The following is a 72,089-nucleotide window of genomic DNA, read 5'->3' on the forward strand; positions in this document are numbered from 1 at the left end:
TTGACTTCCAGTTCCTGCGTGCTAATACGATCTCGCTCACATCCCCGACCGGGTCCACGAGGCGCCATCTGGTTCCTATACACACCAAACAATCGATATCAAGTTGATCAGTCTCAATATCGGAAGTATAGTGCTTCAAAGTACCAAAGGTACCCTCATGGACTTCATGCTAGATGTATCGGTTAGATACCCTAACTAGCACAGGCACAGACTCAGAGTATGCATTGAAGCATAAGCAGTTCCATCCCTCAGGCTCACGAGGACGAACTGCTCTGATACCATAATGTAACACCCTAATATTCAAATCCTTATGCTCGAGTCATAAGTCAATGATATTACGGTGGTACGACTCTCAGGTGTATTTTTTTTAATATATAAATATAGGTAATTTCGAAAGGAGTATTAATCGAGAAGCCTGAAAAGAGTAGAAATAAAATCGCGAAGACGTATCACTCACGTTTCGACAACGAAAAGTTAAACTGTGAAGCCGAAAGCGATATACAGACAAGGCATAAAGGAGATTAAGAGATAGATAACGGATAGATATATATAACATAAGTAATAGCCACTAGTCGCGACCCGCGAAGTTTAGGCCGGCAAGGGTACAGTATGAAAGTAGTTGACAACAGTATATCCTAATCTCTCCCAAAGGAAACATAAAAGCCTCTATAGGCAAGTTCCAAAAGAGTTCAATACATAATATAATCTTTTCAAAACAAAAGTGGAGAGATTCTAAGCAAAACACAAAGTAGAGAAAATAAATATCTTCGCCGTCTCTCAGACGAACCGCAGCTCACTTCTGAGCACCTGAACCTGTATCTGAAAAACAAGAGATATATACGGAATGAGAACCCCGAGCCCATGGGTTCCCAGTACGGTAAAAGTGCCAAATAAATACAATGCACTGCAATAAAAACTCACTAAGCATCCTAAACTCCTTTTCACCAAGTATCCAGCCTAGATTCTCACTAATCCATGAATAGGCAACTGTCGTAAGGGATTACTAAATCTAGTTCATGTTACACATGTTTCCCAACTCGCTGATTCTTCCACGAATCAGACTCAGAATCATAAGCAAAACTATCACCAGTTGTTCTGCCTCAGCAACTCTATATCAATACATCATACCCTCGCCTGGAGCTAGTGAAATCACAACACTGCGTCTACCCAGGGGGCTCAAATTATCTCATTCAAAAATCATCATCATCATGCAATCGCATCATCAATTCATCTCATCAAGAACAGCCCCCAACATCCACCGACACCAACATGAGGGATCTCTCAGTTGTACAAGCACAAGCAATACAGACAAGTAATACACAAATAAGGTACAAGTAGAACAAGTAGCACATAATCAGGTAACATAGCATATATGATGTAGAAATCCAAAACAAATAAGCAAACCCAAACAATTCAAACATATGCAAATGATGTATGCCTGCCCTATAGCTGATGATATCATCTGTCGGTTATGTAGCCAACCCGACATGTCCTGGTAGCTAACCATGGACAGAAACACCTATCGCGGAGCAAGTGAGTTTGAGCTACAACCCCATTGCTACTACCCGCTCAACCCAGAGCCAGTGGAATAACCACTACTGCGGCTACTACCCAGGCGGGTGTTTAACAGCTCAACCTGGAGCGAGTGGATTCACCACTACTGCCGCTACTACCCAGGCGTCACGATCTCTGGCTTGGAGCAAGCGGGACGAACCACAACCCTTGCTACTGCCCAGGTATCTTAAGCATTAACCCGGAGCAAGCGGGACAAATCACAACCCTTGCTACTGCCCAGGTATCTTAAGCATTAACCCGGAGCAAGCGGGACAAACCACAACCCTTGCTACTACCCAGGTATCTCAAGCATATATTCATTCAACCTCAATTCATATTATCAATCCTCATTGTTATCAATTCTCAAACATTAACCTGGAGCAAGTGGGACGAACCCTAACCCTTACTACTACCCAGGTATCAGAGTTACATTCATTCAAAACTCCATAATTAACTCATTTATCATAAACATCCTTTTCCGTCTCATACCCGGAGCAAGTGGACAACGCCTGCCTACTACCCGGGGTTACACATCACATTTCAACATTTTCCATTATTATCCATTTACCACATTCATTCATTAATCATATATGCATTTATACTCAGCCATAATTAGTAATGGCTTTGCCGTAACCCGACAATAACTCAGCCATCCGGCTCATGGTTCAATCAAGAACCAGCCGTTTATCAATAAATATAGCCCTTCGGCTCATGGCATACACGGTACTTCCACCGTCATCCTCCATATCTCATATAATCATCGTTGATCATCATTGATCATAACTCTTCCCCTTACTTCACTCGTAAGTTACCACATCCCCTAGCTCCTTTCTCATTGCTAGGCATATCATAATGATTTAATACATAAGGGGTGAGATCAGAGGCTTAAAAGTATGAGATTTGGCTTTTAAAACTCAAAAATCAACATTGGCATGAAAGCAGGGCCACGCGCACGCGTACTCCACGCGCACGCGTGGATGGCCACAAAATTCATCGATGTGTATACGTCATACACGCAGACGCGCGGATTGAAACACAGCCAGATGACGCGTACGCGTCAGCCACGCGCACGCGTGGGTGCATTTGCGCCCCAGGCACAAAACTAGCACAACTCTGGCACAACTCTCGGAAAAATGGCTGGGCATTGGGTGCAGCGCATCGACGCGCACGCGCACACCACGCGCACGCGTGGATGGTGCCCTTTTTGAAGAACGACGCGTACGCGCCAAGTGCGCCTACGCGTGGAGGGTCATTCTGCTAAAAATTTTCTAAGTTAAAAGCTGCAGAATTCACAGATTCAACCCCCAATCTTCCGACGGACATAACTTTCTCATTTTAAATCGTTTTTCACCCGTTCTTCGAACGACATGGACGTCCCGGATCCAATTTCATTTCTAAACACATTTAGCTCAAAACAGAGATCCGTAGTCCAAGTTATGTCCCGTCAAAGTATGCCCAAAAACCATGTTTTCATACAAAACCACAAAGTGCCATTTTCAAAACAAGCCATTTTCAACTCTTTTCAAAATCAATCAAAACATGCCAATTTCATCCCTTTTCTTTGAAATCAATCAAAATATATCAAATTCAATATCAAGCCTCCTCAACTCATACATTAACACTTTACCACGATTCACAAAACCGCCATATAACCATTTTTACCCATTTCAAACAAATGGCTAAATTACAAACACATCAACATATCATACATCCTTTCTCATCCCAACTTCCAACAATACTATTTCCAATCAACCATCATTATACATAATCAATGTCATACTCACTATCATGTGGTTTCACCCACAAATCAACCTTAATCATTCTTCAAGCATATATCACAACATACATATCTCTCATGCATTATCATACCATCAAGATATCAATAATCATGATCACATATATGACCACATAACATACCTCAACCATAACCAAACATACCTCATCTATACAATTCTACCCAAAATTTCCAATTTCCACACTTCAACTCCTCAAACCTCATTATTCAATAACCAACCCAATCATTCATATATTCATTATCTGAAATTCATCCAATCACTTGTGTCATCATACAATGCACACATCAACTTACCTTCCTTACCTCTTTCCGGCCTCCGGCCCAAAATATACGGCCTCCGGCCCAATTTCACAATTTAAATGCATAAACCACAAATCAATACTCATTACCCAATATATCAATTCTCAATACACCAAGCATACAAGGCCACACAATTCTCAACCCAATCATTAATTCACATTACATACCAACTATGCATATTAGCACCAACCATTTACACAATCCAAACTTAATCCTAGGGGCATCTAGCCTAGGAATTCTCATCACACCACACGGTACTTAAATGAAACTTAAACCGTACCTCTTGTAGCCAAATCAATTGAGCCTCTTCTTTGGAAGTCTCCACCAACCTTAGCCCCAAGCCTCACTAAAGCTCCTCAAGCAACACCAATCTCCCAATTGTGCATCAAAATCACCAAATACACTAACATAACCAATATCACATTCATACATCAACCTAGGACTCATAAAGATGATAAATCACAAGGGTTTGAGCACTTCTTACCTCAGCCCATATGAAGTAGGGATAAAACCCACTTAGAATCCATGTTGGAGTATCCCTAAACACCCAAAATCACAAGATTTCAACACTAACTTCCCAAAAACGTGTAACAGTGGAGAAATTCAAAAACTGGGCAGAGATGAATGAAATACTCACCACAAAACTTAGATAGAATTGTAGAGGATGAGAAGAGCGACGCGTGGCCGCAAACGGCTCATCAATCGGAGCTCCGTAGCTCAAGTTTTGGTGGTTTGAAGATCAAAGAGAGTTAGGTTTTCTCTCTTCTCTTCTCTCTTCTTAATTCAGCGCCCCAACCCTTCTTCTTAGGGTAAAATGAGCTGAAATGCTCATAACTAATGTTTATATATGTTGGGTCTTGGGCCCACTTAGACCCGGTTCACTTATTTTTGTCCGTTGGCCTAATTTTGGGCCAAAACCTTTAAGATTAGCGCTCCAAATCGCACTTTAAATATTTCTACCTCCCCTAATCATAATTCCTCATTTCTTAATCTTATTTACTCATAATCAATTTTCTCAGCTGCAGTACCAAACAGGTCTCAGCCGGTACTGCCGGTCAAAATTTCACTGCGCGCTTTTACGCAGAAAACTATGTCTTCCGACTCGGAAAAATTCACTGAATCCAAATATCATATTTAAATCATCAAATTCTAATTGCCAAATCTTCCAACCATATTCGATCCTCCTTAACTTATTATTCTAACAAGTGTTCTAATATTTGCCATAGAATTATTTAATTATTATTTTGATTTGATAAAATAAATAAGTATATTAATTCAAAATGGAATATTATTATATTCTTTGCTAGCACCAAGAATATAATAATAGTATGACAATTGTGAATATTAAATGAGATTTCAAAATAATTAGTTATTCTATTATGACAATTGTGAATATAAATTGAGTTATGATATTATTCAAGTTTAAAATGACAAGATATGATTTGAATTTGAATTGAGATTCAAATTTAAAATCAGTAACAAATCTCACATTATATATATATATGTGTGTGTGTGTGTGTGTGTGTGTGTGTGTGTGTGTGTGTGTGTGTGTGTGTGTGTGTGTGTGTGTGTGTGTGTGTGTGTGTCAAGAGTATAGGAAAAATATGAATAAAAAGAGAATAAAAACATAACAGTTTTATTTGTTTACCTCTACACACATAAACGTATTTGAGCCTAATTCTTGGAGAAGAATTTTATGGTATGCAAAGATTTGCAAAGAGGTTTCTCAATTTAGATCAGATGTCCATTGGTCAAGGAGTTGACAGCAAAGATTGGTTTCGGTGTGGATACACATAGAGTCTTCGTATAATCGAAGAATAATGTTTTTACTAAAGCGTCCAAAGATATTTAGATCTTATCTATATTATATTATTGGAATAAAGTTTAAGCACAAAATAGATCTTTAAGATTACTTTATTTTCTTCCGCTGCTTGTTATGAACTCATGGTAATCCTTCAAATACTATCTGAGCTTTGGCTTTTTGTGTTTAAATATTTATTCCTATATTTCTAAAAAATTTGTGAATTAAAAAGATTAATTCAAAAAATTTTAAGCATATGGTGCAGTTATTTCCATTGAGATGATTTTCCAATAAATTAATAGTTAATTTATTTCAATGTTAATTATTTAATTGTGACTAAATTATTATTTTTATAGTTATGATTTTAATAAAATTTTATTTGAGTTTTTTATCATGACTTTAAAACGTCATTTTAAAGGAACAAAAATATTTGTTTTTATATATAAGTGTATATATGTTGAGAATGTCAAATTTGATTTGATAGTTCTATAAGGCTGAATGTTAGTTTAATAAAAATCAAATTTTGATTTGATTGATGTGTTTTGGACACTATAATTTTAGAAATTAGTTTTTTTAATGCTCTTGATTATAAAGAGCGGCCTGACAACCACGAGTTTTTTTTTTCAAGATAATAATCAGTATATACATTTAATGTATTAGGGATTTAATTCTATATTTTTACATAGAAAATCTGGGAGTATAAAATTTAATCCATGAGTATTGATAAAAATTCTCTAACAATGGAGATGAATCCTAAAAGTTAGGAGATTGCCAAAACAGAAAAATAAATTTATCTCTTGTTTTCAAGGAGCAACCTGACAACTAGGAGACTTGTACTCAAAGATAGAATTTATTTATGCATATGATGATGTATAAGGAGAATTAATTTTATACTTGAACCTAGACAACCTAGGGGTATAAAATATAATTCAGTTAAATAATTGTCTGACAAATAGATAATTATTTTGGATTATAATTATATGAGATATAATTTAATAATATTTATTTGGAATATGTATGAGTAACAACTTGACAACCAAAGTACTCATTCATGATTCTAAATAATTTTAACAGAAATATAAATATCTTAATTTACTTTCATATTTGAAATTTTTAAATATGTCCATCTTTTGTGTGGCATACTTGAAAGTAATATATTGAATACAATTTGAGAATCATATTTCCAAAGATTTATCATTGAGATGATAATTCTACTGAAATAATATCCTTCAATAAAATTGGTTATAGAACTGTTAGAACTTGTGAAGTATTTGGAACATTATTTTACGGCAATATGAGCTGTTTTGACAACTATGAGTTCTAGTTTTCATGGCATCTACCCACTATTTATTACTGAACATCTTAAAAAGACGTATGGTGTCCAAAATAAGATAGTACAGCTATCAAAATTTTGTTTAAACTAGTGGAAGTATTGGATGATATATTTTGAATAATTATTATTTGTCATAAGATACATCTCTGCATGATGAAAGTGGATAGCAAAAAGTATTTTTCTTGAAGCTTAAACATCTCCAAAGCCTTAATATTTTTATTCATATGATTTTTCTACATCATTCATATCTTCTCTGTTTTAAATTTTCTGTTTTTTGCACTTAAGTCCTCTCAAACATTTTTCTACTTTGTCTAATTAGAATAATCAATTAATCATTGCTTGCTAAATTCGTTAATCCTCGTGGGAATGATATTCACTCACCATGGTATCACTTGATATGTTTCGGTGCACTAATCGAGTTGATTTTGTGACTATCAATGCTCAGGATATAATCAGATATTCATTTCCCAAGAAGATGTGTCAAAAATAGCTTTTCAATATTCATGGGTTATTGGTACTTACGAATGGTTAGTCATGTCATTTGGTTTAAAGAATGTAGGAGCCACTTACCAAAAAGCAATGAACTCTATTTGCCACGATTTTATTAGTAAGTTTATGAAAATTTGTATTGATAATGTTGTTGTGAAATCGGAGTCAAAACAGTTTCATTTATATAATTTAGAGATGGATTTTAAGAGAATGAGGCATGATCGACTTAAGATGAATCCACCGAAATGTGCTTTTGGTGTATCTGCAGAAAATTTCTTGGGATTCATTGTGCAGAAAAAAGGGGTAGTTGTTGACAATAACAAGTGCCAGGATATTTTTGATTAATCACCTTTCAAGAATAAGAAAGAACTTCAATATTTCTTAGGTAAAGTAAACTTTTTCTGATGTTTCATTTCAAATTTGTTTGGAAAAACAAAATCTTTACCCCTTTATTGAAATTAAAACAGGGAGAGGAGTTTAGATGGGAGGAGGAACATCAAAAAGCTTTCGATCAGGTAAAGTGATATTTGACTTCACCACCAATTTTGGCACCTGTCAGGTAAGATCGACCACTAAATTTATATATAGCTACATCAGATACAACTTTAGGGAGCATACTGGCCCAAGAAGACGAAGATAAGCACGAGGGAGTAGTTTACTATCTAAGTAATGTTGACTGATGTGCAGTCGAAAAACTTTGCTTGGCCATTTACTTCTCTTTTACTAAACTGAAAAGTTATCTAATTGGAAAGAATTTGTATATTGTGTCAAAATTTGATATTATTAAATACATGCTTTTTTATCTATATTAAGAGGACAAATTGGCAAGTGGATGTTAGACTTAATTGAATATTCACTATTTTATGTCCCTGCCAAGGCTGTCAAATAGAAAATGATTGCTGACTTTCTAGCAGATCACCTTTGCATTAATATTGATCAACAATCCAAAGTTGGATATATAGAGCTTAAATCTTAGAGGTCATTTTTTGATGGATTGAAACATCAAAATGGGGTAAAAGTTGGAATAGTAATAATCACTCCTAACAACATATTGACAAAATTCATGTTTTGACTGGAGCCAGGTCTATCAAATAATGAAGCAGAGTATGAGGCTTTAAGCATTGGCCTATAACTCTTAATCAAAAAAGGAGATCAAACAGTTGAAATCCAAGGAGATTCACAATTAGTAGTTCAACAACTGGCTAGAAACTATCGAGTTATTAGTCAAAATTTAGCCAAGTTTTTTATGGTAGGCGTTCAATTCTTAGCTGAATTCGACTTAGTTTCAATAAAGCACATATTTAGAGAGTTGAATCAGGAAGCTAATAAATTTGCTCAAATGGCTTCTAGTTATAAAATATCTTTCAAATTGATGAAAGAATTTAGCGAAATCAAGACTAATATGACTCCTTTAGAATTAAGAGGGGTTTGTTGTGTGATTACTCTTGATCTAAGTGATTGGAGATACAAGGTCTTTGATTTCCTCAAAAATTCTAATCAAAGAATAGATCGAAAAATTAAATATCTGACTTTGAGCTTTGTATTAGTTGGTGGATATTTGTTCAAGAAACATTTCGATGGTTCTTTGGTTTAATGTATAAGTGAGCAAGATGCTTACTTGGCAATGGCCGAGGTGCATAAGGGTATTTGTGGAACTCATCAATCGGGTCAAAAAATGCATTGGATCCTACATCGACAAGAATTGTATTAGCTTTCAATGATGAATTATTTTGAGTTTGCTCAACTTTGTGATCAATGCCAAAGGTATGCACCAATTCAAAGAGCCCCTGCCTTAGAGTTACATGCTATAATCAAGCCTTGGCCATTTAGAGGATGGACTCTCGACTTAATAGGAATAATTCATCCTCCTTCAACTAAGGGGCAAAAATTTATTTTGGTAGTAGTGGATTATTTTACTAAATGGGTGAAGTTGTGCCCATGAGAGAAGTTACTCAAGTCAAAATAATTGATTTAATTGAGGAGTCGATCATTTATAAATTTGGCATTCTCCAAACTTTGACCATGGACCAAGGAACTGTGTTTATTGGTCGACAAATAAAAGGGTTTGCCGAGTCGAGTGGAATCAACATTATACACTCCCTAATATGCGCAAGCCAATGGCCACGTTGAGGCCATTAACAAGGTACCTATAACTTGTTTAAAAATCATATAAGGAGACAACCTCAAAACAGGCATAAGTTAAGTGTTATGGACATATAGGTGTTCACCTAAAGAAGCTACAGGTTCGATACCTTATGAGTTAGTATATGGACATAAGGCAATTTTACCACTTGAAACAAATTTACAAACTATTAGAGTGGTGAAAATAAACGACTTGCCTGCCAAAAAATACTGATCGAGTATGATGGATTAATTAGACAAACTAGATCAATCTTGACTAACTACTTTAAATAGAATAATTCGACAAAAAGAATCTATAGCTAAGTCATGCAATAGGAAAGTAAAGAATAAGCGATTAGCAGTCAGCGAATTGGTTTCAAAATTAATCCTTCCTACTGATCAGGTTAAAAAAAAGATCACCATTGTTTAGGATCTTCTTCCTTTTCTACACACTATTTTCGAACCCTACACATTATTTTCTGTACAGTATGAGCAACTAAACCTCCTAGACAGTGACGGACCTAGAAAATTTTAGGAGTGGGGGTAAAAATATATACACCAAAATAAATTTTGTTAAATATTATTAATTATATAGAGATATAAAAATTAAAAAAAGTTAATGAATACTTTTATTCTTAAAATACTATTCATTATATATAATTTATAAAAAAATGTTTTTTATTTCTAAAACTTGAACTTAAAATATTTTAATTAAATTATAGATAAGTTGTTATCCTAACTAATTTTTTTATACACATTTAATAATAAAAGACTGAATTAATTAGTACATTAGTGGCTAATGATACACTAGTATTTATAATTTAAAACAAGAATTATATATAAATACTAGAAAAATTAAATTTATATATAAATAGTATGTTGATATAAAATAATAGGAACTTAATTTACAATTTTTTTTCTTTCTTTCTTTTTAAAATAATTAAATTTGTTATATATTTTTTAATTTAATTTTGATATAATGTTAGATGAAAGATTTTATTCATCTATTTAATTATGTATTGTAATTAAAATATTTTATCATTACAATTTCTAAAAATAAAAAATATATTCTAAATTAGTAAATTAATCAATTCATTTTAAAATTTTATATGCAATATAGGTACATATAATAGAACAAAAGATAAAAAATAAGTAATAAGGATGAATAAATTGAGAATAAAATAAAATATATAAAGTCATGAAGAGAATGCAATATTAGATTAATACCTAAACTATAATTGTTTGACTTAAAATTCGCAACTGAAAATATCAAAAAGAGAAACAATAAAATTGGAAGATACATAGAGTCGTAGAGAGCTATATAAAAAAACATGGAGAATTTGAAATTTAACTTTTGATAAAGAGAAGATGACTATTAGATAAAGAATAGAAAAAGAAGGTTGAAAATATAAAAATAAGAAGAGATTTTAAGGAAATAAAGAAGTGATGGCGCAAAAACTAAATTTGATTAGGTTAAATACTAGTCAAAATAATAGAGAAATGAAAAAGAGAATTTGAAACTTTGGCCAATTGAGTTTAATTTATTTGTAGTGGGGTCATTTAAAATTTGAAGTGGGGACACATTATATATAACTATTTAAAAAAAACAAAATTGAAAACTCAATGGGGGCAAGTGCCCCCTCATTGCTATTACTGGGTCCGTGCCTACTCCTAAGTTAAGGTTAAGAGCTCTGCTGATTCTTATGGATTAATAATATCACTGTTCTATTTCAATCTATGCTTAATTCTATTCTAAGATATATCTTCGTTCTTCATCCTAATGAATTGAGAATGTAACTTGACCGTCATCCCTATTCTACATGGGTTCTTGCGAGTCCTTGACGGGATAGTACTAAACCACAAGGTTGATTATACATCTCTTAGACGGCTAATCCACGACTTCGTTGGGGACGTAGAGACATCAGTTCAGCCGAGGTACAGGGCGATTAGGGCCTTTGTGGTATAAGTTAGAATCATAAAGCGTCATTCTCTGATCCGGAAGATCCGACCTTGTCTATGGCATTTTGAGTAGGATCATCAGAGATTGGACTACTAGAGCTTCACCTTCATTCAGATTTGATGACCATTGACACCGGCATTTAATCTAAAGCAGCAGAGATTAATGACCACTAACCATGGCGTTAATCACCTACAGCTTGCCATGGAATGAATCATCAGAAGTTGAAGTAGATAGTGAGAAAAGTTGATCCAGAAGGAGGAAGCATCTTCGAAGCCCTAACTGGTCCGCTATTACTGTTATCACATTAATCTGGTATTTCGTTCCTTTTATTATTTGTTTATGCTTTCAACCAACAACTATCTTTTCTAATCACCTTACTAAGATCTACAAGATAGCCATTGCTTGCTCAATTCAATAATCTCCGTGGGATTCGACCCTCACTCACCTGAGGTATTACTTGGATGACCTAGTGCATTTGCCGGTCTATCTGTGTGAAACTTGCAGAGTCAATTTCGTGCACCACATGTGAATTATGAGATATAAGATTTAATCAACAAGTAGGGCATATTAATGGCAAGTATCTCAATTTATATCATTGCCAATAAATCAAAAGATAAAATTGATGAGCTCATACAAAACATGGTCGAGGCATCATTAAAATTACAAAAGGATAAATTAAAATAAAGTCCTAAACTTGAGCTTTAAGTCCTCTTGTTTTTTACCTAAGATCGCAGCAGCTTTCGAAACCTCATCTTTGACATTGTTGGTCTGAGCGATAGCATCGACTAATGCAGAATGACTTGAGGACTTGGAATTATACACTTTGATGATCTTCTGAACTCGAAGGCTGATAGTCAAGTTAGCCGCTGCAATCTTCTCCTAACTAGCTTTTAGCTCTGCCAGGTCCTTCTCAAGGGTTTCAATTCTTGATACCACAATCCTCTCTTTGGCTTGAGCCTCTAATAGAACTTCTTTGATTTGAGTCTTGGCCGTCTCGCATTTCTGTAATTGAATGTCATAATGAGCCAGAACCGAAGTCAATTTGCTTAAATTTTCTTCAGTAGCATCAAACTTTGGGATATGATTATAGATATCTTCAATGAAGATACCTTGAACTATGTGGACATCATTTGGGATCTTTTTGTCCAAAAAGCCAAGAGCATCGAAGAGTCGAATCTTCAGTTCAGGGTTTCTGTTGATTTCCTCTAGGGGTTGATTAAGGCAATCGAGAATTGCGTTTACCTTTTCGACAACCAAGGGGTCAGGAGCTTAGTGGTGTTTGAGGTGGAGGAGAGGTAACTTCTTCACGAGTCAAAGGTTCAGGCATGCGATTTTGAGTTAGGGGCAATAGGTTAGGTTTTGAGTTTGAAGAGGATAGCACCCTGGTTTCCTCTAACGAATATACTTTTCGAGCTTCAGATAAAATGTTAGCAAGGTCGAAGTCAAAGTCCTCAAAATCTAAATCTCCAACTTTTGGTGCAGGAACATTGAAAGCAGGCTCCAAATCCCATTTGACATTAGCCTGATTTGTGTCTGGGTGATTGTAGAAGTGGCTGTAGCAGCTTTCGAAACCAGACTTGACTCTCGATGTGTTTTTGCACTACTTGGCAAAGGCATATAGCTCGCCTGTGATAGATACGTAATTGATGAGCGGATAATTTGTACGCTTTTTGGCATTGTTTTTAGTATGTTTTTAGTATATTTGGTTTAGTTTTTAGTATATTTTTATTAGTTTTTAGTTAAAATTCACTTTTCTGGACTTTACTATGAGTTTGTGTGTTTTTCTGTGATTTCAGGTATTTTCTGGCTGAAATTGAGGGACCTGAGCAAAAATCTGATTCAGAGACTGAAAAGGGCTGCAGATGCTGTTGGATTCTGACCTCCCTGCACTCGAAGTGGATTTTCTGGAGCTACAGAAGCCCAATTGGCGCGCTCTCAACGGAGTTGGAAAGTAGACATCCTGGGCTTTCCAGCAATATATGATAGTTTATACTTTGCTCAAGATTTGATGGCCCAAACCGGCGTTCAAAGTCACCTTCAGAAATTCCAGCGTTAAACGCCGGAACTGGCACCAAAGTGGGAGTTAAACGCCCAAACTGGCACAAAAGTTGGCGTTTAACTCCAAGAAGAGTCTCTACACGAAAATGCTTCATTGCTCAGCCCAAGCACACACCAAGTGGGCCCGGAAGTGGATTTTTATGTCATTTACTCATCTTTATAAACCTTAGGCTACTAGTTTTCTATAAGTAGGACCTTTTACTATTGTGTTATCATCTTTTGATCATGTTTTTATGATTGAACCCTCTTTGGGAGGCTGGCCATTCGGCCATGCCTAGACCTTGTTCTTATGTATTTTCAACGGTGGAGTTTCTACACACCATAGATTAAGGTGTGGAGCTCTGCTGTACCTCGAAGTATTAATGCAATTACTATTGTTCTTCTATTCAATTCTGCTTGTTCTTGTTCTAAGATATCACTTGTTTTTCAACTTGATGAATGTGATGATCCGTGACACTCATCATCATTCTCACCTATGAACGTGTGCCTGACAACCACCTCCGTTCTACCTTAGATTGGGTGAATTTCTCTTGGATTCCTGATACACGATGCATGGTTGATCGCCTGACAACCGAGTGCTCGCCTGACAACCGAGCCAGCCATTCCGTGAAATCAGAGTCTTCGTGGTATAGGCTAGAACTGATGGCGGCATTCAAGAGAATCCGGAAGGTCTAACCTTGTCTGTGGTATTCTGAGTAGGATTCAATGATTGAATGATTGTGACGTGCTTCAAACTCCTGAGGGCGGGGCGTTAGTGACAGACGCAAAAGAATCAATGGATTCTATTCTGGCCTGATCGAGAACCGACAGATGGATAGCCGTGCCGTGACAGGGTGCGTTGAACATTTCCACTGAGAGGATGGGAGGTAGCCACTGACAACGGTGAAACCCTTGCATAAGCTTGCCATGGAAAGGAGTAAGAAGGATTGGATGAAGACAGTAGGAAAGCAGAGAGACGGAAGGGACACAGCATCTTCATGCGCTTATCTGAAATTCCCACCAATGAATTACATAAGTATCTCTATCTTTATCTTTATGTTTTATTCATCATCTATACCCATTTGAGTCTGCCTGACTAAGATTTACAAGATGACCATAGCTTGCTTCATACCAACAATCTCCGTGGGATCGACCCTTACTCGCGTAAGGTTTATTACTTGGACGACCCAGTGCACTTGCTGGTTAGTTGTGCGAAGTTGTATTTATGCCATGGTATTGAACACCAAGTCTTTGGGGTTCATTACCGAGGATTATGAGAGTTGTGAAAAGTACTGTTCACAATTTCGCGCACCAAGTTTTTGGCCCCGTTGCCGGGGATTGTTTCGTGTATGGACAACTGACGGTTTATCTTGTTGCTGAGATTAGGTATTTTTCAGAATTCTTAAGAATGAGTTCTAGAGTTTCATGATGATCTGTTGAAATCTGGCTGGCTGTGAAGCCATGTCTAATCTTATTGGACCGAGGTTTCAACTGATCATCACAAGAGCTTGTTGATCTCTATCAATCTTGCTATTGGAGCAATGATCTGCTAAGGCTTGGCTGGCCATTGGCCATGTCTAGTGTTTTGGACCGAAGCTTTCTTTGAAAGCTTGGCTGGCTGTGAAGCCATGTCTAATTCCTGGACCGGAGTCTTAGACTAGCATTGCAATGATTCCTGGAATCCAAATTAAGAATTCTGAAATCTTTATTTTCTGTTTCCATATAATTTTCGAAAAATCCAAAAAAAAAATTTCAAAATCATAAAAACAAAAAAATATTTTATGTTTCTTGTTTGAGTCTAGTGTCTAACTTTAAGTTTGGTGTCTTGCATGCATTCTTTATTTGATCTTGGTTCTATTTTCAAGTCAATAGTACAGGGAACTGAAGATTCAGAACATGCAGCATAGGAATTACACAGAAAAAGCTGGGCGTTCAAAACGCCCAGTGAAGAAGGACAGACTGGCGTTTAAACGCCAGCCAGGGTGCCTGGTTGGGCGTTTAACGCCCAAAAAGGTAGTGCATTGGGCGTTAAACGCCAGAATGTGCACCATTCTGGGCGTTTAACGCCAGGATGGCACAAGGGGGAGGATTTTGTTTTCAAATCAATTTTTTTTCAAGTTTTCAAAATTTTTCAAAATCAAATCTTTTTCAAATCATATCTTTTCAATCAAATGTTTTCAAAATCAATTTCTTTCCTTTTTCAAAGATACTTGCTATCAATTAATGATTTGATTCAACATTTCAAGTATGTTGCCTTTTCTGTTGAGAAAGGTTTAATGTTTGAATCATATCTTTTCTTGATAGCCAAGTTATTAATTTTTAAAATTAAATCTTTTTAAAATTGTTTTCAAATCATATCTTCTCAATCATATCTCTTTAATCACATCTTTTTTTTAAAACGGTTTTCAATCATATCTTTTTGATTTCTAATTTCAAAGTCTTTTTCAAAAATTACTTGATTTCTTTCCCACTCTTGATTTTCGAAAATCAATTAAAGTTTTTCAAATTTTTTTTAACTTAATTTTCGAAAAAGCTCTTCCCCTCTTCTCACATCCTTCTATTTATGGAGTATCACTCCTCCTCAATGCACAATTCGAACTCTATCTCACTAAGTTCGAATTCTTCTACCTCTTTCTTCCATTTTTCTTTTCCTCTGACACCTCAAGGAATCTCTATACTGTGACATAGAGGATTCCATATTTTCTTGTTCTCTTCTCTTTCATATGAGCAGGAACAAAGATAAAGGCATTCTTGTTGAAGCTGACCCTGAACCTGAAAGGACCTTGAAGCGAAAGCTAAGAGAAGCTAAGGCACAACTCTCTGTAGAGGACCTAACAGAAATCTTCAAAGAAGAAGGACCCATGGCAGCCGAAAACAACAACAATGCAAACAATGCAAGGAAGGTGCTGGGTGACTTTACTGCACCTACTCCCGACTTCTATGGGAGAAGCATCTCTATCCCTGCCATTGGAGCAAACAACTTTGAGCTTAAGCCTCAATTAGTTTCTCTAATGCAACAGAATTGCAAGTTCCATGGACTTCCATTGGAAGATCCTCATCAGTTTTTGGCTGAGTTCTTGCAAATCTGTGACACTGTCAAGACTAATGGGGTTGACCCTGAGGTCTACAGACTTATGCTATTCCCTTTTGCTGTAAGAGACAGAGCTAGGATATGGTTGGACTCACAACCTAAAGAAAGCCTGAACTCATGGGAAAAGCTAGTCAATGCCTTTTTGGCAAAGTTCTTTCCACCTCAAAAATTGAGTAAGCTTAGAGTGGAAGTCCAAACCTTCAGACAGAAGGATGGAGAATCCCTCTATGAAGCTTGGGAAAGATACAAACAATTGATCAGAAAATGTCCTTCTGACATGCTTTCTGAATGGAGCATCATAGGCATTTTCTATGATGGTCTCTCTGAACTGTCCAAGATGTCTTTGGATAGCTCTGCTGGACGATCTCTTTATTTGAAGAAGACGCCTACAGAAGCTCAAGAGCTGATTGAAATGGGTGCAAATAACCAATTCATGTACACTTCTGAAAGGAATCCTGTAAACAATGGAACTAATCAGAAGAAAGGAGTTCTTGAGATTGATACTCTGAATACCATTCTGGCTCAGAACAAGATATTGACTCAACAAGTCAATTTGATTTCTCAAAGTCTGTCTGGAATGCAAAATGCACCAAGCAGTACTAGGGATGCTTCATCTGAAGAAGAAGCCTATGATCCTGAGAACCCTTCAATGGAAGAGGTGAATTACCTAGGAGAACCCTATAGAAACACCTATAATTCTTCATGGAGAAATCACCCAAATCTCTCATGGAAGGATCAACAGAGACCTCAACAAGGTTTCAACAACAATAATGGTGGAAGAAACAGGTTTAGCAATGGCTAGCCTTCTCCATCATCTTCTCAGCAACAGACAGAGAATTCTAAGCAGAACAACTCTGACTTAGCAACCATGGTCTCTGATCTAATCAAAATCACTCAAAGTTTCATGACTGAAACAAGGTCCTCCATTAGGAATTTGGAGGCACAAGTGGGACAGCTGAGCAAGAAAATTACTGAACTCCCCCCTAGTACTCTTCCAAGCAATACAGAAGAAAATCCAAAAGGAGAGTGCAAGGCCATCAACATGGCCGAATTTGGAGAGGAAGGAGAGGAGGTGAACGCCACTGAGGAAGACCTCAATGGGCGTGCACTAGCCTCCAATGAGTTCCCTAATGAGGAACCATGGGAATCTGAGGCTCAAAATGAGACCATGGAGATTCCATTGGACTTACTTCTGCCTTTCATGAGCTCTGATGAGTATTCCTCCTCTGAAGAGGATGAGTATGTCACTGAAGAGCAAGTTGCTAAATACCTTGGAGCAATCATGAAGCTAAATGACAAGTTATTTGGAAATGAGACTTGGGAGAATGAACCTCCTTTGCTCACCAAAGAACTGGATGACTTGTCTAGGCAGAAATTACCTCAAAAGAGACAAGACCCTGGGAAGTTTTCACTACCTTGTACCATAGGCACCATGACCTTCAAGAAGGCTCTGTGTGACTTAGGGTCAAGTGTAAACCTCATGCCTCTCTCTGTAATGGAGAAGCTAGGGATCTTTGAGGTACAAGCTGCAAGAATCTCACTAGAGATGGCAGACAATTCAAGAAAACAAGCTTATGGACTTGTAGAGGATGTTCTGGTAAAGATTGAAGACCATTACATCCCTGCTGATTTCATAGTCCTAGAGACTGGGAAGTGCAAGGATGAATCTATCATCCTTGGCAGACCCTTCCTAGCCACAGCAAAGGCTGTGATTGATGTTGACAGAGGTGAACTGATCATTCAAGTGAATGAAAAATCCTTTGTGTTTAAGGCTCAAGGATATCCCTCTGTCACCATGGAGAGGAAGCATGAAGAGCTTCTCTCAAATCAGAGTCAAACAGAGCCCCCACAGTCAAACTCTAAGTTTGGTGTTGGGAGGCCACAACCAAACTCTAAGTTTGGTGTTGAACCCCCACATTCAAACTCTAAGTTTGGTGTTGGGAGGTTCCAACATTGCTCTGAGAAAATGTGAGGCTCCATGAGAGCCCTCTGTCAAGCTACTGACATTAAAGAAGCGCTTGTTGGGAGGCAACCCAATGTTATATTTTACATATTTTCCTTTGTTATTTTATTTTATTTTGTAGGTTGATGATCATGAGAAGTCACAAAATCAATTGAAAAAGCAAAAACAGAATAAAAAACAGGAAGAAAAACAACACACCCTGGAGGAAGAACCTACTGTCGTTTAAACGCCAGTAAGGCTAGTAGGTGGGCGTTTAACACCCAGTCTGGCACCATTCTGGGCGTTTAACGCCAGAAAGGGGCACCAGACTGGCATTAAACGCCAGGAAAGGGCAAGAACCTGGCATTAAATGCCAGAAATGGGCACCAGCCCGGCGTTTAACGCCAGAATTGGCTCAAAACGCATTTTTGCATGCCATTTGGTGCAGGGATGACTTTTCCTTGACACCTCAGGATCTGTGGACCCCACAGGATCCCCACCAACCTCACCACCCTCTCTCTTCTTCACCCATTCACCAATCACCTCAACACCTCTTCCCCAAACACCCTTCACCTATCAAATCCCATCTTTCTCTTCACCACTCACATCCATCCTTCATAAAACCCCACCTACCTCACCATTCAAATTCAAACCATTTTCCCTCCCAAACTCGCCCATAATGGCCGAACCCTACCCCTCTCTCCACCCCTATATAAACCCATCTTCACCCCTTCATTTCACACACCCTAAACACTACTTCTCCCTTTGGCCGAACCACAAAGCCATCTCCCTCTCCTCCATTTTCTTCTTCTTCTACTCTATTCTTTCTTCTTTTGCTTGAGGACGAGCAAACCTTTTAAGTTTGGTGTGGTAAAAGCATTGCTTTTTGTTTTTCCATAACCATTTATGGCATCCAAGGCCGGAGAAACCTCTAGAAAGAGGAAAGGGAAGGCAAAAGCTTCCACCTCCGAGTCATGGGAGATGGAGAGATTCATCTCAAGGGTGCATCAAGACCACTTCTATGAAGTTGTGGCCATGAAGAAGGTGATCTATGAGTCCCTTTCAAACTCAAAAAGGGTCAACTTTGATCAAAGGTTGGACCAAGTCCTCACAGACATTTGTGAAGAGGGCGCTCAATGGAAGAGAGATTCAAGAGGAAAGCCGGTTCAACTGAGAAGGCATGACCTCAAGCCCATCACTAAGAAAAGGATGGAGCAAACAAGAGACCCCACTCATCATGAAATCCCTGAGATGCCTCAAGGGATGCACTTTCCTCCACAAAACTATTGGGAGCAACTAAATACCTCCCTAGGAGAATTGAGTTCCAACATGGGACAACTAAGGGTGGAGCACCAAGAACACTCCATCCTCCTCCATGAAATTAGAGAAGATCAAAGAATCATGAGAGAGGAGCAACAAAGGCAAGGAAGAGATATTGAGGAGCTCAAGCACTCCATAAGACCTTCAAGAAGAAGAATACGCCGCCATCACTAAGGTGGACCGTTCTTTAATCTCCTTGTTTTTTATTTATCTGTTTTTCGAATTTCTATGCTTATGTTTATCCATGTTTGTGTCTTATGATCATTAGTGTCTTAGTGTCTATGCCTTAAAGTTATGAATGTCCTATGAATCCATCACCTTTCTTAAATGAAAACTGTTTTTAATCACAAAAGAACAAGAAGTACAGGATTTCGAATTCATCTTTAAAACTAGCTTAATTAGTTTGATGTGGTGGCAATACTTTTTGTTCTCTGAATGTATGCTTGAACAGTGCATATGTCTTTTGAATTTGTGGTTCATGAATGTTGGCTCTTGAAAGAATGATGAAAAAGGAGACATGTTACTGAGGATCTGAAAAATCATAAAAATGATTCTTGAAGCAAGAAAAAGCAGTGAATACAAAAAAAACGAAAAAAAAGGGAGAAAGAGAAAAAGAAAGAAAAAGAAAGAAAAAGAAAGAAATAAAGTTGTGATCCAAGGCAAAAAGAGTGTGCTTAAGAACCCTGGACACCTCTAATTGGGGACTCTAGCAAAGCTGAGTCACAATCTGAAAAGGTTCACCCAATTACGTGTCTGTGGCATGTATGTATCCGGTGGTAATACTGGAAGACAGAGTGCTTTAGGCCACGGCCAAGACTCAATAAGTAGCTGTGTTCAAGAATCATCATACTTAACTAGGAGAATCAATAACACTATCTGGATTCTGAGTTCCTAAAGAAGCCAATCATTCTGAATTTCAAAGGATAAAGTGAGATGTCAAAACTGTTCGGAGGCAAAAAGCTACTAGTCCCGCTCATCTAATTTGGAGCTAAGTTTCATTGATAATTTGGAGTCTATAGTATATTCTCTTCTTTTTATCTTATTTGATTTTCAGTTGCTTGAGGACAAGCAACAATTTAAGATTGGTGTTGTGATGAGCGGATAATTTGTACGCTTTTTGGCATTGTTTTTAGTATGTTTTTAGTATATTTGGTTTAGTTTTTAGTATATTTTTATTAGTTTTTAGTTAAAATTCACTTTTCTGGACTTTACTATGAATTTGTGTGTTTTTCTGTGATTTCAGGTATTTTCTGGCTGAAATTGAGGGACCTGAGCAAAAATCTAATTCAGAGACTGAAAATGGCTGCAGATGCTGTTGGATTCTGACCTCCCTGCACTCGAAGTGGATTTTCTGGAGCTACAGAAGCCCAATTGGCGCGCTCTCAATGGCGTTGGAAAGTAGACATCCTGGGCTTTCCAGCAATATATGATAGTCTATACTTTGCCCAAGATTTGATGGCCCAAACCGGCGTTCAAAGTCACCTTCAGAAATTCCAGCGTTAAACGCCGGAACTGGCACCAAAGTGGGAGTTAAACGCCCAAACTGGCACAAAAGTTGGCGTTTAACTCCAAGAAGAGTCTCTACACGAAAATGCTTCATTGCTCAGCCCAAGCACACACCAAGTGGGCCCGGAAGTGGATTTTTATGTCATTTACTCATCTTTGTAAACCTTAGGCTACTAGTTTTCTATAAGTAGGACCTTTTACTATTATGTTATCATCTTTTGATCATGTTTTTATGATTGAACCCTCTTTGGGAGGCTGGCCATTCGGCCATTCCTAGACCTTGTTCCTATGTATTTTCAACGGTGGAGTTTCTACACACCATAGATTAAGGTGTGGAGCTCTGCTATACCTCGAAGTATTAATGCAATTACTATTGTTCTTCTATTCAATTCCTCTTGTTCTTGTTCTAAGATATCACTTGTTCTTCAACTTGATGAATGTGATGATCCGTGACACTCATCATCATTCTCACCTATGAACGTGTGCCTGACAACCACCTCCGTTCTACCTTAGATTGGGTGAATATCTCTTGGATTCTTGATACACGATGCATGGTTGATCGCCTGACAACCGAGTGCTCGCCTGACAACCGAGCCAGCCATTCCGTGAGATCAGAGTCTTCGTGGTATAGGCTAGAACTGATGGCGGCATTCAAGAGAATCCGGAAGGTCTAACCTTGTCTGTGGTATTCTGCGTAGGATTCAATGATTGAATGACTGTGACGTGCTTCAAACTCCTGAGGGCGGGGCGTTAGTGACAGACGCAAAAGAATCAATGGATTCTATTCCGGCCTTATCGAGAACCGACAGATGGATAGCCGTGCCGTGACAGGGTGCGTTGAACATTTCCACTGAGAGGATGGGAGGTAGCCACTGACAACGGTGAAACCCTTGCATAAGCTTGCCATGGAAAGGAGTAAGAAGGATTGGATGAAGACAGTAGGAAAGCAGAGAGACGGAAGGGACACAGCATCTTCATGCGCTTATCTGAAATTCCCACCAATGAATTACATAAGTATCTCTATCTTTATCTTTATGTTTTATTCATCATCTATACCCATTTGAGTCTGCCTGACTAAGATTTACAAGATGACCATAGCTTGCTTCATACCAACAATCTCCGTGGGATCGACCCTTACTCGCGTAAGGTTTATTACTTGGACGACCCAGTGCACTTGCTGGTTAGTTGTGCGAAGTTGTGTTTATGCCATGGTATTGAACACCAAGTCTTTGGGGTTCATTACCGGGGATTATGAGAGTTGTGAAAAGTACTGTTCACAATTTTGCGCACCAGTATTGAATGTGAATATGACCAGACAAAATGAAATATGGAAATAATGAAAAAATTTATCATTGGAGAATCAGTCGAGGCCTAAGAGACAGTAGTTGACGGAATGGGCTGTACTAGACTTAGAACGGGAATGGGTGGTATGGTCACTGATCGAGGAACTATGGGAGGAGCAGGTTAAGTCACTTCAGTCTCAATATTAGATTGGTCAATCTCTAGAAGAAATGGTGGGATGTGCTCTTTTTACTTTCTTAGGGTTTGCACTAAGAAGAATGTCAGTAGCCCCACGTTTCTTTGAAGAAAGGGTAGCTGGGCCTGACTTCCCTCGGCCTCAACACTCCTGGATTTAGTTTTCTTTGAATCAGCATCCTCCTTCTGAGTTGTCCCATTCTTCACAGGATTTCTTTCAGAAGTGTACATGAACTGGTTATTTGCAACTATTTCAATGAGTTCCTGGGCTTCTGTAGGTGTTTTCTTCAGATGAATAGATCCGCCTGCAGAATGGTCCAATGACATCTTGGATAACTCAGACAGACCATCATAGAAGATACCTATGATGCTTCATTCTGAAAGCATGTCAGAAGGACACCTTCTGATCAATTGCTTGTATCTTTCCTAAGCTTCATAGAGGGATTCACCTTCCTTCTGTTTGAAGGTTTGAACTTCCACTCTAAGCTTACTCATCTTTTGAGGTGAAAAGAATTTAGCTAAGAAGGCATTTACCAGTTTTTTCCAAGAGTTTAGGCTGTCTCTAGGTTGTGAGTTCGACCATATACTAGCTCTGTCTCTTACAGCAAAAGGGAAAAGCATAAGTTTGTAGACCTCGAGATCACTCCATTGGTCTTAATAGTGTCACAGATTTGCAAAAATTCAGCCAAGAACTAATGAGGATCTTCCAATGGAAGTCCATGAAACTTGCAATTCTGTTGCATCAGAGAAACTAATTGAGGCTTAAGCTCATCCAATGGCAAGAATAGAGATGCTTCTCCCATAGAAGTCGAGAGTTGGTGTAGTAAAGTCACCAAGCATCTTCCTTGCATTGTTGTTGTTGGGTTCGGCCATGTCTGTTTTGTCTGCTCCCTTTTCAAAAATTTCTGTCAGGTCCTCTTCAGAGTATTGTGCTTTAGCTGCTCTTAGCTTCCTCTTCAGAGTCCTTTCAGGTTCAGGATCAGCTTCAACAAGAATGCCTTTATCTTTGTTCCTACTCATATGAAAGAGAAGAAAACAAAGAAAGTATGGAATCCTCTATGTCACAGTATAGAGATTCCTTGATGTGTCAGAGGAAAAGAAGAATAGAAGGATGAGGTAGAGAGAGGAATTCGAACTTATAGAGAGGGAGGGGGTCCAAATCATTAAAGGAGGATAAGTGTTAGTGATTAAATAGAAAGAGATGGGAGAGAGAAGAAATTCGAATACTGAATAAAAGAAAAAGAAAAAATATTTTTGTTTTTATTTTAAAAATTAGTTAGTATTAGAAAATTAAGAAAGGAATAAAATTAGAGTTTAAAATAATTAGTTAATTAAAAAGATTTTTGAAGAAGTGGTTAGTGGTTTTCAAAAATTAGAGAGAGAGAAAAGTAGTTAGGTGGTTTTGAAAAAGATAAGAAAAAGTAAGTTTTGAAAAGATAAGAAGTTAGAAAAATATTTTGAAATTAAAATTTGAAAAAGATATGATTTGGAAAAGATTTGATTAAAAAAGATATGTTTGAAAAGATATGATTGAAAAAGATTTGATTTTTAAAATCAAAATTGATGACTTAACTAACAAGAAACTAAAAAATATGATTCTAGAATTCAAATATTGAACCTTTCTTAACAAGAAAGTAACAAACTTGAAATTTTTGAATCACAACATTAATTGTTAGCAAGGATTTTCGAAAATATTAAAAGAAAAATGAAAAAGATTTTATTTTGAAAAAGATATGATTGATATGAGAGAATATGAAAAAGATAAGATTTTGAAAAATTGAAAAAGATTTGAATTGAAAACAAAATTTCCTCCTTGGTGTTATCCTGGCATTAAACGCCCAGAATGGCATCCATTCTGGCATTTAACACCCACTTGGCTAACTCTTTGGACGTTAAACGCTCAGCCAGGTACCCTGGCTGGCGTTTAAACGCCAGAAATCCTTCTTTACTGGGCATTTTGAACGTCCAGCTTTTTTTCTGTGATTCCTCTGATGTATGTTATGAATCTTCAATTCTCTGTATTATTGACTTGAAAAGACATAATTTTGATTTTTTTTGAATTTTTAATGATGAGAGAAAAAAACAACAGAATGAAATTAAACATGAAAAACTAAGATCAAAACAAGGAATGCATGCAAGAACACTTTGAATGTCAAGATGAGCATCAAGAACACTATGAAGATCATGATGAACATCAAGAACATATTTTTGAAAATTTTTAAGAAAAGAAAGACATGCAAGACACCAAACTTAGAAATTTTCATACTAGAGACACTAACAATTTGAGAATGCACATGAGAAACAACAAAAGACACAAAACAAGAGAATTTAAAGATCAGACAAAGAAAATCATCAAGAACAACTTGAAGATCAATGAAGAACACAAGAACACACTTTCGAAAAATGCAAGAAGAATAAAGACATGCAATTGATACCAAACTTAAAAATTGACACTAGACTCAAACATGAAACACAAAATATTTTTTTGTTTTATGATTTTTTTTGTATTTTTTCAAAAATTATTTTGAAAAAGAAAATAAGAAACTCAAAATTTTTAATAAGAATTCCAGGAATCATGCAATGTTAATCTAAAGTTTCAGTCTAAATAGATTAGACATGGCTAGCCAAGCTTTAGTAGAGCATTACATACAACAGCCAAATTGATGGGAATAAAAAATGCTCCTCTGATGATAAAAGCATCATTTGAAACTCTAGAATTCATTCTTAAAAATTCTGAAGAAAAAAATAAAAAAAGAAAAATACCTAATCTAAGCAACAAGATGATCCCAGTTGTCCAAACTCGAACAATCCCCGGCAACGGCACCAAAACGTGGTGCACCGAATTGTGATACATAACTCCGATACAACTAACCAGCAAGTGCACTGGGTCGTCCAAGTAATAGCTTACGTGAGTAAGGATCGATCCCACATAGATTGTTAGCTTGAAGCAAGCTATGGTCATCTTGTAAATCTCAGTCAGGCAGATTCACATGGTTATGAGATTTTGATGATTAAAAACGAAATAAAACATAAAATAAGACAAAGATACTTATGCAATTCATTAGTGGAAATTTTAGATAAGGGTATGGAGATGCTTTGTTCCCTCTGAGCCTCTGCTTTCCTACTGCTTTCATCCAATCATGCGTACTCCTTTCCATGGCAAGCTGTATGTTGGGGGATCACCGTTGTCAATGGCTACCGTCCGTCCTCTCAGTGAAAATGGTCCGGCTACATGTTACGTAGGGTTAATCATCTGTTGGTTCTCACTTGTGTTGGAATAAGATCCAATGATCCTTTTGCGCACTGTCACTGCGCCCAGCACTCGTGAGTTTGAAGCTTGTCACAGTCATCCTATCCTAGATCCTACTCGGAATACCACAGACAAAGTTTAGACTTTCCAGATCTCAAGAATGCTGCCAATTGATTCTAGCTTATAACATGAAGACTCTGATCTCACAAAATGGAAGGCTCTGTTATCAGGAGAGGCAACCATGCGTCGTGGACCAGGGGGCCAAGAGATATACATTCAAGCTTGTTTTCAGGTAGAACAGAAGTGGTTGTCAGGCACGCATTCATAAGTGAGAATAGAGATGAGTGTTACTTGATCATCACATTCATCATGTTGAAGTGTGAATAAATATCTTAGATCAAGAATGAGCTTGAATTAAATAGAAAACAGTAGTAATTGCATTAATTCATGAGGAACAGCAGAGCTCCACACCTTAATCTATGAGGTGTAGAAACTTCACCGTTGAAAATACATAAGTGATGAAGGTCCAGGCATGGCCGAATGGCCAGCCCCCTAAACGTGATCAAGAGATCAACAGTGATACAAAGATAGTCTCAAAAATGATCTAAAGATCTCCCCCCCCCCTCTTTTTAAAATACAATAGTAAAAGGTCCTATTTATAATGAACTAGTAACCTAAAGTTTACAGAAATAAGTAAATGATGTAGAAATCCACCTCCGGGGCCCACTTGGTGTGTGCATGGGCTGAGCATTGAAGCTTTCACATGCATAGGCTTTTCTTGGAGTTAAATGCCAGCCCTGGTGCCAGTTTAGGCGTTTAACTCCAGCTTTTATGCCAGATTTGGCGTTTAACGCCAGAAAAGGGTAGAAAGTTGGCTTTAAAACGCCAGTTTGCATTATCAAAACTTGGATAAAGTATGAACTATTATATATTTCTGGAAAGCCCAAGATGTCTACTTTCCAATGCAGTTTAGAGCGCGCCAATTGGGCTTCTGTAGCTCTAGAAAATCCATTTCGAGTGCAGGGAGGTTAGAATCCAACAGCATCTGCAGTCCTTTTTCAGCCTCTGAATCAGATTTTTGCTCAGGTCCCTCAATTTCAGCCAGAAAATACCTGAAATCATAGAAAAATACACAAACTCATAGTAAAGGCCAGAAATGTGATTTTTTCATAAAAAATAATAATTATATACTAAAAACTAACTAAATCATACTAAAAACTACCTAAAAACAATGCCAAAAAGCGTATAAATTATCCGCTCATCACAACACCAAAACTTAAATTATTGCTTGTCCCCAAGAAACTGAAAATAAATAAAATAAAAAGAAGAGAATATACAATGAATTCCAAAATATCAATGAAGCTTAGCTCCAATTAGATGAGCGGGACTAGTAGCTTTTTGCTTCTGAACAGTTTTGGCATCTCACTTTATCCTTTGAAGTTCAGAATGATTGGCATCTCTAGGAATTCAGAATTAAGATAGTGTTATTGATTCTCCTAGTTCAGTATGTTGATTCTTGAACACAGCTACTTTATGAGTCTTGGTCGTGACCCTAAGCACTTTGTTTTCCAGTATTACCACTGGATACATAAATGCCACAGACACATAACTGGGTGAACCTTTTCAGATTGTGACTCAGCTTTGTTAAAGTCCCCAGTTAGAGGTGTCCAGAGTTCTTAAGCACACTCTTTCTGCTTTGGATCACGATTTTAACCACTCAGTCTCAAGCTTTTCACTTGGACCTTCATGACACAAGCATATGGTTAAGGACAGCTTGATTTAGCCACTTAGGCCAGGATCTTATTCCTTTGGGCCCTCCTATACATTAATGCTCAAAGCCTTGGATCCCTTTTACCCTTGCCTTTTGGTTTAAAGGGCTATTGGCTTTTTCTGCTTGCTTTTTATTTTTCTTTCTTTTTCTTTTTTGCCATTTTTTTTGCAAGCTTTGTTATTCACTGCTTTTTCTTGCTTCAAGAATCAATTTTATGATTTTTCATATTATCAATAACATTTCTCTTTTTTTCATCATTCTTTCAAGAGCCAATAATTTTAACATTCATAAACTTCACTATCAAAATTATGCATTGTTCAAGCATTCATTCAGAAAACAAAAAGTATTGCCACCACGTCAAAATAATCAAACTAATTTCAAGATAAATTTCGAAATTCAAGTACTTCTTGTTCTTTTGTAATTAGGTACATTTTTCATTTAAGAAAGGTGAAGGGTTCATAGGACATTTATAGCCTTAAGACATAGATACTAGACACTAATGATCATGTAATGAGGACAAAAACATAGATAACACATAAAGCATAAAAATCGAACAACAGAAAGATAAGAACAAGGAAATCAAAGAACCGGTCCACCTTAGTGATGGCGGCTAGTTCTTCCTCTTGAAGATCTAATGGAACGCTTGAGCTCCTCTATGTCTCTTCCTTGCCTTTGTTGCTCTTCCCTCATGGCTATTTGATCATCTCTAATTTCATGGAGAATAATGGAGTGCTCTTGGTGCTCCATCCTTAGTTGCTCCATATTGGAACTCAAATCTCCCAAAGAGGTGTTGAGTTGCTCCCAATAGTTGTGTGGAGAAAAATGCATCCCTTGAGGCATCTCAGGGATTTCTTGATGAGGGACTTCCTCATGCTCTTGTTAAGGTCCATGAGTGGGCTCTCTTATTTGCTCCATCCTCCTTTTAGTGATGGGCTTGTCCTCTTCAATGAGGATGTCTTCTCCTATGACAACTCCAGCTAAATTGCATAGGTGACAGATGAGATGAGAAAAGGCTAACCTTGCCAAGGTGGAGGTTTTGTTAACCACTTTGTAGAGTTCTAGAGATATGACCTCATGAACTTCTACTTCCTCTCCAATCATGATGCTATGGATCATGATAGCCTGATCTACAGTCACTTCGGATCGGTTGCTAGTAGGAATGATGGAGCATTGGATGAATTCCAACCATCCTTTAGCCACGGGTTTAAGGTCATGCCTTCTCAATTGAACCGGCTTGCCTTTGGAGTCTCTTTTCCACTAAGCTCCTTCCACACATATGTCCATGAGGACTTAGTCCAACCTTTAATCAAAGTTGACCCTTTTAGTGTAGGGGCGTGCATCTCCTTGCATCATTAGCAAGTTGAATGCCAACCTTACATTTTCCGGACTAAAAACTAAGTATTTCTCCCGAACCATTGTAAGCCAATTCTTTGGGTTCGGGTTCACACTTTGATCATGGTTTTTGGTAATCCATGCATTAGCATAGAACTCTTGAACCATTAAGATTTTGACTTATTGAATGGGGTTGGTGAGAACTTCCCAACCTCTTTTTCGAATCTCATGTCAGATCTCTGGATACTCATTCCTTTTGAGCATGAAAGGAACCTCAGGGATCACCTTTTTCTTGGCCACAACTTTATAGAAGTGGTCTTGATGGACCTTTGAGATGAATCTCTCCATCTCCCATGACTCGGAGGTGGAAGCTTTTGCCTTCCTTTTCCTCTTTCTAGAGGTTTCTCTGGCCTTAGGTGCCTTAAATGGTTATGGAAACACAAAAAGTAATGCTTTTTCCACACCAAACTTAAAAGGTTTGCTCATCCTTAAGAAAAAAAAGAAAGAAGGACGAAGAAGAATAAGAAATGGAGGAGATGGAGAGTTGTGAGTGGTTCGGCCAAGGGAAGAAGAAGTGTTTATAATGTGTGAATTTGAAGGATGGATGAGGGGTTTATATAGGAGTGGAAAGAAAGGGTAGGGTTCGTGTATTAGAGGTTGGCTTTGTTGGGGAAGAGTGGGTGTAGGTGATTGGTAAAGAGGTGATGGGGAAGAAAAATGGAGGTGATTGTGAGGGGTATTTGGGGAAGGGTGTTATGGGAAGGTGTGAAGAAGAGAGAGAGTGAGTTAAGGTAGGTGGGGATTCTGTGGGGTCCATAGATCCTGAGGTGTCAAGAATTTCTCATCCCTGCACCGTTTTGGCGTGTAAATGCCCTTTTGAGTGCCAATCCTGGCGTTAAACACCAAGTTGCTGCCCATTTCTGGTGTTTAATGCCACCTTTTCTTCTCTTTCTATCTTGGTGCCCTTTTCTAGCGTTAAACGCCCAGAATGGTGCCAGACTGGGCATTTAACGTCCATTCTGCTACCCTTACTGGCGTTTAAATGCCAGTAAGCTCATCCTCCAGGGTGTGCTATTTTCAATGCTATTTTTTATTTTTGCTTTTGTTTTTGAGACTCCACATGATCATCATCCTAAAGAAAATATAAAATAACAATGGAAAATAGAAATTCAACATAGATAAGTTAAAATTGGGTTGCCTCCCAACAAGCGCTTCTTTAATGTCAATAGCTTGACAGTGAGCTCTCATGGAGCCTCAAAAATACTCAGAGCATGATGATGGCCTCTCAACACCAAATTTAGAGTTTGAATGTGGGGGCTCTAGTTGACTCTGTATTGATAGAAGCTTTTCATGCTTCTTCTCCATGTGTACAGAAGGAGATTCTTGAGCCTTAAACACAGGGTAGTCCTCATTCACTTGAAGGACCAACTCTCCTCTGTCAACATCAATCACAACTTTTGCTGTGGCTAGAAGGGGTCTGCCAAGCATGATGGATTCATTCTTATTCTTCCCAGTGTCCAGGATTATGAAGTCAGCAGGGATGTAAAGGCCATCAACCTTCCCTAAAACATCTTCTACAAGTCCATAAGCCAGTTTCATGGATTTGTCTGCCATCTCTAGTGAGATTCTTGCAGCTTGTACCTCAAAGATTCCCAGTTTCTCCATTACTGAGAGTGGCATGAGGTTTATGCTTGACCCCAGGTCACACAGAGCCTTCTCAAAGGTCATGGTGCCTATGGTACAGGGTATTAAGAATTTTTCGGGATCCAGTTTCTTCTGAGGTAACGTCTGCCTAATCAAGTCATTTAGTTCATTGGTGAGCAAGGGGGGTTCATCTTCCCAAGTCTCATTACCAAATAACTTGGCATTCATCTTCATGATTGCTCCAAGGTACTTAGCAACTTGCTCTTCAGTAATATCTTCATCCTCTTCAGGGGAAGAATACTTATCAGAGCTCATGAATGGCAGAAGTAGGTTTAATAGAATCTCTATGGTCTCTGTATGAGCCTCAGATTCCCTTGGTTCCTCAAAGGGGAACTTCTTTTCATTCAGAGGACATCCCATGAGGTTTTTCTCACTGAGAATCACGTCCTCCTTACTCTTTCCAGGTTTGGCCATGTTGGTCATGGTTATGGCATTGCACTCTCTCTTGGGATTTTCTTTTGTATTGCTTGGGAGAGTGCTAGGAGGAGTTTCAGTAACCTTTTTACTCAGCTGACCCACTTGTGCCTCCAAATTTCTAATGGAGGATCTTGTTTCATTTATGAAACTTAGTGTGGTCTTAGATAGATCAGAGACTATGGTTGCTAAGTCAGAATGACTCTACTCAGAGTTCTCTGTCTGTTGCTGAGAAGATGATAGAAAAGGCTTGCTATTGCTAAACCTATTTCATCCACCATTATTGTTGTTGAAGCCTTGTTGAGGCTTCTATTGATCCTTCCATGAGAGATTTAGATGATTTCTCCATGAAGGATTATAGGTGTTTCCATAGGGTTCTCCCATGTAATTCACCTCTTCCATTGCAGGGTTCTCAGGATCATAAGCTTCTTCTTCAGAAGATGCATCTTTATTACTGCTAGATGCAGCTTGCAATCCAGTTAGATTCTGAGAAATCATATTGACTTGCTGAGTCAATAATTTGTTCTGAGCCAATATGGCATTCAGAGTATCAATCTCAAGAACTCCTTTCTTCTGAGTTGTCCCATTATTCACAGGATTTCTTTTAGAAGTGTACATGAACGGGTTATTTGCAACCATTTCAATAAGTTCCTGGGCTTCTACAGGCATTTTCTTCAGATGAATAGATCTGCCTGCAGAATGGTCCAATGACATCTTGGATAACTCAGACATACCATCATAGAAGATACCTATGATGCTCCATTCTGAAAGCATGTCAGAAGGACACCTTCTGATCAATTGCTTGTATCTTTCCCAAGCTTCATAGAGGGATTCACCTTCCTTCGGGTTGAAGGTTTAAACTTCCACTCTAAGCTTACTCATCTTTTGAGGTGGAAAGAATTTAGCTAAGAAGGCATTGACTAGCTTTTCCCAAGAGTTCAGGATGCCTCTAGGTTATGAGTTCAACCATATACTAGCTCTGTCTCTTACAACAAAAGGGAAAAGCATAAGTCTGTAGACCTCGAGATCAACTCCATTGGTCTTAACAGTGTCACAGATTTGTAAGAATTCAGCCAAGAACTGATGAGGATCTTTCAATGGAAGTCCATGAAACTTGCAATTCTGTTGCATCAGAGAAACTAATTGAGGCTTAAGCTCAAAGTTGTTTGCTCCAATGGCAGGAATAGAGATCCTTCTCCCATAGAAGTTGGGAGTTGGTGCAGTAAAGTCACCAAGCATCTTCCTTGCATTGTTGTTGTTGGGTTCGGCCATGTCTATTTTGTCTGCTTCCTTTTCAAAAATTTCTGTCAGGTCCTCTTCAGAGTATTGTGCTTTAGCTGCTCTTAGCTTCCTCTTTAGAGTCCTTTCAGGTTCAGGATCAGCTTCAACAAGAATGCCTTTATCTTTGTTCCTACTCATATGAAAGAGAAAAAAACAAAAAAAAGTATGGAATCCTCTATGTCACAGTATAGAGATTTCTTGATGTGTCAGAGAAAAAGAAGAATAGAAGGATGAGGTAGAGAGAGAAATTTGAACTTATAGAGAGGGAGGGGTCTGAATTATTAAAGGAGGATAAGTGTTAGTGATTAAATAGAAAGAGATGGGAGAGAGAAGAAATTCGAATACTAAATAAAAGAAAAAGGAAAACTATTTTTGTTTTTATTTTAAAAATTAGTTAGTATTAGAAAATTAAGAAAGGAATAAAATTAGAGTTTAAAACAATTAGTTAATTAAAAAGATTTTTGAAGAAGTGGTTAGTGGTTTTCAAAAATTAGAGAGAGAGAAAAGTAGTTAGGTGGTTTTGAAAAAGATATGATTTGGAAAAGATTTGATTGAAAAATATATGTTTGAAAAGATATGATTGAAAAAGATTTGATTTTTAAAATCAAAATTGATGACTTGACTAATAAGAAACTAAAAGATATGATTCTAGAATTCAAATATTAAACCTTTCTTAACAAGAAAGTAACAAACTTGAAATTTTTGAATCACAACATTAATTGTTAGCAAGGATTTTCGAAAATATTAAAAGAAAAATGAAAAAGATTTGATTTTGAAAAAGATATTATTGATATGAGAGGATATGAAAAAGATAAGATTTTGAAAAATTAGTTTTAAAACTTAAAAATTTGAAAAAAAATTTGAATTGAAAACAAAATTTCCTCCTTGGTGTTATCCTAGCATTAAACGCCCAGAATGGTATCCATTCTGGCATTTAACGCCCACTTGGCTACCTCCTTAGGCGTTAAACACTCAGGCAGGTACCCTGGCTGGCGTTTAAACGCCAAAAATCCTTCTTTACTGGGCGTTTTGAATGCCCCGCTTTTTCTCTGTGATTTCTCTGCTGTATGTTATGAATCTTCAATTCTCTGTATTATTGACTTGAAAAGACATAATTTTGAATTTTTTTTCAATTTTTAATGATGAGAGAGAAAAATAACAGAATGAAATTAAACATGAAAAACTAAGATCAAAACAAGGAATGCATGCAAGAACACTTTGAATGTCAAGATGAACATCAAGAACACTATGAAGATCATGATGAACATCAAGAATATATTTTTGAAAATTTTTAAGAAAAAAAAGACATGCAAGACACCAAACGTAGAAATTTTCATACTAGAGACACTAACAATTTGAGAATGCACATGAGAAACAACAAAAGACACAAAACAAGAGAATTTAAAGATCAGACAAAGAAAATCATCAAGAACAACTTGAAGATCAATGAAGAAAACAAGAACATACTTTCGAAAAATGCAAGAAGAATAAAGACATGCAATTGACACCAAACTTAAAAATTGACACTAGACTCAAACATGAAACACAAATTTTTTTTTGTTTTATGATTTTTAATTTTTTTTGTATTTTTTCGAAAATTATTTTGAAAAAGAAAATAAGAAACTCAAAATTTTTAATAAGAATTCCAGGAATCATGCAATGTTAGTCTAAAGCTTCAGTCTAAAAAGATTAGACATGGCTAGCCAAGCTTTAGCAGAACATTACATACAACAGCCAAATTGATGGGAATCAAAAAGGCTCCTGTGATGATAAAAGCATCATCTAAAACTCTTGAATTCATTCTTAAAAATTCTGAAGAAAAAAAATAAAAAAAGAAAAATACCTAATCTAAGCAACAAAATGAACCGTCAGTTGTCCAAACTCGAACAATCCCCAGAAACCTTGGTGCACGGAATTGTGATACACAACTCCGATACAACTAACCAGCAAGTGTACTAGGTCGTCCAAGTAATACCTTTACGTGAGTAAGGGTCGATCCCACGGAGATTGTCGGCTTGAAGCAAGCTATGGTCATTTTGTAAATCTCAGTCAGGCAGATTCACATGGTTATGAGGTTTTGATGATTAAAAATTAAATAAAACATAAAATAAGATAAAGATACTTATGCAATTCATTGGTGGAAATTTCAAATAAGCGTATGGAGATGCTTTGTTCTGTCTGAGCCTCTGCATTCCTACTGCTTTCATCCAGTCATGCGTACTCCTTTCCATGGCAAGCTGGATGTTGGGGGATCACCGTTGTCAATGGCTACCGTCCGTCCTCTTAGTGAAAATCACTACTAGAAAAAGTACTTTTTCAGACGAAAATTTCAAACAAAATTTATTCTGTCTGAATGACTTTTTTATTTCGGACAAATTTGAGACAAATGTTGAACAATTTTTAGTGGAGACATTGGAATAATATATTCTGGCCTAAATTTGTCTAAATTTTGTCCCAAATTTTGGCGCCAAATTTTTTTTGGATGGCGCCAAAATTTTCATACAGATTAGCAACACATTTTGGACAAAAACTATAATTCGTCCATATTCCATCTGAATATGCGCTATAACTTCAGACGGATTTGGGACGAATTTTGAAAAATATTAATTTTATCCTAAATTTGTCTATAATTAGGCTTAAATACTTTTACTATAGCTAACCTTTCGAAATAGCTAAATTTTTTTCCACAAATTTGGAACGAAAATAATATCATTTGTAAATTCTATTTAAAAGTGCATCAGTTTTCAAACGAATTTCAAATATTTGTTGAAAAATTTTAACATTTAGTATAAAAATATTGTTTATATTTTAAATTAGTCTATTATTTTTTAATTTATTTTTTTAATTATTTACGTTATAATAATTCAAAATTTAATTTTGTAACAAATTTAAGATAAAGTGTTTCTAAAAGAATCACATATATAAAAATTTAAAAATAAATTATATCCAATCTTCTAAAAAAAATAATACAAATAATAAATAATAATAAAAAAATCATGCAAAATAAAAAAATTATATACTTTTTCATATAAGATTAAGGTATATTAAAAATTAAAAAAAAAAATACAAATGAATATATTTTATATTGCACTTTATCATACTATTCAGTTTGATCTTCGTCCTCATTGTTCTCGTCCTCGTCTTCATCTTCATCCTCAGTCTCATCTTCATTCTCGTCCTCATCCTCGTCCTCATCTCCAAGTGTCATCATCATCATCATCATCATCATCATCATCATCATCATCATCATCATCATATCTTGTACTATTGGTATCCAATAAATCAATAATAGTGTCAATATCATTTGAGATATGATTGTTAGATTGATTTGTGGCATCTTCTTGATATGCAAAATCTTCTGTTGTTTCAATCTCAATATCACCTCTTGCTTTAGTCTTGAATACAAACCACCATTCTGCTTTTTCCTTAGTGTTGCTCATTGGATGAGGTGCAAAATATACTTGGATTGCTTTATGTGCAATGATAAATGGATCATATTTACCATATCGTCGATTCTTTCGAATCTGTATGATTCCATACTCTTTGTTTACCTTTGTTCCTTTGCCAATCGTGGGATCAAACCATTCACATTTAAATAGTACAACTCTTTTTAGTGGTAACCCAGTATACTCAACTTGAATAATTTCATCAAGCTGGCCATAGAAATCATTTTCATATTCACCATAACCTGTGCCTTTGACACATATTCCATAATTCTGAGTTGACTTTCCACTTGATTGAGATCTTGTGTGAAACTTGAAGCCATTGACTTTGTAAATAGGCCAACATTTAACAGTTCTCAAAGGACCCCATGCCAAGGATTGAATATTCAAATCCGTCACATTATTTAAAGGATCATGAACCTATATTAAATAAGAATCAACAAGTTAGAATACAATATGTCATCTACCAAAAAATGTGTGTACAATAAGACCATCATATCATGTTGACTTACATAATTTTTAAACCACTTTACAAAATCTGCTTCAATAAATTGATCAACTTGTTCATCACTTAAAGTAATATGATATTGGTGTATGAAGTCGACAAAGATCCTATAGTTAGTACATGAATTTCAAAAAAATTTAAATTATTAATATAAGAAAATATTGTTAATAGTAAGAATATACATATGAAGATCAATACTCACTCAATATATGGCTTAATTTCATCACAATTTATTAGTATATGATTCATGGCTGCACTGAATTCTTTGTCATCTAAATAACGAGTTTTGCATTCACCAGCCAAACAACCAGGCAAATTAAAAATAGACAAAGTTGATTGCATTGAATCATCACCCTCATCATTTTGCTTTGTGTCGATGCTAGTTTGGCTAAAATAGTACTCACAAAAATGAGAAATCTCCTCAATTAGGTATGATTCAATGATAGATCCTTCAACATGTGCTTTGTTCTTGACCTTTTTCTTAAGATGGTGGAGAAATCTGTCGTAAAAAAATTTATAACAAAAATCAAATAACAAATAATTGGCTTAATAAAACAGTAAAAAGAAATTTGAGAATAAATATAGAAGTGTGACTAAGGTACCTCTCAAAAGGATACATCCATCTATATTGCACAGGACCACCAAGCAATGCTTCAAATGGCAAATGAATAGGTAGATGTTCCATTGAGTCAAAAAATCCAGGAGGAAAAATACGTTCTAACTTACATAGCACAATTGGAATATTTTCTTCAATCCTATTGAGAACATCTTCTCGCAACGATGTTGAGCATAAATCTCGAAAAAATTGACTTAACTCTGTTATTGGCTTCCATATCTGTTCTGGCAATGAACTAAAAGCGATTGGGAGTAAACGTTCCATAAATATATGACAATCATGACTTTTCATTCCATATAACTTGCCCTCCTTCATGTCAACACATCTCCCTAAATTTGAAACATATCCATCAGGCATCCTTAACTCTTTCACCCATTTACATATTGCCCTCTTTTGCTGGAGAGTAAATGTGTAGTTTGCTTTGGGTTTTATAATTTTACCTCCACTTTGTTCTGTCAGTTCTAAATTTTTTCGCTTGCAGTATAATGACAGATCCATTCTAGCCTTTGCATTATCTTTAGTCTTCTCTTTGATGTCCATGACAGTATTGAATATATTATCAAATACATTCTTCTCAATATGCATTACATCAAGGTTATGACGGATTAAATTATGACGCCAATAAGGCAAATCCCAAAATATGCTTCTTTTGGTCCAATTATGCATACTTCCATATCCTTCTATCTCAAGTTGCTCAACATCACTTATCTTATCATAATTCTGAACTATATCCCATATTTGCTCTCCAGTCAATCTTGGCGGATGTTCTGATCTCTCAATTCTATTCTTATAGAATGCATCCTTGTTTCTTCTAAACATGTGATTATCTGGCAAGAATTGTCTGTGACAATCAAACCATGATGGCTTTCCCCCATTTTTTAATTGAAATGCCTTGGTTCGTTCCATACAGTATGGGCATGCTAGCCTGCCTGCTGTCATCCAGCCAGACAACATTCCATATGCAGGAAAATCATTAATAGTCCACAACAATGCAGCTCGCATTACAAAATTTGACTTGGAATGAATATCATAAGTTAAAACGCCATCTTCCCATAGTAATTTTAGCTCATCAATCAAGGGCTGTAGGTAAACATCAATTCTAGTTTTGGGATTACGAGGACCAGGGATAATCATGGATAAAAACATGTAAGGAGTTTTCATGCACATAGAAGGAGGCAGGTTATAAGGAGTGACAATTATTGGCCAACATGAATATTGTTTACCAGATTGACCAAAAGGGGTGAATCCATCAGCACATAATCCTAGTCTGACATTGCGTGGTTCTTGAGAAAATTGTGGATGTTTTCTATCAAAATACTTCCATGCTTTTGAATCCGATGGATGCTCAAGAACTCCTTTAAACTCGTGATCAAAATGCCATCGCATGTGAGGTGCTGTGTTCATTGAAGCATAAAGTCTTCTTAAACGAGGTATAAGCGGTAAATAATGCATTCGTTTCAAAGGCACTGGTTTACCCTTTTTACCTATCTTGTACCTTGGAGAATGACAAAATTTACATTCCTTTCTTGGTATATCATCCTCCTTGTAATACAGCATACAACCATTAATGCAACAATCAATTTTATTGCTTTCCATTCCAAGTTTTGATACTAACTTCTTTGCTTCATAAAAATTGGAGACAAGTAAGTTATCCTTCGGCATCACTTCTTTCATAGCTTTCACGAAATCATCAAAGATCTGTTGAGATACATTCCCTTTAGCTTTTATACTCAACATTTTAACTGCCATTGATAATTCTGAATGATTCATACATCCCTCAAATAATGAGCGCTGAGCAGACTGTAATAAATCATAAAATTTTTTAGCTTCTGCATTCGGAGGCTCCTCCATGTGTTCTTCAAATTGACTCATCAATTCTGGTCCAGCAGCATCAACCACCATAGATTCATATGAATTTCTTATTGGCACAATAGCATGCAGAGAAGAATATGTACCTTCTTGATTATCATGATCTACATTTAAATGCAAAGGACTCTCTCCATGTGAATCCCAACACCAGTATCTTGGCATGAAACCATATTTATATAAATCTAGTGAAACCTCATCCGGAGTTGAAAAAATCTTATTTTTATGTTTGTTGCAAGGACATCTAAGTACACCGCCTTCGAGTACAAATTGAGGTTGTTTTTTAACTGTATCAATAAAATATCGAACACCATTGACAAATTCTTGTCGTAATCCTCCTCGGTTTGGCAAATTTCTATTGTACATCCACTTTCGTTGTTCTGGAATTTCCATATCTACATATATAAAGTATATTAAAAATTAAATTAATTAAATAATATTTTTATAAGATAATCAACTATGAGTATAATTAATTTCATGTTGCAAAATTATAATATTATATTTTGATAAATATACATCAGTGAACATAAAAAAATTCTTAAAAAACTATCTATACTATGAACAATAAAAATTAATTAAAAATTGATAAAAAATCAAAACTTAACAAAGATTATTGACAATGATATTTGAAAAACCAAATTATAATGTAGTGTTTCGATCCAGCAAATAAATTGATTTTTAACATATTAAAAAATTAATTTTAGCCCCTCTTTAGTCTTTTTCTTCTAACCGTGAAGTAGTGCATAAACCGAGTACTAAAAAAAGTTGTATTTTTTTAAAACTTAATTATATTTATTTATTTTTCATAAATTTGATATAATTAAAAATGTGACAAAAAAACTATACTAAAATTAGAATAAAAATAAGTTTGCAAAAATATTAAAAATATATTATATAAAAACATATAAAAAATATAAAAAATTAAATATATATAAAAAATAATATTATAATTTAATGTCATGTCCTTTTTAGTAATTATCTATCTAAAAATGATTTTAACTAATATTATCCAAACAATATTTATTTTATTAAAATCAATTTTAGTATAGAATTGCCAAACATAAATAATGTTAACACAAATTTACTTTTATCCAAAATCAATTTTATAAAATCACTTTTGTTCAAATTCCAGTTTGACCAACCACTTTTATTAAATCCTATATATTCATTCCATGAGGCCGCTTTGTACTGATTTTAGATCTTGGAAAATTATTTTGTCCTTACTCCTTTTTATGCGCCTTATAGCTTTCATTCTTTCACGATGGCCAAACAGGATGATAATCGCAATGTATATATTCCACTTCAATTACATGGTTTTTATGTACTTGCGGAAATTAAGTCCAAACTTATTGATAAGGCAGTGGCACTAATTAATTATCAAACAAAAAATTGGGCAACTGAACTATTATTCCATGCGTTTTAGAATAACCAAATAAATAAAGACATTCCCCTATACAATAGACTTTACATACAAGATAAATTAAACAATGAATTAATTTTAAAGTAATAATAAACTTTTTAATAATAAAAAATTATAGTAATGAACATTAAATCATATAATGATAGTTATTAAAAAAATTTACTTCTATATAATTTTTTTCAAGAGAACTCTTTAGCACATTAATATAAAATTATATAAATACTGTAAAAAAATTAGAGAAAAAATTACTTATCTAAAAATTTTTAGTACGGATTATAAAATGAATTGGAGACTTGTGAATCAAAATAGTTTTTAGATTGTTTGATTGAAGTGATGAGGTGAATATGTACCTAACAAGGATATTCCAGCGCTCAAATTAGAATAGATTTATAAAGTATATGTGTAAAATAAAGAATATAACTGAAGAGTCTCTGGCTCCCATTTATATAATTTGAGGCAGTTATCTTATCTTATCTATCTTATCTTTTTTTTTGGTGATTATCTATCTTATCTAGTAATATAAAAAAAATTATCTTTCAAATATTAATTTTATTAAATATTTATCTTTTCAGATTATTATACAACAAAGATTTAAGAACATAATTTAATTTAAATATTTTAAAATTATTATTAGATATAATTTTTTTAAAATACATATCTTTTAGATATCAATATTCTATTCTATAACTTATTGAATATATTTTTATTGTAATTTTATCTTTTTTAATTTTATATTTTAAATTAGATATAATTTTAATTTTAAAAAATTTGCTATACATAGTTATTTCAATGCCACTTATTAAATTTCACTTTGCGCCAAAAATTAAAATTTTATCAAAATCGCCTTTTAGTTTCAGGGGATTAGTTGTTGAGTGCCTTCTCCCAGTCCCTCGTATTATAGCTACTTAGGTTACCTTGTCAAAAACCAAACCTTGTTTCAGAACTTTCTTTTGGTTTCACCGTTTCCTGGTCAGTTCTTCATCTCCTTCTCCCTACTTCTGCGTGCTCTGCCTTCGGATTGTGGTTGCCGCTCGTGCTTTGCGCTCCTTCTGCGTGCTCTGCCTCTGTCTGCGCGTTGCCGCTCGTGCTTGGCCGCTTGTGCTCTGCCTCCTGTCTCTGGTCTCAGACATCCACCACTCCAACCTCCATTCTCGCACCTCAGACCACCTCCACCATCTCAATCGCACTCCCAGGTACCAGCCTTCACTTGCGAACAACCGCTCTGCCTCCTGCATGTGTTTGCCTCCGCCGGTCTCAGAACCTGCGCCCCTGCCAGCCTCAGACACCACCCCTTCGCTTGATTGTCCGTGCCTCCTCTTCTTTTTGTGCGTCTTCTGCAAGGTTCTAATTTTTGTGAGTAGTGTTTCTTTCTCAGCTTTGTTCATTGATAATTTCCTTTCTTCATTGTTAATTTGATTGTTAAGGGAAGCTTTATGTTAGATATAAAACATTAGGTATTTTCGTTGAACTTGCAAAATTGTATTGGTAGGGCTGTAGTTTTGATATGTTTGCAGAACATGTTGCCTTAGAGATAAGAAATGCAATTGAAAACAGAACTGAGATAGATGACTCTATACAGTTCACTAAGTGGAAAGAAAAGAACATTTATAAAATGCCTTTGAGTGGCGAACATAAGCAAAACAATACTGATTTCAAAATTCAAGATTCAAACAGTCAACAAGACAACTATAGGTAGGTTAATTAATGCCTCCTTGTTAATGCTATAAACACTTTGACCAATCACAATGTGTATATGTAGGATGCATAGTAAATAAATACAAGAAAACATTAATTTTATGAAGATGGATAACTATAGGATCTTTATAAAGAAAGACTACAATAGGCCTAATAATTAGATATGAAAGTAATTGGTAGTTTATTTAAGGAAAAAATACTTGGAGAAGTACACTTCAAATTCTGCAATCGAAGCTTATCAAAGCTATCCTTTGACTCCTCAATCCCACTAGGGCTAGTAAAATCTTCTAGTTGTGATATTCGTGGCTTCTTTGAACATGAACTATTATTACTCCTGCTGGCTTTTGCTGATTTTCGTTGTAATGGTACACCTTCTAGTCTTGCACTATTTACAGGACAATTTTTGCCAATAACACTAGACAGATTCTTAGATAACTCCTCACCCTTGATGAGAGAAGGAAACTAAGCATTGGTTTTCATACTTATAACATCTGGTGTGACAACACTGGCTGTATTAAATTATGTAACAACTAGTATGTTAAAAGGTTAATAGGACTCAAATTAATAGGTTATACCAAAAATATATTATAATACCATCTGATTAGTTTCTCTTTATTTTTCTTAACATCTAAAATTAAGTTTTAAAAAAAGGTATAAGAATAACAAACATCTAAAACGATTAATATTAAAAATAAAAAAAGTGTGCTTCAATGCATCGGCTTTAGTATGTATTTCATTACTCACCCGAGGAGGTACGGTGCTCTAACCTTGCAGCTTTGGGCCATTGCTATTACCAATAGTAAGGAAAATACCACTACAACACTAATGCTTTTCGCAAAATCCATAGATTTGTGTCTATCAAAGAATATAATAAATCTAGCTTTTGTTAAAATGGCTTTTATCATATATAACCTTTTGATTGTATCATTTGCATGGCTTCTTTTTTGAAAGGCGGGAGTCAGTAACAAGCTACACGCATACATATTTTAGTGAAGACTACGACATAATCATGCATTCTAATAAAGAAATCAGTAAAAAGGTATTTATGACTGGAATTTTATTGCAAAAACACTTAGCGTTTTATTATGTGATTATTTGATATAATTGACTTTGGTTTTTGACTATGAATTATAATTGTCATTGATATATTGTGATTATAGTTTAATGGTTGGATTTATTTTGAGTATGTCTGTGTTGCGATTATTGTTTTGGTTGAATTGAGTGCTTGTAAATAAACCATGTTGCTGCCTTGTTAGAATTGGTAACGAAAAACTAGGAGAAAATTATTGAGTTAGAATGATATTACTAAGTGTGTGTTTGGATTAGAGTTAGTCAAACTGTAGTTTGAATGGAAGTGATTTTGTACAATTGATTTTAGATAGAAGTGAGTTTGTGCCAGTATGATTTATGTTTGGCAATTCTATACTAAAATTGATTTTGATAGAATGAAATTGTTTGGATCATATTAATTAAAATCACTTTTAGATAGATAATTAGTTAATTACTAAAAAATTATAATATTAAATTATAATATTATTTTTTAGTATATTTAATTTTTTTATACTTCTTTTAGTATATTTTTTATATAATATTATTTATAAAATTCTATTTTAGTTTATTATAATTTTTTAATAAAAATTAATATTTATTTATTAAATTAAAAATAACATATAAAATAATATATTTTAGTACCTTTTATGAGTACTCTCAATAATCTTATTTTGTTTATTGTTTTGGATTCTAATTTTTTACTAATTATGTTTTTATTATTATTTATGAGTTATTTTTTATTTAATTTATTGAAAAAAACTAAAAATTGAAAAAAAATTAAAATATTTGAAATGATTTGAAACAAATATGAAAATGCTTTTGGAAAAAACTAATAATGATCATCAAAGGTGAACTCACGTTGAAGTGAATGCAGAAGCAACAATTTTTTGCTTCTAGTAAACGCGCTTTTAAGCTGCAAAATCACTTCTGCGTTTAGAAGAGAAAGATTGCCAAACATAAAAAAGCAGTGTTCAAAGAACTTCAACGCACTTTTATCCTCTCTAACGGGTTTGTCAAACACACCCTAAGTAGTAACATGAATAATGATCAATTAATTTCTAGTATTTTCTGTTTCCACCTTTCACACAATCTGCTCCTTTCACAAATATAGTATTATCCTTGCTATGAACTTCTTAAAATGCTCATGTGTACATATCTATTAGTAGTTAATAGTTAAGTACTAAAACATAGTAGCACTTTATTTTACATCCTCATTGATTATTTTGGCAGCTAAGTACTATTTTATATTGTTATTTTTTTAATTCTTTCGATGATGTACATGTTACTGAAATTTAAATGCAATGTCTTACTAATCTTATAAATCTTTTGTTGTTTTAGACGTCAGGTTCTAAAAAAAATAAAAAACACTTGTCAATTAAAGTACAAAAATCTGTTAATAAAGAGGTGATTAGTGCACACAAAACTAAGCTTTCACACCCTAAACCTACAAAATCACGAGTTCCAGTTCCTTCACATGTATCTAAAAAACCTTCAGCATTACCACCCTCTTCTTCGCAACCCCCACAAAAATTCAAGAGAAATTTACTATCTTCCCATGCCGATCATACACCATCACCATCACCATCACCAACTGAATCACCATACTGTTCACCTATCCAACCTCAATCATTTGATAATGCTCCTAATAATGAACGAAATTTACATCATGTTCACTCATCGGATGAAAATCATCAAGATGAATCTCTTACTCAAGAAGGTGAACCTGTCACTCAAGAAGGGCTCTTGAAAATAGAGCCTTTCGGCAATGAGTAAGTACAACAACCACTTTTGTCTTTTAATGTTCTCTCTATATTGTTTTTATTGTGAATACATGTTTAATTACTCATTATTTGAACTTCTTATAGGTTTAATCCATGTACTGCTGTTCGTCATGTAACAAATGCCATCAAAAGCAAATTTTCAGAATTCTGCCCTTCTTGGGGACATGCCAGTGAGCAAATGAGAGATTTGTGGTTTACTGAATTTAAGGTAAGTATTTACTATCATTTTTTTTGTTTTTTGTTTATATTATACATAGTGGGTAATTCAATGTATATGTTTATTTTCTTTTATAGAAAAATTGTATGTGGGAACCTCAACACAATGCAAGAATTCGTCAAATTTTTGAGATTAAAGGGAGTGCTCGATTAAGAGGGTTGATGACTCAGGAGAGACTCAATTATTCAAAAGACCCTAACCATGTACCAAAATATATTCCTGAACCCGTTTGGCGTCAACTATTACATTATTTTGCTACAGATTCAAAATTTAAGAACTGGTCAGCAGCAAATACTGTGAATCGAGCATCAAATGCTGGAAGTTCCATGCATACTGGTGGTTCCATATCTATGGGTGAACATGCACGCAGAATGGTAAGTTAAAAATATTTTATTTTTAGTCTTGTTCTTATTATGTGCAATGTTTTCTTATTCTTTTTTCTTTTCTATCGATTAAAACTATTATATTATAAGAGAAAGCTACAGGAGTAAAACCTTCTCTAGAGGAGGTTTATACTAAATGCCACACCAAAAAAGACAAAAGTTGGATTGATGAAAGATCTGAGAAAGTCATTGTATGTGATGCTAGTTTGTTCTTCTTTTTGTTTTTTTCAATTGCTAATTTTCACTATATGTTAGTATTTGTTCATGGCATATTTAGTTGCAATTAACATGAATTGATTTTGTAGGGTGAATTCAAAAAGCGAAAGACAGAACTTTCTCAAGTAGCTTTATCCTTGGATAATGAGGGAGATGTTGAGGCAACTAAGGAAGGCCTAGATATACCAGATGATTATACTGTTTGGAACGAAGTTGTGACAAAGGAAAAAAAGAAAGCTGCTTTTGGTTTAGGTTCTTTTGGTTTAGATCTCTCTTCAAAGTTAGATTCCAGAAATTGTTCAGAGATATCCAAAGATAATCTAAATATTGAGCAAGAACTTCACATGTGGAAAGAAAAGGCAAAGGAGCAAGAAATGATCAATGAAGAGCAAAAGGTTAAGTTGAAAGATGCTGAGCACAAGTTAAAAGATCAAGGACGTCAACTAAAAGTTCAACAGAAAAGAATTGGTTCTACTGAAAAGACAATTCATGCTTTGTATAAAAAGTTGAATCTGCCACTTCCTTCAACATTGTCTGATCCTACGGAAGATGAGCTTGGGACAGGCTCTAGTGATGAGAACATGAGTGATTGATATTTGGAGTATATGTTTTTTCTGATTTAGATTAAGGAATTTTTAAGTAATTTAGTTAGTACATTTTATTTTACTCATGATATTTGACCTTTTTAAAGGCTTTCTTTGTTTTAGTTTAAGTATTTTTTTCTTATTTTAGTTTGATTACATTTATGGACAAAAATATTTTAATAATAAATATTTTTTTAACTCTTTTATGGTAATTAACTTTTTCATGATTTTATTATGTGTTTAGAATTTGGATGATATAATATGAAAAAAAAATGATTATGATGGTCTTAATATAGAAAGCAGATTGAATATAATTTATTTTCTAAAATATTTATCTATTAAATAGCAAATTATTTTGTGTGAAAATTATTTGAAATATTATATTAAATTTGTAGAAAATTTGTGCGAAAATATTTTTTTGTTTTGTATGAAATTTGTTTCAAATACGTAAATTCTTTTAAATTAAATTTGTCTGAAATTTAATTGAAAAGAAATATTTGATTTGTCTAAAATTTGTTCAAAAAAAATTTGTTATATTTGACTAAATTTGTTAGAAATTTGTCTGAAATAAAGTATATTTTTTGTTTGAAATTTGTCTAAAAATTAATATTTTTATGTTTGAAATTTGTCTGAAATACGTTGTCTTTATGTTGACTAATCTGTCTGAAATTCGTCTAAAATTCATCATAATAGTTAGAAATCTAGCATATAAATGCCTATTCGAAATCTGTCACAAAATTGTCTGAAAAAAATTTCGGACGAAATTTCAGACAAAATTTAAATTAGCAACAAGGCTTTTTGGGACAAAAAAAATTCATCCCAAATTTGTTTGAAAAAAAATTTTTGTCTATAATTTGTTCGAAATTTGGCTAAGAAAAAATATTTTTGTCCATAAATGTCTATAATTTGGCTAAGTTTCATTGATAATTTGGAGTCTATAGTATATTCTCTTCTTTTTATCTTATTTGATTTTCAGTTGCTTGAGGACAAGCAACAATTTAAGATTGGTGTTGTGATGAGCGGATAATTTGTACGCTTTTTGGCATTGTTTTTAGTATGTTTTTAGTATATTTGGTTTAGTTTTTAGTATATTTTTATTAGTTTTTAGTTAAAATTCACTTTTCTGGACTTTACTATGAGTTTGTGTGTTTTTCTGTGATTTCAGGTATTTTCTGGCTGAAATTGAGGGACCTGAGCAAAAATCTGATTCAGAGACTGAAAAGGGCTGCAGATGCTGTTGGATTCTAACCTCCCTGCACTCGAAGTGGATTTTCTGGAGCTACAGAAGCCCAATTGGCGCGCTCTCAACGGCGTTGGAAAGTAGACATCCTGGGCTTTCCAGCAATATATGATAGTCTATACTTTGCCCAAGATTTGATGGCCCAAACCGGCGTTCAAAGTCACCTTCAGAAATTCCAGCGTTAAACGCCGGAACTGGCACCAAAGTGGGAGTTAAACGCCCAAACTGGCACAAAAGTTGGCGTTTAACTCCAAGAGGAGTCTCTACACGAAAATGCTTCATTGCTCAGCCCAAGCACACACCAAGTGGGCCCGGAAGTGGATTTTTATGTCATTTACTCATCTTTGTAAACCTTAGGCTACTAGTTTTCTATAAGTAGGACCTTTTACTATTGTGTTATCATCTTTTGATCATGTTTTTATGATTGAACCCTCTTTGGGAGGCTGGCCATTCGGCCATGCCTAGACCTTGTTCTTATGTATTTTCAACGGTGGAGTTTCTACACACCATAGATTAAGGTGTGGAGCTCTGCTGTACCTCGAAGTATTAATGCAATTACTATTGTTCTTCTATTCAATTCCGCTTGTTCTTGTTCTAAGATATCACTTGTTCTTCAACTTGATGAATGTGATGATCCGTGACACTCATCATCATTCTCACCTATGAACGTGTGCCTGACAACCACCTCCGTTCTACCTTAGATTGGGTGAATTTCTCTTGGATTCCTGATACACGATGCATGGTTGATCGCCTGACAACCGAGTGCTCGCCTGACAACCGAGCCAGCCATTCCGTGAAATCAGAGTCTTCGTGGTATAGGCTAGAACTGATGGCGGCATTCAAGAGAATCCGGAAGGTCTAACCTTGTCTGTGGTATTCTGAGTAGGATTCAATGATTGAATGATTGTGACGTGCTTCAAACTCCTGAGGGCGGGGCGTTAGTGACAGACGCAAAAGAATCAATGGATTCTATTCCGGCCTGATCGAGAACCGACAGATGGATAGCCGTGCCGTGACAGGGTGCGTTGAACATTTCCACTGAGAGGATGGGAGGTAGCCACTGACAACGGTGAAACCCTTGCATAAGCTTGCCATGGAAAGGAGTAAGAAGGATTGGATGAAGACAGTAGGAAAGCAGAGAGACGGAAGGGACACAGCATCTTCATGCGCTTATCTGAAATTCCCACCAATGAATTACATAAGTATCTCTATCTTTATCTTTATGTTTTATTCATCATCTATACCCATTTGAGTCTGCCTGACTAAGATTTACAAGATGACCATAGCTTGCTTCATACCAACAATCTCCGTGGGATCGACCCTTACTCGCGTAAGGTTTATTACTTGGACGACCCAGTGCACTTGCTGGTTAGTTGTGCGAAGTTGTATTTATGCCATGGTATTGAACACCAAGTCTTTGGGGTTCATTACCGAGGATTATGAGAGTTGTGAAAAGTACTGTTCACAATTTCGCGCACCAAGTTTTTGGCGCCGTTGCCGGGGATTGTTTCGTGTATGGACAACTGACGGTTCATCTTGTTGCTGAGATTAGGTATTTTTCAGAATTCTTAAGAATGAGTTCTAGAGTTTCATGATGATCTGTTGAAATCTGGCTGGCTGTGAAGCCATGTCTAATCTTATTGGACCGAGGTTTCAACTGATCATCACAAGAGCTTGTTGATCTCTATCAATCTTGCTATTGGAGCAATGATCTGCTAAGGCTTGGCTGGCCATTGGCCATGTCTAGTGTTTTGGACCGAAGCTTTCTTTGAAAGCTTGGCTGGCTGTGAAGCCATGTCTAATTCCTGGACCGGAGTCTTAGACTAGCATTGCAATGATTCCTGGAATCCAAATTAAGAATTCTGAAATCTTTATTTTCTGTTTCCATATAATTTTCGAAAAATCCAAAAAAAAAATTTCAAAATCATAAAAACAAAAAAATATTTTATGTTTCTTGTTTGAGTCTAGTGTCTAACTTTAAGTTTGGTGTCTTGCATGCATTCTTTATTTGATCTTGGTTCTATTTTCAAGTCAATAGTACAGGGAACTGAAGATTCAGAACATGCAGCATAGGAATTACACAGAAAAAGCTGGGCGTTCAAAACGCCCAGTGAAGAAGGACAGACTGGCGTTTAAACGCCAGCCAGGGTGCCTGGTTGGGCGTTTAACGCCCAAAAAGGTAGTGCATTGGGCGTTAAATGCCAGAATGTGCACCATTCTGGGCGTTTAACGCCAGGATGGCACAAGGGGGAGGATTTTGTTTTCAAATCAATTTTTTTTCAAGTTTTCAAAATTTTTCAAAATCAAATCTTTTTCAAATCATATCTTTTCAATCAAATGTTTTCAAAATCAATTTCTTTCCTTTTTCAAAGATACTTGCTATCAATTAATGATTTGATTCAACATTTCAAGTATGTTGCCTTTTCTGTTGAGAAAGGTTTAATGTTTGAATCATATCTTTTCTTGATAGCCAAGTTATTAATTTTTAAAATCAAATCTTTTTAAAATTGTTTTCAAATCATATCTTCTCAATCATATCTCTTTAATCACATCTTTTTTTTAAAACGGTTTTCAATCATATCTTTTTGATTTCTAATTTCAAAGTCTTTTTCAAAAATTACTTGATTTCTTTCCCACTCTTGATTTTCGAAAATCAATTAAAGTTTTTCAAATTTTTTTTTAACTTAATTTTCGAAAAAGCTCTTCCCCTCTTCTCACATCCTTCTATTTATGGAGTATCACTCCTCCTCAATGCACAATTCGAACTCTATCTCACTAAGTTCGAATTCTTCTACCTCTTTCTTCCATTTTTCTTTTCCTCTGACACCTCAAGGAATCTCTATACTGTGACATAGAGGATTCCATATTTTCTTGTTCTCTTCTCTTTCATATGAGCAGGAACAAAGATAAAGGCATTCTTGTTGAAGCTGACCCTGAACCTGAAAGGACCTTGAAGCGAAAGCTAAGAGAAGCTAAGGCACAACTCTCTGTAGAGGACCTAACAGAAATCTTCAAAGAAGAAGGACCCATGGCAGCCGAAAACAACAACAATGCAAACAATGCAAGGAAGGTGCTGGGTGACTTTACTGCACCTACTCCCGACTTCTATGGGAGAAGCATCTCTATCCCTGCCATTGGAGCAAACAACTTTGAGCTTAAGCCTCAATTAGTTTCTCTAATGCAACAGAATTGCAAGTTCCATGGACTTCCATTGGAAGATCCTCATCAGTTTTTGGCTGAGTTCTTGCAAATCTGTGACACTATCAAGACTAATGGGGTTGACCCTGAGGTCTACAGACTTATGCTATTCCCTTTTGCTGTAAGAGACAGAGCTAGGATATGGTTGGACTCACAACCTAAAGAAAGCCTGAACTCATGGGAAAAGCTAGTCAATGCCTTTTTGGCAAAGTTCTTTCCACCTCAAAAATTGAGTAAGCTTAGAGTGGAAGTCCAAACCTTCAGACAAAAGGATGGAGAATCCCTCTATGAAGCTTGGGAAAGATACAAACAATTGATCAGAAAATGTCCTTCTGACATGCTTTCTGAATGGAGCATCATAGGCATTTTCTATGATGGTCTCTCTGAACTGTCCAAGATGTCTTTGGATAGCTCTGCTGGAGGATCTCTTTATTTAAAGAAGACGCCTACAGAAGCTCAAGAGCTTATTGAAATGGGTGCAAATAACCAATTCATGTACACTTCTGAAAGGAATCCTGTAAACAATGGGACTAATCAGAAGAAAGGAGTTCTTGAGATTGATACTCTGAATACCATTCTGGCTCAGAACAAGATATTGACTCAACAAGTCAATTTGATTTCTCAAAGTCTGTCTGGAATGCAAAATGCACCAAGCAGTACTAGGGATGCTTCATCTGAAGAAGAAGCCTATGATCCTGAGAACCCTTCAATGGAAGAGGTGAATTACCTAGGAGAACCCTATGGAAACACCTATAATTCTTCATGGAGAAATCACCCAAATCTCTCATGGAAGGATCAACAGAGACCTCAACAAGGTTTCAACAACAATAATGGTGGAAGAAACAGGTTTAGCAATGGCTAGCCTTCTCCATCATCTTCTCAGCAACAGACAGAGAATTCTAAGCAGAACAACTCTGACTTAGCAACCATGGTCTCTGATCTAATCAAAATCACTCAAAGTTTCATGACTGAAACAAGGTCCTCCATTAGGAATTTGGAGGCACAAGTGGGACAGCTGAGCAAGAAAATTACTGAACTCCCCCCTAGTACTCTTCCAAGCAATACAGAAGAAAATCCAAAAGGAGAGTGCAAGGCCATCAACATGGCCGAATTTGGAGAGGAAGGAGAGGAGGTGAACGCCACTGAGGAAGACCTCAATGGGCGTGCACTAGCCTCCAATGAGTTCCCTAATGAGGAACCATGGGAATCTGAGGCTCAAAATGAGACCATGGAGATTCCATTGGACTTACTTCTGCCTTTCATGAGCTCTGATGAGTATTCCTCCTCTGAAGAGGATGAGTATGTCACTGAAGAGCAAGTTGCTAAATACCTTGGAGCAATCATGAAGCTAAATGACAAGTTATTTGGAAATGAGACTTGGGAGAACGAACCTCCTTTGCTCACCAAAGAACTGGATGACTTGTCTAGGCAGAAATTACCTCAAAAGAGACAAGACCCTGGGAAGTTTTCACTACCTTGTACCATAGGCACCATGACCTTCAAGAAGGCTCTGTGTGACTTAGGGTCAAGTGTAAACCTCATGCCTCTCTCTGTAATGGAGAAGCTAGGGATCTTTGAGGTACAAGCTGCAAGAATCTCACTAGAGATGGCAGACAATTCAAGAAAACAAGCTTTTGGACTTGTAGAGGATGTTCTGGTAAAGATTGAAGACCATTACATCCCTGCTGATTTCATAGTCCTAGAGACTGGGAAGTGCAAGGATGAATCTATCATCCTTGGCAGACCCTTCCTAGCCACAGCAAAGGCTGTGATTGATGTTGACAGAGGTGAACTGATCATTCAAGTGAATGAAAAATCCTTTGTGTTTAAGGCTCAAGGATATCCCTCTGTCACCATGGAGAGGAAGCATGAAGAGCTTCTCTCAAATCAGAGTCAAACAGAGCCCCCACAGTCAAACTCTAAGTTTGGTGTTGGGAGGCCACAACCAAACTCTAAGTTTGGTGTTGAACCCCCACATTCAAACTCTAAGTTTGGTGTTGGGAGGTTCCAACATTGCTCTGAGAAAATGTGAGGCTCCATGAGAGCCCTCTGTCAAGCTACTGACATTAAAGAAGCGCTTGTTGGGAGGCAACCCAATGTTATATTTTACATATTTTCCTTTGTTATTTTATTTTATTTTGTAGGTTGATGATCATGAGAAGTCACAAAATCAATTGAAAAAGCAAAAACAGAATAAAAACAGGAAGAAAAACAACACACCCTGGAGGAAGAACCTACTGTCGTTTAAACGCCAGTAAGGCTAGTAGGTGGGCGTTTAACACCCAGTCTGGCACCATTCTGGGCGTTTAACGCCAGAAAGGGGCACCAGACTGGCGTTAAACGCCAGGAAAGGGCAAGAACCTGGCATTAAATGCCAGAAATGGGCACCAGCCCGGCGTTTAACGCCAGAATTGGCTCAAAACGCATTTTTGCATGCCATTTGGTGCAGGGATGACTTTTCCTTGACACCTCAGGATCTGTGGACCCCACAGGATCCCCACCAACCTCACCACCCTCTCTCTTCTTCACCCATTCACCAATCACCTCAACACCTCTTCCCCAAAAACCCTTCACCTATCAAATCCCATCTTTCTTTTCACCACTCACATCCATCCTTCATAAAACCCCACCTACCTCACCATTCAAATTCAAACCATTTTCCCTCCCAAACTCGCCCATAATGGCCGAACCCTACCCCTCTCTCCACCCCTATATAAACCCATCTTTACCCCTTCATTTTCACACACCCTAAACACTACTTCTCCCCTTTGGCCGAACCACAAAGCCATCTCCCTCTCCTCCATTTTCTTCTTCTTCTACTCTATTCTTTCTTCTTTTGCTTGAGGACGAGCAAACCTTTTAAGTTTGGTGTGGTAAAAGCATTGCTTTTTGTTTTTCCATAACCATTTATGGCATCCAAGGCCGGAGAAACCTCTAGAAAGAGGAAAGGGAAGGCAAAAGCTTCCACCTCCGAGTCATGGGAGATGGAGAGATTCATCTCAAGGGTGCATCAAGACCACTTCTATGAAGTTGTGGCCATGAAGAAGGTGATCTATGAGTCCCTTTCAAACTCAAAAAGGGTCAACTTTGATCAAAGGTTGGACCAAGTCCTCACAGACATTTGTGAAGAGGGCGCTCAATGGAAGAGAGATTCAAGAGGAAAGCCGGTTCAACTGAAAAGGCATGACCTCAAGCCCATCACTAAGAAAAGGATGGAGCAAACAAGAGACCCCACTCATCATGAAATCCCTGAGATGCCTCAAGGGATGCACTTTCCTCCACAAAACTATTGGGAGCAACTAAATACCTCTCTAGGAGAATTGAGTTCCAACATGGGACAACTAAGGGTGGAGCACCAAGAACACTCCATCCTCCTCCATGAAATTAGAGAAGATCAAAGAATCATGAGAGAGGAGCAACAAAGGCAAGGAAGAGATATTGAGGAGCTCAAGCACTCCATAAGACCTTCAAGAAGAAGAATACGCCGCCATCACTAAGGTGGACCCGTTCTTTAATCTCCTTGTTTTTTATTTATCTGTTTTTCGAATTTCTATGCTTATGTTTATCCATGTTTGTGTCTTATGATCATTAGTGTCTTAGTGTCTATGCCTTAAAGTTATGAATGTCCTATGAATCCATCACCTTTCTTAAATGAAAACTGTTTTTAATCACAAAAGAACAAGAAGTACAGGATTTCGAATTCATCTTTAAAACTAGCTTAATTAGTTTGATGTGGTGGCAATACTTTTTGTTCTCTGAATGTATGCTTGAACAGTGCATATGTCTTTTGAATTTGTGGTTCATGAATGTTGGCTCTTGAAAGAATGATGAAAAAGGAGACATGTTACTGAGGATCTGAAAAATCATAAAAATGATTCTTGAAGCAAGAAAAAGCAGTGAATACAAAAAAAACGAAAAAAAAGGGAGAAAGAGAAAAAGAAAGAAAAAGAAAGAAAAAGAAAGAAATAAAGTTGTGATCCAAGGCAAAAAGAGTGTGCTTAAGAACCCTGGACACCTCTAATTGGGGACTCTAGAAAAGCTGAGTCACAATCTGAAAAGGTTCACCCAATTACGTGTCTGTGGCATGTATGTATCCGGTGGTAATACTGGAAGACAGAGTGTTTTGGGCCACGGCCAAGACTCAATAAGTAGCTGTGTTCAAGAATCATCATACTTAACTAGGAGAATCAATAACACTATCTGGATTCTGAGTTCCTAAAGAAGCCAATCATTCTGAATTTCAAAGGATAAAGTGAGATGCCAAAACTGTTCGGAGGCAAAAAGCTACTAGTCCCGCTCATCTAATTTGGAGCTAAGTTTCATTGATAATTTGGAGTCTATAGTATATTCTCTTCTTTTTATCTTATTTGATTTTCAGTTGCTTGAGGACAAGCAACAATTTAAGATTGGTGTTGTGATGAGCGGATAATTTGTACGCTTTTTGGCATTGTTTTTAGTATGTTTTTAGTATATTTGGTTTAGTTTTTAGTATATTTTTATTAGTTTTTAGTTAAAATTCACTTTTCTGGACTTTACTATGAGTTTGTGTGTTTTTCTGTGATTTCAGGTATTTTCTGGCTGAAATTGAGGGACCTGAGCAAAAATCTGATTCAGAGACTGAAAAGGGCTGCAGATGCTGTTGGATTCTGACCTCCCTTCACTCGAAGTGGATTTTCTGGAGCTACAGAAGCCCAATTGGCGCGCTCTCAACGGCGTTGAAAAGTAGACATCCTGGGCTTTCCAGCAATATATGATAGTCTATACTTTGCCCAAGATTTGATGGCCCAAACCGGCGTTCAAAGTCACCTTCAGAAATTCCAGCGTTAAACGCCGGAACTGGCACCAAAGTGGGAGTTAAACGCCCAAACTGGCACAAAAGTTGGCGTTTAACTCCAAGAAGAGTCTCTACACGAAAATGCTTCATTGCTCAGCCCAAGCACACACCAAGTGGGCCCGGAAGTGGATTTTTATGTCATTTACTCATCTTTGTAAACCTTAGGCTACTAGTTTTCTATAAGTAGGACCTTTTACTATTATGTTATCATCTTTTGATCATGTTTTTATGATTGAACTCTCTTTGGGAGGCTGGCCATTCGGCCATGCCTAGACCTTGTTCCTATGTATTTTCAACGGTGGAGTTTCTACACACCATAGATTAAGGTGTGGAGCTCTGCTATACCTCGAAGTATTAATGCAATTACTATTGTTCTTCTATTCAATTCCTCTTGTTCTTGTTCTAAGATATCACTTGTTCTTCAACTTGATGAATGTGATGATCCGTGACACTCATCATCATTCTCACCTATGAACGTGTGCCTGACAACCACCTCCGTTCTACCTTAGATTGGGTGAATATCTCTTGGATTCCTGATACACGATGCATGGTTGATCACCTGACAATCGAGTGCTCGCCTGACAACCGAGCCAGCCATTCCGTGAGATCAGAGTCTTCGTGGTATAGGCTAGAACTGATGGCGGCATTCAAGAGAATCCGGAAGGTCTAACCTTGTCTGTGGTATTCTGCGTAGGATTCAATGATTGAATGACTGTGACGTGCTTCAAACTCCTGAGGGCGGGGCGTTAGTGACAGACGCAAAAGAATCAATGGATTCTATTCCGGCCTTATCGAGAACCGACAGATGGATAGCCGTGCCGTGACAGGGTGCGTTGAACATTTCCACTGAGAGGATGGGAGGTAGCCACTGACAACGGTGAAACCCTTGCATAAGCTTGCCATGGAAAGGAGTAAGAAGGATTGGATGAAGACAGTAGGAAAGCAGAGAGACGGAAGGGACACAGCATCTTCATGCGCTTATCTGAAATTCCCACCAATGAATTACATAAGTATCTCTATCTTTATCTTTATGTTTTATTCATCATCTATACCCATTTGAGTCTGCCTGACTAAGATTTACAAGATGACCATAGCTTGCTTCATACCAACAATCTCCGTGGGATCGACCCTTACTCGCGTAAGGTTTATTACTTGGACGACCCAGTGCACTTGCTGGTTAGTTGTGCGAAGTTGTGTTTATGCCATGGTATTGAACACCAAGTCTTTGGGGTTCATTACCGGGGATTATGAGAGTTGTGAAAAGTACTGTTCACAATTTCGCGCACCAGTATTGAATGTGAATATGACCAGACAAAATGAAATATGGAAATAATGAAAAAATTTATCATTGGAGAATCAGTCGAGGCCTAAGAGACAGTAGTTGACGGAATGGGTTGTACTAGACTTAGAACGGGAATGGGTGGTATGGTCACTGATCGAGGAACTATGGGAGGAGCAGGTTAAGTCACTTCAGTCTCAATATTAGATTGGTCAATCTCTAGAAGAAATGGTGGGATGTGCTCTTTTTACTTTCTTAGGGTTTGCACTAAGAAGAATGTCAGTAGCCCCACGTTTCTTTGAAGAAAGGGTAGCTGGGCCTGACTTCCCTCGGCCTCAACACTCCTGGATTTAGTTTTCTTTGAATCAGCATCCTCCTTCTGAGTTGTCCCATTCTTCACAGGATTTCTTTCAGAAGTGTACATGAACTGGTTATTTGCAACTATTTCAATGAGTTCCTGGGCTTCTGTAGGTGTTTTCTTCAGATGAATAGATCCGCCTGCAGAATGGTCCAATGACATCTTGGATAACTCAGACAGACCATCATAGAAGATACCTATGATGCTTCATTCTGAAAGCATGTCAGAAGGACACCTTCTGATCAATTGCTTGTATCTTTCCTAAGCTTCATAGAGGGATTCACCTTCCTTCTGTTTGAAGGTTTGAACTTCCACTCTAAGCTTACTCATCTTTTGAGGTGAAAAGAATTTAGCTAAGAAGGCATTTACCAGTTTTTTCCAAGAGTTTAGGCTGTCTCTAGGTTGTGAGTTCGACCATATACTAGCTCTGTCTCTTACAGCAAAAGGGAAAAGCATAAGTTTGTAGACCTCGAGATCAACTCCATTGGTCTTAATAGTGTCACAGATTTGCAAAAATTCAGCCAAGAACTAATGAGGATCTTCCAATGGAAGTCCATGAAACTTGCAATTCTGTTGCATCAGAGAAACTAATTGAGGCTTAAGCTCATCCAATGGCAAGAATAGAGATGCTTCTCCCATAGAAGTCGGGAGTTGGTGTAGTAAAGTCACCAAGCATCTTCCTTGCATTGTTGTTGTTGGGTTCGGCCATGTCTGTTTTGTCTGCTCCCTTTTCAAAAATTTCTGTCAGGTCCTCTTCAGAGTATTGTGCTTTAGCTGCTCTTAGCTTCCTCTTCAGAGTCCTTTCAGGTTCAGGATCAGCTTCAACAAGAATGCCTTTATCTTTGTTCCTACTCATATGAAAGAGAAGAAAACAAAGAAAGTATGGAATCCTCTATGTCACAGTATAGAGATTCCTTGATGTGTCAGAGGAAAAGAAGAATAGAAGGATGAGGTAGAGAGAGGAATTCGAACTTATAGAGAGGGAGGGGGTCCAAATCATTAAAGGAGGATAAGTGTTAGTGATTAAATAGAAAGAGATGGGAGAGAGAAGAAATTCGAATACTGAATAAAAGAAAAAGAAAAAATATTTTTGTTTTTATTTTAAAAATTAGTTAGTATTAGAAAATTAAGAAAGGAATAAAATTAGAGTTTAAAATAATTAGTTAATTAAAAAGATTTTTGAAGAAGTGGTTAGTGGTTTTCAAAAATTAGAGAGAGAGAAAAGTAGTTAGGTGGTTTTGAAAAAGATAAGAAAAAGTAAGTTTTGAAAAGATAAGAAGTTAGAAAAAGATTTTGAAATTAAAATTTGAAAAAGATATGATTTGGAAAAGATTTGATTAAAAAAGATATGTTTGAAAAGATATGATTGAAAAAGATTTGATTTTTAAAATCAAAATTGATGACTTAACTAACAAGAAACTAAAAAATATGATTCTAGAATTCAAATATTGAACCTTTCTTAACAAGAAAGTAACAAACTTGAAATTTTTGAATCACAACATTAATTGTTAGCAAGGATTTTCGAAAATATTAAAAGAAAAATGAAAAAGATTTTATTTTGAAAAAGATATGATTGATATGAGAGAATATGAAAAAGATAAGATTTTGAAAAATTGAAAAAGATTTGAATTGAAAACAAAATTTCCTCCTTGGTGTTATCCTGGCATTAAACGCCCAGAATGGCATCCATTCTGGCATTTAACACCCACTTGGCTAACTCTTTGGACGTTAAACGCTCAGCCAGGTACCCTGGCTGGCGTTTAAACGCCAGAAATCCTTCTTTACTGGGCATTTTGAACGTCCAGCTTTTTTTCTGTGATTCCTCTGATGTATGTTATGAATCTTCAATTCTCTGTATTATTGACTTGAAAAGACATAATTTTGATTTTTTTTGAATTTTTAATGATGAGAGAAAAAAACAACAGAATGAAATTAAACATGAAAAACTAAGATCAAAACAAGGAATGCATGCAAGAACACTTTGAATGTCAAGATGAGCATCAAGAACACTATGAAGATCATGATGAACATCAAGAACATATTTTTGAAAATTTTTAAGAAAAGAAAGACATGCAAGACACCAAACTTAGAAATTTTCATACTAGAGACACTAACAATTTGAGAATGCACATGAGAAACAACAAAGACACAAAACAAGAGAATTTAAAGATCAGACAAAGAAAATCATCAAGAACAACTTGAAGATCAATGAAGAACACAAGAACACACTTTCGAAAAATGCAAGAAGAATAAAGACATGCAATTGATACCAAACTTAAAAATTGACACTAGACTCAAACATGAAACACAAAATATTTTTTTGTTTTATGATTTTTTTTGTATTTTTTCAAAAATTATTTTGAAAAAGAAAATAAGAAACTCAAAATTTTTAATAAGAATTCCAGGAATCATGCAATGTTAATCTAAAGTTTCAGTCTAAATAGATTAGACATGGCTAGCCAACCTTTAGTAGAGCATTACATACAACAGCCAAATTGATGGGAATAAAAAATGCTCCTCTGATGATAAAAGCATCATCTGAAACTCTAGAATTCATTCTTAAAAATTCTGAAGAAAAAAATAAAAAAAGAAAAATACCTAATCTAAGCAACAAGATGATCCCAGTTGTCCAAACTCGAACAATCCCCGGCAACGGCACCAAAAACGTGGTGCACCGAATTGTGATACACAACTCCGATACAACTAACCAGCAAGTGCACTGGGTCGTCCAAGTAATAGCTTACGTGAGTAAGGATCGATCCCACATAGATTGTTAGCTTGAAGCAAGCTATGGTCATCTTGTAAATCTCAGTCAGGCAGATTCACATGGTTATGAGATTTTGATGATTAAAAACGAAATAAAACATAAAATAAGACAAAGATACTTATGCAATTCATTAGTGGAAATTTTAGATAAGGGTATGGAGATGCTTTGTTCCCTCTGAGCCTCTGCTTTCCTACTGCTTTCATCCAATCATGCGTACTCCTTTCCATGGCAAGCTGTATGTTGGGGGATCACCGTTGTCAATGGCTACCGTCCGTCCTCTCAGTGAAAATGGTCCGGCTACAGGTTACGTAGGGCTAATCATCTGTCAGTTCTCACTTGTGTTGGAATAAGATCCAATGATCCTTTTGCGCACTGTCACTGCGCCCAGCACTCGCGAATTTGAAGCTCGTCACAGTCATCCCATCCCAGATCCTACTCGGAATATCACAGACAAGATTTAGACTTTCCAGATCTCAAGAATGCTGCCAATTGATTCTAACTTATACCACAAAGACTCTGATCTCACGGAATGGAAGGCTCTGATGTCAGGAGAGGCAACTATGCATCATGGACCAGGAGGCTAAGAGATATACATTCAAGCTTGTTTTCAGGTAGAACGGAAGTGGTTGTCAGGCATGCGTTCTTAAGTGAGAATGGCGATGAGTGTCACTTGATCATCACATTCATCATGTTGAAGTGTGAATGAATATCTTAGAACAAGAACGAGCTTGAATTGATTAGAAAATAATAGTAATTGCATTAATTCATGAGGAACAGCAGAGTTCCACACCTTAATCTATGAGGTGTAGAAACTCCACCGTTGAAAATACATAAGTGATGAAGGTCCAAGTATGGCCGAATGGCTAGCCCCCTAAATGTGATCAAGAGATCAACAGTGGTACAAAGATAGTCTCAAAAATGATCTGAAGATCTCCCCCTCTTTTTAAAATACAATAATAAAAGGTCCTATTTATAATAAACTAGTAACCTAGGGTTTACAGAAATAAGTAAATGATGCAGAAATCCACCTCCGGGGCCCACTTGGTGTGTGTTTGGATTGAGCATTGAAGCTTTCATGTGCATAGGCTTTTCCTGGAGTTAAACACCAGCTATGGTGCCAGTTTGGGCGTTTAACTCCAGCTTTTATGCCAGTTCTGGCGTTTAACGCCAGAAAAGGGTAGAAAGTTGGCGTTAAAACGCCGGTTTGCGTTATCAAAACTCAGGCAAAGTATGGACTATTATATATTGCTGGAAATCCCAAGATGTCTACTTTCTAACGCAATTAAGAGCACACCAATTAGCCTTCAGTAGCTCTAGAAAATCTATTTCGAGTGCAGGGAGGTTAGAATCCAACAGCATCTGCAGTCCTTTTTCAGCCTCTGAATCAAATTTTTGCTCAGGTCCTTCAATTTCAGCCAAAAAATACCTAAAATTACAGAAAAATACACAAACTCAGAGTAAAATCCAGAAATGTGGTTTTTGTATAAAAACTAATAATTATATACTAAAAACTAACTAAATCATACTAAAAACTACCTAAAAACAATGCCAAAAAGCGTATAAATTATCCGCTCATCAGGGTCTTATGCCAAAGCTTCATAATAATGGTTGAGATATTTGAAAAAATGTGTGTCCCTCTTCTTTTTCCATACCTTTAAGGCCTCATTGAAAACATACTTTACCTTCTTCAGATGCCATTTTACCTTATAATATTTTTCGAACTCAACAACTTCCTCGACATGCTTACTTTTAGTTTTCTTCGACACTTCAGCAGTTTGTGCAATAGAAAGAACCAAGTTAAAAAGTGCTTGCTCAGACAAGGTGCCGTGAGAATTATAATAAGAAGACCACCACTTGTGGAAAGCGGCTGTCGAAATAAAGCAAAACTTAAATGTCATATCTATGATATTGAAAAGTCACCCTTTGGTGATTAAGGTCCAAAATTTGATCAAACTCTTCCAAACTTGACACCTCATAGTGGATCATTTGTGCTTCAGGATCAAAAGAAAGAGGAGAAGGTAACGCTTGTGCAAGACCAAACTGCCTCGACATATATTGGGAAAAATAGGTGACCAATTTCTTTTTTTTTAGAGTCATGGTTGACTCATGAGGGAGACCCACAGGAAGAATTCAGGGAGTTAAGGTTTTCGAACATTGTTCATCGACAGTCTTTAAATTTTCAGATTTGAGGGTAGTTAAAAAATGGAGATACCCAATAGCACTTTTTCGATAGGTAAATGGATTTGGGTAGTAGGAAGAGTCACCATTAGTCTTGATGTTGAGAAGGAGAGTGATGAAACAACAAAAAGTATTGATAGATGACATGCTTTTTGGTTTCGACCAAGAAAGGAAAGAGATTCGAATACCATCATGCTGAGCTTTTGGAACTTTAGAAGAGGACGCAGTGAATCGAGGTTCGAGTACAGCTTTCAACCATAGATTTACAACCCAGAAAGGACCAAAGCGGTTGATCGAAGACTCACCTCGTTGAATCTCACTAACTACTAAAAAAGAGTTTCATACAATTGGCCCAGAATTAAAGAAGGTAGGTTAACAAATTTTTTACAATGAAGCATGATAGCTAGCGGCAAATAATTGCTTTTTGGGATCCAAATCAATTTTTGACAAATTATAAAAGCATTTAGCCACAAGAATAAGAAAGCTACCTGCTCACTGTCAGTCACATGGTCACCCTCAGAACCCATGTTATTTTGAATGAAATTCGACACAGAAGTCGAGTCAAAATTAATGTCGAAGACATCATTAAGGTATTCAGTAGCCCAACACGCATCCTCCCCATCGGAAGGAATGCCAGTCAACGAAGAAATTTTCATCAAGGTCGGGCCCATCATTTTATAAGAAACATGGAAATTATTAGTAGCAGGACACCAAAAGTACAAGCTAGCTCCCTAAGAGAGGTGCAGTATAAGACAAATTGAAAGTGGCTAATTTAAGAGCAAAAGCAATGCCTAAAGACTTCCATATAGACTTGTAAGTCAAATATAGTCTTGACATCCAAGTCGAGAATAAAGAACTAGACTCCTTAGCGGGTGCTGTTCCAAAAACTTGACTACCAAAATAGATAGCCCTAACATTTTTGCAAAATATCAAAGAAAGATGTTCAATGGGAGATGGAAAGAAAAAAGAGATAGATTTGATTTTTCTCGAGTTGAAAGGGCCCACATAGGAATATAAGACATTGGTGACCTTGAATGGAAGCAATACCTGGCTCCTCTAGAATGTGGTAGTCTCAATGTCAAGGTTGGGAGCTCGCAGTGTACCATCGTTGTTATAAAACCGTGACACATTGGCCACTAGAGGAGGAGGGTCTACGATGTGAACATCATCATCATCCTCTTCTTGTAAGGGAGATACGCGAGCAGTAGAAGCTACACCAGGAGTAGAAGCGGCAGCCGCAGCACCGATAGTGGAAGCAGGAGGAGAAGATGATGTGATGGCTACAATGGTTAAGGTAGTGATAGGAACAGCGGTGGAAGTTGTGGCGATAATGGTAGTAGGAGAATAAGTGGTGGTAACAGTGGGAATGCTGCTAGAATAGAGACCAGATTCTGAATCCATGGAAAAGACAAAGAAGAATTTCTGCAGAAATGAAGAATGATGAGAATGATGGAAATGAACGAAGTAGCAAACCCTAAGAATGTGAAAAGGTTTAGAAAGAATGAGGCTCATTAAATCCCATTGGGAATGTTATGTTTCCTAGAGAAATGCGCGAACTATTTCATTTCTGCATAACTATTTCATATCTGATTTTTTTTGTTTTTAAATTTTGCACACCAATCAGACAGTTTGATTTATGTGAGAACAAAAATTTGAAATTTGGCTAAGCTAATCGAACCATCCGATTTCTATATATAATTATTCTTTTTATGAAAATCAATTCGGACGGTCCGAGTTGATTGTTATATAATTTTTTTTGAATCAGTTAACACTAATCGGTAGGTCCGATATATGTGTGTGTGTGTGTGTGTGTGTGTAACTCGTAAACAATTTACATGCACATATGCCACAGACTTGTCTTCAAACAAGATCGTACCAAATAACAATATAATGTGGCACTTCACGTACCTCTGAATACTGTTTTCATCAATCAACTGTAAATTGTAAGACCCAAAACTTTTGAAAAGTTTTATTATGATCAAGTCTCAAATCATATAGTTATTTATAGTCTTAATTTCAGAAAATTATTTTACTAAGGATAATTAAAGTAAGTTTTGATTTATTGAATTTGATATGAGTTATGATTATTATCCAATTTTACAATTATTTGATTAAAAAAGTAATATTTTAAATATTAATACTGCTATTTTGGAAAATGAAGAAATTAAGTATATTATTTTTAATTATTTGATTTGAACATTTTATTGAAAATAATTTGTGAAAGTGATGAAGAAATAGTATTTTCTATATATAATTAGTGTTGTATTTAATTGAGTTTCAATTACTACATATTCCCAATTTTATGTGAAATTGCTATAGTGCCTCTAACCCTAACTTTTGAAAATGAAACCCTAATTCTTCCCAAACCTAGCCCCGGAAACCCTACTCCAATTGCCCTCTTCTCAGACCCAACAGCAGTGACACCAACCTTTCCCTTTTCTCAAATCATTCACAGCAGTAATGGGGGAAAGGGATGCAGAAGAAAAATAGATCCAAGAGAGATAGGGTGCGGAGTTGTGATCAGAAGAGGAGATGAGCCACGCTGCTGCCTCCGTTCAGCCCACCGCCACCGCACCGTCTGCACCGTCGCCAGAGAGAGCAGAACCGTCTGCTTACTTTTTTTTAAATATATTAGCTAAATTTTTGGAACAAAACTAAGAATTATTAGTGAATTTTAAATTATTTTTACATATAAAAATTAAATGGAGGATATATTACTAATAAACGTGTCACATAAGTATGTTTTAAAGAGAGAACATTGACTAGGGGTGTTCATGGTTTGGTTAATCCAAAAACCAAACCAGTTTTTTGGTTAACCAAAAATATAGTATTGGTTAATTAACCAAATTGGTTTTACATGATGAAACTGGTTATTAACCGGTTAGTAAAATTCAAAACCGGTTTTTAACCGGTTATTAAAACAAAAACCGGTTTTATATTAAAAAACCGGTTTTTACATTAAAAACCGATTTTTACACCAAAAACTGGTTTTTATATTAAAAAATTGGTTTTTATACCATAAAATTGGTTTTTACATGTAAAAATAAGTTTTTACATGTAAAAATAAATTTTTACACAAAAATTAATATTTTTACATAAAAAAACCCAGACTTTTCGAACCTTTTTTTAATTGAATTTTTTTAATCTAATTTTTTTCTTTCTAAATGATACGAGTAACATTTGTAAATAATGAAATCCCTTCCATTTCTTTTGTTCCTTTTTCTTTCTTATCTCTTTTCAGCATTTTCTATAAATAATTTTTTCTAATATAAATAATTTTCTTTCTAAATGATACGAGTAACTTTTTCTTATCTCCTTTTCTCTCCCCCTCCTCTTCTCTCTTCCTTCTCTCTTTCTCTTTCTCCCCCTCCCCTCTCTTTCTCTTCCTCTCTCTATCTCTCCCCTCTCTTTTATTTCTCTCTACCCCCTCCTTTCTCTCTCCACTTCTCTTCCTTCTCTCACTCTCTCTCTCTCTCTCCCATTTTTCTCTCTCATCTTCTTTTTCTTTTCTCTCTCTCCCCTTTCTCTTTATCTATATCTCTCTCCCTTTCCCATCTTTCTCCCCCTCCCCTTTCTTTCTCTCTATCCTTCTCTCCCTCTCTCTCCCCATGCTCTCTCTCTCTCCCCCCCTCCTCTCCCTCTCTCATTCTCTCTCTCCTCCTCTCTTTTCTTTTTCTCCTTCTCTTTTTCTATCTCTCTCTCTCTCCTTCTCTCTCCCCATCCTCTCTCTCCCCTCCCTCTTTTTCTCTCTTTGTCCTCTTTCTCTCTCTTTGTCTCTTTCTCCTATCCTTCTTCTCTCTTCTTATCTCTCTCCTTTTTTCTTTCTCCTCCTTTATCTTCTCCTCATCTCTCTCTTCTCTCTTGCTTTAGAGAGAAGAGGAGAAAAGAGATAGAAGAGGGATAGAGATTGAGAGAAGGTTGAGAGAGAAAGAGAAAAGAGAGAGTAAGAAAAAAAAGAGGAGAAGAAGAAAAAAGTAAGAGAGGAAGAGGAGGAGAGAGAGAAAATGGGATAGAGATAAAGAAGAAAAAGAAAGAGAGAGGAGTGAGAGAGAGAAAGAGAGAAAAGAAAAGAAAAGAGGGAGAGAAAGAGAGGGGAGAGAAATGAGAGAAAGAGAGAGAGGAAGGAGTGGAGAGAGAGAGAGAGAGAGAGAGAAGGGAAAAAATAGGAGAAAGGAGAGATAGATAGGAGGGAAGAGAGAGAGAGAGAGAGAGAGAAGGAGAGGAGAGGAGAGAGATAGGAGGGGAGAGAGAGGATGAGAGATAGAAAAAGAGGAGAGATGATTAAAGAGAGGAAAGAGAGGAGAGAGAGAAAGAGAGAGAAGGGAAGGGGAGAAAGAGGCAAGGAGAAAGAGAGAGCAGTGAAAGAGCGGAGAGAAGGAGAGAGACAGAGAGAGAGGTAGAGAGAGGAGAGAAGGGGAGAGAGAAAGAGGAAAGGGGAGAAAGAGAGGGAGAGAAAGATAGAGAGACAAGGAGAGAAAAAGAAAGCCGAGGTGGAGAGAGATAGAGAGAGAGAAAGAGAAAGAGGGGAGAGAGAGAAAGAGAGAAGAAAGGAAGTAGAGAGACAAGGGATAGAGGGAGGAGAGAAAGAGGGAAAAAGAGAGAGAGAGAGAGAGAGAGAGAGAGAGAGAGAGAGGAAGAGGAGATAAAAGAAAATGAGTGAGAGAGAGAGGAGGGAGAGAGAGAGAGAGGAAGGAAGGGGGAGAGAGGGAGAGGGAGAGAAATAGGGAAAAAAAGAGAGATAAGGAAAGAGAATAGAGAGAGAGAGAGGAGGGGGAGAGAGAAAAGGAGAAGACAAAGAGGAGGAGAGAAAGAGGAAATGAGAGAGAGGAAGGTGAGAAGGGAAAAAGAGAGATAGGAGAGAGAGAGAGAGAGAGAGAGAGAGGAAGGGAGAGAGAGAGAGAGAGAGAGAGAGAAAGAGTATGTAATTTGGTTTTGAAATTAGGTTTTGATTTTAATTTGGTTTTGGTTTTGGTTAACCTGTTAAAAACCGGTTTTTTAAAATTTGGTTTTGGTTAACCAATTTTAAAAAATATGGATATGGTTTTTAAAATGGTTTTATTAAACTGGTTAACCAAAATATGGTTATGGTTTTTTAACCGGTTAACCACATTTTGGTTTTTTTATGCACACCCCTAACATTGACAGAAGGGCTAACCTGTCTCATGAAATTAAATATCAAGGGTAAGAAATTGTATTTTTTAGGGATCAGAATGGGTATTCACTCTTTAAAAATTTTGGATAGTTTTTTAGTGTTAATTATGTTCATTAGAGTTTTTTTTAGTACAAGTTAGTTTTAATTTTTCGTCAATAGATTTGATAAACATTCTGAATATTCATGAATATAATGGTAGTTTATTCAAATTAAAACTCTAATCTTTTTCTTTTTGATTCATAGCGCATGTGTAGGACTATTAAACGGCCTAATTTAGATTGTTTAGTCCCAACCCGTCTAAATCTATGGGTTATGAGTTGACTTGTTTATTTTTTTATTTTTTCACGAGCATCATTTTTTAAGTTTGAATCATTTATGGCCATCAAGTTAGCCTGTTTATTTTTTTAATTTTAAAAAAAAAATTGGATGAAAATTTTTAGATTTCAACTAAAAATGATTTAAGAAAAAAAAACCACTATTAGCCCAAATTCCTTAAACAGAATTTTTTAAGGGTGAGTCGGATCAGGTCGGATTAAAAATATTGAAAGAAGTATTAGATTTTTTTAAAAATATAAAAAAATTAGTTTCACTTATTATTTTTTTAGGTTAATTAGTTTTAAGTTGTTTAATCCAAAATTTAACTTGTTATCCCATGAACTAGCTCATTTAACTTGTTATTTTTTGAGGTTAATTAGTTTTAGATTGTTTAATCTAAAATTTAAATGTGTCTACTTTTAAACAAAATTTCATCACCATTTAAGTGAATAAATAGACTGGTTTGATGAGTTTCATCCCTTTTGACATCCTACACGTGTGCCACACGCATATCTTTGGGTTTAGGTTCCCTGACTAATTAGAAAAAATCCTATTTAAGGAGAGAATGAGAGAATGAGAGAGAGGGGAAAAACATAGAGGGGTAGAACTAGGATATCACATCAACATTTAAGGATCCTAGTGTTTGGAATCGAGAAGAGTATCATTGCTTGAAAATGAGTCTCTCTCCATTTTTGTCGACAATTTACCAGTAGACATCTCAAAGAGCAAGTTGTTTCACCTTTTTAACTGGACAGAAGGTTCAATGATATATATCTTTGATGAGCGGATAATTTGTACGCTTTTTGGCATTGTTTTTAGTATGTTTTTAGTATATTTGGTTTAGTTTTGAGTATATTTTTATTAGTTTTTAGTTAAAATTCACTTTTCTGGACTTTACTATGAGTTTGTGTGTTTTTCTGTGATTTCAGGTATTTTCTGGCTGAAATTGAGGGACCTGAGCAAAAATCTGATTCAGAGACTGAAAAGGGCTGCAGATGCTGTTGGATTCTGACCTCCCTGCACTCGAAGTAGATTTTCTGGAGCTACAGAAACCCAATTGGCGCGCTCTTAACGGCGTTGGAAAATAGACATCCTGGGCTTTCCAGAAATATATGATAGTCCATACTTTGTCCAAGATTTGATGGCCCAAACCGGCGTTCAAAGTCACCTTCAGAAATTCCAGCGTTAAACGCCGGAACTGGCACCAAAGTGGGAGTTAAACGCCCAAACTGGCACAAAAGTTGGCGTTTAACTCCAAGAAGAGTCTCTACACGAAAATGCTTCATTGCTCAGCCCAAGCACACACCAAGTGGGCCCGGAAGTGGATTTTTATGTCATTTACTCATCTTTGTAAACCTTAGGCTACTAGTTTTCTATAAGTAGGACCTTTTTCTATTGTGTTATCATCTTTTGATCATGTTTTTATGATTGAACCCTCTTTGGGAGGCTGGCCATTCGGCCATGCCTAGACCTTGTTCTTATGTATTTTCAACGGTGGAGTTTCTACACATCATAGATTAAGGTGTGGAGCTCTGCTGTACCTCGAAGTATTAATGCAATTGCTATTGTTCTTCTATTCAATTCCGCTTGTTCTTGTTCTAAGATATCACTTGTTCTTCAACTTGATGAATGTGATGATCCGTGACACTCATCATCATTCTCACCTATGAACGTGTGCCTGACAACCACCTCCGTTCTACCTTAGATTGGGTGAATATCTCTTGGATTCCTGATACACGATGCATGGTTGATCGCCTGACAACCGAGTGCTCGCCTGACAACCGAGCCAGCCATTCCGTGAGATCAGAGTCTTCGTGGTATAGGCTAGAACTGATGGCGGCATTCAAGAGAATCTGGAAGGTCTAACCTTGTCTGTGGTATTCTGAGTAGGATTCAATGATTGAATGACTGTGACGTGCTTCAAACTCCTGAGGGCGGGGCGTTAGTGACAGACGCAAAAGAATCAATGGATTCTATTCCGGCCTGATCGAGAACCGACAGATGGATAGCCGTGCCGTGACAGGGTGCGTTGAACATTTCCACTGAGAGGATGGGAGGTAGCCACTGACAACGGTGAAACCCTTGCATAAGCTTGCCATGGAAAGGAGTAAGAAGGATTGGATGAAGACAGTAGGAAAGCAGAGAGACAGAAGGGACACAGCATCTTCATGCGCTTATCTGAAATTCCCACCAATGAATTACATAAGTATCTCTATCTTTATCTTTATGTTTTATTCATCATCTATACCCATTTGAGTCTGCCTGACTAAGATTTACAAGATGACCATAGCTTGCTTCATACCAACAATCTCCGTGGGATCAACCCTTACTCGCGTAAGGTTTATTACTTGGACGACCCAGTGCACTTGCTGGTTAGTTGTGCGAAGTTGTGTTTATGCCATGGTATTGAACACCAAGTCTTTGGGGTTCATTACCGGGGATTATGAGAGTTGTGAAAAGTACTGTTCACAATTTCGCGCACCAAGTTTTTGCGCCATTGCCGGGGATTGTTGAGTTTGGACAACTGACGGTTCATCTTGTTGCTTAGATTAGGTATTTTTCAGAGTTCTTAAGAGTGAATTCTAGTGTTTCAAGGTGATGATCTTACCATCACCAAAGCTGATTGATTATCATCAATTTAGCTCTTGAATGCAATGTCCTGCTGAAGCTTGGCTATCCATGTCTAAATCCTTTAGACTAAAAGCTTTAGACTAACATTGCATGATTCTTGGAATTCTCATTAAGAATTTTGATACCTTTATTTTCTTTTCCACTTAATTTTCGAAAAATCCAAAAAAAACAATTTCAAAATCATAAAAACCAAAAATATTTTATGTTTCTTGTTTGAGTCTAGTGTCTAATTTTAAGTTTGGTGTCTTGCACGCATTGTTTATTTGATCTTGGTTCTATTTTCAAGTCAATAGTACAGGGAACTGAAGATTCAGAACATGCAGTAGAGGAATTACACAGAAAAAGCTGGGCGTCCAAAACGCCCAGTGAAGAAGGATAGACTGGCGTTTAAACGCCAGCCAGGGTGCCTGGTTGGGCGTTTAACGCCCAAAAAGGTAGTGCATTGGGCGTTAAACGCCAGAATGTGCACCATTCTGGGCGTTTAACGCCAGGATGGCACAAGGGGGAGGATTTTGTTTTCAAATCAATTTTTTTCTCCAAAGTTTTCAAAGTTTTTCAAAATTAAATCTTTTTCAAATCATATCTTTTCAATCAAATGTTTTCAAAATCAATTTCTTTCCTTTTCAAAGATACTTGCTATCAATTAATGATTTGATTCAACATTTCAAGTATGTTTCCTTTTCTGTTGAGAAAGGTTTAATGTTTGAATCATATCTTTTCTTGATAGCCAAGTTATTAATTTTTAAAATCAAATCTTTTTAAAATTGTTTTCAAATCAAATCTTCTCAATCATATCTCTTTAATCACATCTTTTTTAAAAACAGTTTTCAATCATATCTTTTTTATTTCTAATTTCAAAGTCTTTTTCAAAAATTACTTGATTTCTTTCCCACTCTTGATTTTCGAAAATCAATTAAAGTTTTTCAAATTTTTTTTTTAAAATCTTTTTAACTTAATTTTCGAAAAAGCTCTTCCCCTCTTCTCACATCCTTCTATTTATGGAGTATCACTCCTCCTCAATGCACAATTCGAACTCTATCTCACTAAGTTCGAATTCTTCTACCTCTTTCTTCCATTTTTCTTTTCCTCTGACACCTCAAGGAATCTCTATACTGTGACATAGAGGATTCCATATTTTCTTGTTCTTTTCTCTTTCATATGAGCAGGAACAAAGATAAAGGCATTCTTGTTGAAGCTGACCCTGAACCTGAAAGGACCTTGAAGCGAAAGCTAAGAGAAGCTAAGGCACAACTCTCTGTAGAGGACCTAACAGAAATCTTCAAAGAAGAAGGACCGATGGCAGCCGAAAACAACAACAATGCCAACAATGCAAGGAAGGTGCTGGGTGACTTTACTGCACCTACTCCCGACTTCTATGGGAGAAGCATCTCTATCCCTGCCATTGGAGCAAACAACTTTGAGCTTAAGCCTCAATTAGTTTCTCTAATGCAACAGAATTGCAAGTTCCATGGACTTCCATTGGAAGATCCTCATCAGTTTTTGGCTGAGTTCTTGCAAATCTGTGACACTGTCAAGACTAATGGGGTTGACCCTGAGGTCTATAGACTTATGCTATTCCCTTTTGCTGTAAGAGACAGAGCTAGGACATGGTTGGACTCACAACCTAAAGAAAGCCTGGACTCATGGGAAAAGCTAGTCAATGCCTTTTTGGCAAAGTTCTTTCCACCTCAAAAATTGAGTAAGCTTAGAGTGGAAGTCCAAACCTTCAGACAGAAGGATGGAGAATCCCTCTATGAAACTTGGAAAAGATACAAACAATTGATCAGAAAATGTCCTTCTGACATGCTTTCTGAATGGAGCATCATAGGCATTTTCTATGATGGTCTCTCTGAACTGTCCAAGATGTCTTTGGATAGCTCTGCT

General features: G+C 36.3%; 2 protein-coding genes and 5 non-coding genes across 7 annotated transcripts; 4 read left to right on the forward strand and 3 right to left on the reverse strand.

Moving 5' to 3' along the window:
• Positions 1-16,656: 16,656 nt before the first annotated feature.
• Positions 16,657-16,764, reverse strand: LOC130984819 (small nucleolar RNA R71). The gene has a single exon (XR_009088726.1). It is a non-coding gene; the product is annotated as a small nucleolar RNA R71 (small nucleolar RNA).
• Positions 16,765-23,106: 6,342 nt separating this feature from the next.
• Positions 23,107-23,214, forward strand: LOC130983994 (small nucleolar RNA R71). The gene has a single exon (XR_009087957.1). It is a non-coding gene; the product is annotated as a small nucleolar RNA R71 (small nucleolar RNA).
• An 8,750-nt stretch (positions 23,215-31,964) lies between these two features.
• On the forward strand, positions 31,965-32,072 carry LOC130984385 (small nucleolar RNA R71). Its single transcript, XR_009088323.1, has one exon. It is a non-coding gene; the product is annotated as a small nucleolar RNA R71 (small nucleolar RNA).
• Positions 32,073-35,577: 3,505 nt separating this feature from the next.
• LOC130980732 (uncharacterized) lies at positions 35,578-39,300 on the reverse strand. Its single transcript, XM_057904382.1, has 5 exons — positions 37,028-39,300; positions 36,628-36,924; positions 36,433-36,532; positions 35,743-36,340; positions 35,578-35,672 (listed from the first exon to the last, which is right to left on the reverse strand). The coding sequence occupies exons 1-5, from the start codon at positions 39,298-39,300 to the stop codon at positions 35,578-35,580; spliced, it is 3,363 nt and encodes a 1,120-aa protein (XP_057760365.1).
• A 3,731-nt stretch (positions 39,301-43,031) lies between these two features.
• LOC130980733 (uncharacterized) lies at positions 43,032-46,262 on the forward strand. The gene is made up of 6 exons (XM_057904383.1): positions 43,032-43,061; positions 43,183-43,249; positions 44,568-44,841; positions 44,938-45,061; positions 45,148-45,444; positions 45,759-46,262. Exons 1-6 carry the CDS (start codon positions 43,032-43,034, stop codon positions 46,260-46,262), a joined length of 1,296 nt encoding a protein of 431 aa, XP_057760366.1.
• Positions 46,263-50,926: 4,664 nt separating this feature from the next.
• Positions 50,927-51,034, reverse strand: LOC130983423 (small nucleolar RNA R71). Its single transcript, XR_009087415.1, has one exon. It is a non-coding gene; the product is annotated as a small nucleolar RNA R71 (small nucleolar RNA).
• Positions 51,035-57,378: 6,344 nt separating this feature from the next.
• Positions 57,379-57,486, forward strand: LOC130983995 (small nucleolar RNA R71). The gene has a single exon (XR_009087958.1). It is a non-coding gene; the product is annotated as a small nucleolar RNA R71 (small nucleolar RNA).
• The last annotated feature ends 14,603 nt before the right edge of the window (positions 57,487-72,089 follow it).

Source organism: Arachis stenosperma, chromosome 5 (assembly GCF_014773155.1).
Source record: "Arachis stenosperma cultivar V10309 chromosome 5, arast.V10309.gnm1.PFL2, whole genome shotgun sequence".
NCBI lineage: Eukaryota > Viridiplantae > Streptophyta > Magnoliopsida > Fabales > Fabaceae > Arachis > Arachis stenosperma.

Bases quoted from the DNA above. Each gene is read 5' to 3' on its own strand.
- LOC130980732 (XM_057904382.1), bottom strand. From the start codon at position 39,300: ATGGAAATTCCAGAACAACGAAAGTGGATGTACAATAGAAATTTGCCA. The intron at 36,925-37,027 runs GTACCTTAGTCA...TTTTTACGACAG, and splicing joins TGGATGTATCCTTTTGAGAG to ATTTCTCCACCATCTTAAGA. The intron at 36,533-36,627 runs GTGAGTATTGAT...TACTAACTATAG, and splicing joins GAAATTAAGCCATATATTGA to GATCTTTGTCGACTTCATAC.
- LOC130980733 (XM_057904383.1), top strand. From the start codon at position 43,032: ATGCATTCTAATAAAGAAATCAGTAAAAAG. The intron at 43,062-43,182 runs GTATTTATGACT...TTGTGATTATAG, and splicing joins ATAAAGAAATCAGTAAAAAG to TTTAATGGTTGGATTTATTT. The intron at 43,250-44,567 runs GTAAATAAACCA...AAAAACCTTCAG, and splicing joins TTTGGTTGAATTGAGTGCTT to CATTACCACCCTCTTCTTCG.